Source organism: Olea europaea, chromosome 4, assembly GCF_002742605.1.
Source record: "Olea europaea var. sylvestris chromosome 4, O_europaea_v1, whole genome shotgun sequence".
NCBI classification, from domain to species: Eukaryota; Viridiplantae; Streptophyta; class Magnoliopsida; order Lamiales; family Oleaceae; genus Olea; species Olea europaea.
This window is the reverse complement of record NC_036240.1, coordinates 17,543,062-17,615,150: the sequence shown is the minus strand read 5'-3', so window position 1 is coordinate 17,615,150 and position 72,089 is coordinate 17,543,062. Positions and strand designations below refer to the sequence as shown.

The window sequence follows — 72,089 nt, the reverse complement described above, 5'->3', positions numbered from 1 at the left end:
TAAAAGTTACTTAAAAAAAAGTAATTTTTCCATTTTAAAAAAAAAGAATATATATATATATATATATATATATATATTTAAAAAAAAAAGCTTGGCAAACACAGCTAAATTAATTGATTATTTAGGCCGCTTGAAAAGATTACCATCTCATGCATCAAGGGCTACATTAGTCTAACTTCTAAATTGAAGATTTATAAATCAAGGGTGAGTGATTGACCACCGTCACTACGTGTGATAGGTTGGCTTTTCAAGCAATGAATTTTTTAATTTTCCACGTTGTTCTTTGACTCTAATGTCTACTACAAACTTCTTTAAAAAAAAAATAGAAAAAGAAAAAGAAAAAGGGCAATTGGGAATCCCACATATATAGTATTTGTTTAAAGATTAGAAAGACAGGAGCAATTAATTGATGGTAACAACTAGGAGAAGGCATAGCTAGGGTTTTAGCAAAGACACTATACCCTAAGCAAGGTCAAGATGGGTTCGACGTGAATGTTTGTTTCTTGAACATTCACATGGACATCAATTTTCTACACATTAAGAATCCAACATTAAGGACTCCAAAAACTATTGTCCCTATAATTATAATAACTTCATGATAAGAAGATTTTTTCCCTTTCTTGTAACATCTTATGATCACCCTCAACATTGAATAATTTATATAGTTTGATTCTAAATCGCCTCGTTCGTGTAAAAAAAATTCGATTGGGAATTCGTAGTTTCAATGGGAAGATATTTAAAGTTTGATATGCTTCATTAAAATACTTTCTAGTATTTGTATATGTACATGAATTTAAGGTATGATAATTTCATAAAAATGTTTTCCATTGATGTATTTATTAAATTTACTAAGTCATTTCTTTGTTAGAAGTTATAAGTTTCTTAATATTTTGTGTCATGAGCAAAAACTATACTCATTAAATGCATTTTATTGAATTTAATTTCAATATTCTCTCCTAAAATACTAACAATAATAGACAAAATAACTACCCACCAAGAAATTAATGGGATCCCACATGAATCCAGTTATCACATGCAAATAAGTTAGCAGTAATTACTTTAATTTCACGTTTTCTACATATTACATGTCATGAGTACTATATAAGTTTGGTCTGCTTAAAAGCATGTTTTCCTCACTTTTTTAGTTGTAAGTACTTGTACGTGATAAGTCGTTTACTGCTTAACTAAGGATCCATTCGGTAAAACTTTTGAAAGTTAAAAACTGTTTCGATAATTAAGAAAATGTTTTTAACCTGTTTTGGCTCAATGTGCTTTTTATAACATCTTCTATAAGAAGTAGAAAAAAAAAGAGCAAAAGCTCATACCCTAAATATTTAAAAAGATTCTTTTATGCAGACGAAACATGCCCGAGAAGTCGAATTAAACAGGGTGATTCAAGTAGTCATAAGTTTGTTGAAAATAAGAATTAATTTGACATTGAAGTAAACACTATGCATATTAGATTGCAAAATTTAAAAATTAAACAATTACACATGATGAGCTAGTGGTTTGTATCACGAGGGTTTCTGAATTGATACTCCTAAATTATAAGAAATTGTAGAACCCTAAGATCGATTCCCTTTGCTCTTGCATTTAATGCTTCTCACATGATTCCAAGCTTCTAATCTACTATTCCAAGAAAAACAGAACAGGGTCACAATTGTATATTGCATCCCACCATAATATATATATTTTTCTGTCAATAATTTTAATTACACATAATTAGACTCATTTAGTAGGAGTTTTAAAAAGTTAAAAGCTGATTATGAGATTATTAGAACGTAGATTTTTTAAACATGAAATACTTTCTATTTTAAGAGTATCTTCAAAAAGCTCTCTATTTATAAAATGTATCTTATGCATGATACAGAGAATCTTTAAATTTATAGAGTAATTTTTTTTATACACTCCAACAAACTGTCTACTTTGATTCTTTATTTTATTTTTTCCAATAAACATTTAATAATTTCTCCACATATTTTATTGAAGTGTAAGACCAATCAATTCAAATATAATTTGAAAATTTTAAATTATAGAGTATTGAAATTTGTAATGTATTAAATGTAATCGTTGTACATTAAGAATAGATAGTGAGTTTGACTCTTTAAATTTGGAGAGCCAAACACACTCTCTATTTTAAAATTTTAAAATAAAGTCTCTTTGAGCTCATTTTAAATATTAACTCTCTAAAATATAGAGTATTTTGTGTTTAAATATTCTCTTAGAGATATTCTAAGTAGTTAATTTTTAAAATCACGCTCTATAAGACTCTTTCAATGAACATTTTAATATATAAAGGGGCTCACTTTCTATAATTAAATGCATTCAAAATGTTTCAATTTTCAATACAGAAAATTATAAAATAATATAAAGAAAAGTTAGTTAAACTAAAATATAGGAAAAAATAATAAATATTTTTTTGGAGTAGTAAAATTAAGTGTTGAACATAAAGAGTTTGTTGGAGTATTTCAAAATTTTAATTTTCTAAATTTATAGACGCTCTCCATATGGTAGAATATGTTCTTTAAAAATAGAGAGGTTGTTCGTGATGCTCTGAGAATCTATTTTTGAATATGTGTAGATATCTTTCCAATAGTACTTTATCTCGTTAGAATATCTTTTGGAGAAAAATTGATATAACATAATGTTATCATGAAGTTCTTTTACAAGGGGTAAGAGTTAAAGTAAAAGTCGTATCAAAGAGACTTATTAATACATTAGGTTGAACAAGCCCAGTTCGCAATATTCAATGTTCTTGCTTGATCATTTTTAGCTCAATGGATATAGACACGATATAACAGACTATGGTCGTCTATATCTCTTCTTCTTAATAGTCGAGTACATGAAAATATAAGGCACATAAGATTAATAAAAATGGGACTCTTATTTTGGGTGTAAAATTCAAGTTTGGAGGCCCAATGTCCTTAGGAAGAAGTGTACAGACAGGATGAGAACCTTGTAAAGATAGTTTATTGTGTGTTGAAAAGCGTTTCTTACGTTAAATGAATAAATTAAAGTAATGGGGAAAAAACAGACATCTTCACCGTCTTAGAGAAAATAAAAAACGTGCGAGGCCCAATGCGTTACATTAAATGCTCTTAGTGATATGGAAGATTCCATTTTTGGGATGTGGATGTTTTTCAAACTCTAAAAACGGTGGTGGAGAAAATAAGCCATCTTTGACGATATTCTATTTTACTTTTAGAAAATTAAGCCCCGTTTGCCCCCCATTATGTGATAATGAAAATTAGCGGAATAGAGTTTTTTTTTTTTTTGAAAAATAAGTTATTGAAAAAGAAGGAAAAGTTTTCAATTTACGTGTAATATTATTTTATGAAAGATTGTGTGATTGAAAATACGAAAGAGAAAAATGAAATATAATTGAATGAAAATTAATGAGGGTTGAACATGGCAAGTTCTAATAGATTTATTATTTTAACTTTTTAAAAGCATTTTAAAGATAACTTTTTTTTTCCTGATAGCATTTTAATCATAATAGAGAACTTCAATAAATTTAAAAATAAAATTATTATTAGGCTCTTCTTTTCATTTTTTCAAGAAATACTTACTTATCTATTCTCATCTTATATTTAATTTTTTTAATATGTGAATGGTCAATCAGTTCAAATATAATCTAAATAATTTAAAACTATATTATTGAGAAGTGGCTTATGTTAAAGTTAAAATAGAGTATCTAAAACTTATTTTTAAGTATTAATTCTATCTCCAAGAAACTATTTTTAAAGGGAGTCTTGATTATAATAGAAGAAAATTTTAAATTTAGAGTTTTACATACTCCAATAAACTCTTTATTCTATACTCTTTGTTTTTCTTTTTTCAACTATCCTTTTATTATTTTTTCCTTCATTTTTCAATTAATATAAATATTTTTTTAGATGTCAATAAATAAAATATTTAATATAATATGAATAATTAAAATAGTGATAACTAAAACTAGTAATTTCATTATATGCAATCTTGATAATATAAAAATAGAGAATGACTTGGCTCTTCAAATAAGAGTCAAACTTTCAAGGTTCCATTTTTCAAAAGAAAGAGCATCTTACTTAAAAAAAAAAAAAAAAAAAAGGGTTCTCTCAAGAATTCCTTAATTTAATTTAATAAATTACAATTTTCAATGTTCTACTTATTGAACAACCCAAACTATATTTGGCCTCCATTTTTTTCCAAATTTTAATATTTTGGAATAGTTTTTTTTTTTTTTTTTTTAAGAATGTATGGTTGGAAAAGAATGAAAAAATTTCGATTTACGTGTAATATTATTTTATGAAAGATTGTGTGGTTGAAAATAAGAGAGGAAAAAAATGAAAGAGAATGGAGGCCAAATAGGGACACACACACACACACACACACACACACACACATATATAGAGAGAGAGAGAGAGAGAGAGGGTGTTATAAAAAAAAATAAAGAACTAAAAATAGCGAGTTTGTTGAAATGTGTCAAAATTTCTTCTCTTTAAATTTTAAAAGACTCTCTATTATGCACAAGATGCTTTTTAAATTTAAAAAGCCTTTTGGAGCTCTCTAATTATAAAAAGTATATTATAGATGAGAAAATCTTTAAATTTAGGAAATAAAATTTTTTATATACTCAATCAATGCTCTCTATTTTTGCTCTTCATTTATTTCTTTTATTAATTTCTTCTAAGAAAATATTTATTAATTTCTTCTCATCTATTATTTTACATATTTTTTTAAATGTCAATGTTCAATAAATTCAAAATGTGATTTGACTGATTTAAGAAGCAAAAGCAAAATATTAAAATTGGTAACTTATTAAATACATTCATTATAAAGAAAGAATAGAAAGTGAGGGGTCTCTCCAAATTTGGAGACTCAAAATCATTCTTTATTTTAAAAAGTTAAAATACAAAGTATTAGCTCTTTGAAAATAGAAAATTATTGTATTTAAAGAGTTTCTTAGAAATATTCTTAAAGCATTTCCAAAACAGGGACAGAGCCATATATAGTTGAGTGCAGGCTCTACTTTGAGAGAAAAATTCCTTTTTTGCTAAAATTCAGCTTTGGGACAAAGCAGCTTCCTCCATGTAAGAAAAGTTGGTGGGAGAAATAATGGTTGGGAGAAAAATTTGTGCCCGCACTGAAAAAAATTTCTGGTTCTACCCCTACTCCAAAAGACCCCATTTATAGAGAACATCAAACGCATGATAAATAGTATCTTTAAACTTCAAATTTAGAGATTACATTTTTTTATACACTCCAACAATGCTCCATATTTTAGCTCTATACACATTTTTTAAAATTTTTAAAAAGTATAATATTGAAACTTGTAACTTATTAAATGAATCATTATAAAGTAAGAATAATGAGTGAACTTGACTCTTTGAATTTGGAAAGTTAAACTTCACTTGAGCATATTTTTAAGCATTCACTCTCTAAAATAGAGAACATATTGTATATAAAAAATATCTTGGAAATGCTCTTACACGTTTAGACTTTGGTAGATGTTTCAGTTTAAAGGGGCATTTTATTCTTTTAACCATAATGGATAAGTTTTCACACTGGTCCTCAATTTTACTCGGTGTAGCATCCTTAACCATTTTTTGTTTACATTGTTATCATCAATATTCCATTAATTAGTACATTCATCTCTTATAACTAATTTTGTACAGAAGGTCCATTGGGAAGCTGTAAAATAATATATTTGTCCATCATACTTAAAAATAATAAATACAAAGTACGACAAATATTTTTTCTCATTGCAAAGCATGCAAACGATATATTTTAATAGAAAGTATATCGAAGACAACATCTGCTAAATAATGAAAGGTTGAAGATAAGTTTTCGACAACAAAAAAGTCAAAAGACTCAAGTATACAATAAGTAGAAGCTGAAAACTTTAAATATTAATTAAAATGTAAAAATAACATATAAAAATTGTAGTGCCAATATAACCACCTAAATAATATTTGTATTTTCCCTTTCCATTGATTGTCATCAGATTTACTTTGAGAATAAGGAAGAACATGGGTACAAGGACAATAATTGTTTAAAGGAAAGGAAAAAAAATAGTTAGCTGTCTCAATCTTTGGGGTCATTAGTACCTAACCTTGGTCTCAAATTTTCTCTTGATATTTAGTTAAAATTTTCCATTTTTGGAGAAAAAAGTTGTTTCAATGTTAAATCGAATGAAAGACAACTTTCCTCATTTAATAAAAATCAAATTTCCTCCCATCTCCTTTCATATGTTGGGAATAACTTTTTCCTTCAAAATTAAAAAGTTAAAAGTTAAAATGTCAAAAAGAAGTTGCATAAATATCGAAGTCCCAATAATCTCTTATACATATGGATAGTAAAGAGAGCTCTTATGATTAACCACATAGTAAAAAGAGCTCTTATGATTAACCACATATTATATTCTCAAACTTTGTCCTATTTATTCAAATATTCAAGTAAATGATTTCCCATTCCCTTCTATTACCTTAAAGTGAAGGAAGCATAAAGTCCCAAAAGCTGTGATAAGAGTAACAATGGGTTTTAAGGAATAGGGTGTCCATACCTAATACAAATCAGGGCACTCTCATGTCATGTCATTGGTTCGTATGTCTCGAAAAACAAATCCTACTAGATATTGCATTTTTCTACACAGAGCTGAGTTGATCGTGCTTAAAAAAAAAAATACAAATTACTTCGAAACTAATCAATCTAACCCATTTTACACCTCTGTATCTTATATATATCTCTTATGCTTCGAAGATCATGTGCTCATTAAAGAAAGTAGACAACGACTTATCATTAAGAAAGCACTAAAAATACAGAAACATTACTAAACAAACAAAGTTGTCTAATTCCCAACTACCAAGCAGAAGAAGAAAATTAAAGAGTCAAGCATAGGCACGTGACTGCATGGACAGAAAGGCAACCCGGATTCTAGCTGCCAATGTATCATTTCTAACATTCAATTACAAGAATTAAAATAAGCATAATGTGTATTTTAAGACTGCAAATAGAATTATATATTCGCAGTAGGATTGAAACTGGGATATAAGATATTTAAGCCTATACAGCATTATTATTCCACAATGTAAATGGCTGTCAACTTCTAAGCTATTTGGATATTGTACCTTAACATGGTTGGTTGAACTGAAAATATAAGCATATATGTACAAGTTGACAAAGCATTTACGAACCCTTTTGGATTAGGAATAGATGTAATCCGAACATATCTTTCGTTATCTCCGACCCTATTCAGCTCTTCGAGCTTTTACTGATTCTAGTACCCCGAAACCCTTAGAATCTTATTTTTATGTCTTTATAGAATATGCAACTCACAGCATCACAAGCCCCACCTACTCTATGTTCCTCTCGAGTCTTTTAACTGTTCAACTAATTTGTTCAATATTTGATAGTTCTTTTTCTACCTTATATACAATCACGGGTAATGCTTATTTTTTAACGAAAGTCAATTTACACAACTGAGACTTGGTGTCAGCATACAAAATTTACCTGGTCCTTTCTAAGTTTTACGAGCTAATCGTATTCTATCCATTACTTAGCAGTTATCATGCAGCAAGTGAATACCTGCTGACGCATAAAATTCCTAAAAATGTACACACTGAAAGAACAAATTAGCAGATGTTCATTTGCTCCACCAATTATTGAGTAGAACACATCAATTTCAGAATTAGTGATCTTTTTCTTTCTCAAAACGTTATCATTTCTAAAACTTTACATATAAGTAGTTTTATGGTTACAAGAGGAATGATACCAAATGTCATTTTAAAATAAGGCAAAACACCAAGAAACTTCAAAATAGATATAATCATAAACAGACACCATCCCATAAATCTTTCCATATTCATTACCCAGGATTATTAGAGTCCTCGTGACTCTGCACAGTATTCATCATGCATCGGCCTGTTGAATTTAAACCCACACAGAAAATATTTTATTAACAAAATTACTTATACAAATTAAATACATACCTGTCACAATTTTATATTTATTGAGGAAAGCACTTAATCACAGCTTTTGCCCCACTATAATTCTGAAAGATTAAGAAATTCAGAAAGCTGTTTGGTGAGATGCAAAACAGTGTATATTGATTATGTATATATAGCAACTTTACAGAACATTACATACAGAGTTATAGGCAAGACTATAGCCCAGAAATAAGCTATTACAATCAGAATATTAGGCTGCACAATATGTGGGATTGATATAGGATATCAGCATGATATTGTGCCTTAACAGTTACAAACAAGATATTAGGTGGGATTGGTATGCTGCACTTTAACACCTTCCCTCAAATTGGAGGGTATGGAACAGACCAACAATTTGTCGTGCAAGATACAAATGCGATCAGCAGTGTGTCCTTTGGTGCAGATGTCGGCAACCTGATTTTTTGTGTTGATGTAACGAACAACCACATCTTTGTTAACTACCTTTTCTCTAACGAAATGATAATCGACCTCGATATGCTTAGTTCAAGCATGGAAAATAGGATTAGATGCCAGTGACATAGTACTTAAATTATCACACCAAAGAACAGAAGGTTGAGGTAAATAGATGCATAATTCTCGTAATTGCATTCTTATCTAGTAGACCTCTGCAGTTGTTAATGCCAAGCTCCTGTATTGTGCCTCAGTACTGGACCGAAAAACCACAGCTTGTTTCTTAGAGGACCGGGAAACTAAGCATTGCTCAAGGTAAATCTCATAGCCGCTAGAAGACCTTCTATCATCTGGATTACCAGCCCAGTCTGCATCGCAAAAGGCATGTAATGAAATGATGCTTGGTTGATAATAAAGACCGAAGTCAGTAGTGTGTTTTAAATATCGTAGAACCCCCTTAGTTGTTGTCCAATAAATGCTAGTTGGAGCCTGCATATGTTTACACAATTGATTCACGGATTAAGCGATATCCGATCGTGTGATTGTAACATATTGTAAGGCCCCAACTGTATGTCGATATTTAGATGGATCTACTAACATGCCACCATCAAATTTGGAGATTTGGGTACCAGAAACACATGGGGACTTGTAAGGTCGGGCACCAACCATATTTGCACGATCAAGTAAATCTGCAATATACTTTGATTGACGTAAATACAAACTTATGGAGTCACAAACAGCTTCAATGCCCAAGAAATAGCTCAAGTTACCTAAGTCTTTCATCACAAATTCAGACTTCAATTGGGCAATAATAGAGAAAATTGTAGGATCATCGTTGCCGGTGATAATGATGTCATCAACATAGATTAATATAAAAATATGTAGATTATGTCTGTGAAATGTGAAGAGTGAATAATCAAAATATGAACCAGAGAAACCAAGATCAAATAGTGCTTGAGAGAAACAAGTGAACTAGGCTCTTTATGCCTGTTTACGGCCATAAAGAGAGCGATGTAATTTACAAACAAAGTGAGGATGTTCAGCAGTAATAAACCCCTTGTGTTGTTCCATATAGACTACTTCATCAAGAAATCCTTGTAGAAAAGCATTAAAGACATCTAGTTGTCGAGTTGTCCAATGAAATTGCACAGCCAAAGCCAAAAGAATTCTGACAGTGACTGGTTTTACAACTGGACTGAATGTCTCAAAATAATCTACCCCAAATCTCTGATCAAACCCCTTCACTACCAATCTTGCTTTATATCGATCAACAGAACCATCTGATTTTTGTTTTACCTTGTAGAACCATTTGTTACGAACAATGGATGAGCAGAAGGCCGTGGACAAAGTGACCATGTATTCTTATCCAATAATGCCTTAAATTCAGATTCCATAGCAATGCGCCATTCAGGTTTAGAGACTGCTTGTGTAAATGTTTATGGTTCATGTGATTTGAAAAATTTTAAGAGGATAATGTGATGAATAAAATTTTTTATAGTCTAGAAATTGATGAGGTCGGGAATTTCCAGTTTGAGAACAAGTAACAATTCTACAGTTGGAAATAGTCGGGGGTCGATAGTTTTCAAAGGGAGTACAACTGAAGGAGATGAAGACGGAGAATAAACATGTAAAGACAAAGAAGAAACAACTTGTGTAGTATCAACTGGAGATAATTGTGGACTTGATAACATGGGGGATAATTGTGGATGGTTTTGCCTAGTTGTAGGAGTAGATTAATAATCCATTGAAGAAACAAGTGAACTAAAAGAATCAAGATTAAGTAAAAGATTAGAAATTTGAATTGGAAGAGAAGACATACCAAGAGAGACCACAGTATCAACAGGGGAGTGATGACTCAATGATCCCATCTTAGCTGGAAATAATTTCTCATCGAACAAAACACTACAAGAGATATAAACACGCTCACATACAGTATTAAGGCACCTATATCCCTTCTGATTCGAGCAATAACTAATAAAAATACACGAGACACTATGATAAGACAATTTGTTTTTAGCATAAGGACGTAATAATGGTAGCAACGACACCCAAATTTGTGAAGGAAAGAGTAGTCAGAGATTGCTTTATAAAGTTTAAAATATGGTGTGTCATTAGGCAATCTATTGATTAAATATGTGGCAATTAAGAAAGATTCGACCCAAAATTTTCTAGGAAGTCCAGATTGAGCAAGTAAAGTAAGTCCCAGTCAACTATATGACGGCGTTTACGTTCGGCTATACCATTTTGTTGAGAAGTATGTGGACATGTACGCCAATGAAAATTACCATTTTGATTAAGATACTTGCTAAAATGAGAAGATATGTACTCACCACCATTATCTGTTTGTAGTTGTTTAATGGAATGAGAAATTCGCTTTTCCACAAGCAAGCGAAATTGAACGAAAGAATTGAAAATGTCAAATTTATTTGCAATCGGATACAGCCATGTATAATAACTGAAATCATCAACAAATATTACATAAAATTTAAAACCACTATTTGAATCAACAGGTGCAACCCAAACATGAGAATGCACTAACTCCAAAGGAAATAATGTCTCATGATGTGATGAGGGAAATGGGTGTTCTATAGATTTGCCAAGTTGGCAAGATTCACATACAACACCCTTTCTCACAGAACCGTAAAGAGGCAAATTATTATGATATAAAATATGACGTAAAACAGACTCATATGGATGACTTAAACGATGATGTCAAACAGAGCTAGATGTCTTTATTCCCATAAATGTAGTTAATCCTTTGTGTTTATTGTGTGATAAGTTAGACAGGTGGATATAGACCATTTTTACTCGATCCCTAAAGTAGAGTGATCCCCGTCTTGTTGTCCTGAATATAATAAACATCACTAGTGGGAAGAAATGTAACATCATTATCAACACAAAATTTGTGGTAGAAAGCAAGTTAGTTGCAACTTGAGGACAGTGAATAAAATTATCAAGCAAGAATTGATTATCATTAGAGTTGACAATGGAAGAACCAGTATGTTTAATAGAGATACATGCACCATTACCCACACTAACAGTCTCATTATCATCATACTTATGCTTGGAATCAAAATTTGTAGCATTGTTGGTTACATGTGCATTAGCTCTACTCTCCACAAGCCATTGAGTGTTCAGGACGTTAGAATTAATGTCAACAAACATAGCAGCCAAATCTGTAGGAGGATGACGGCCTTGGTAAGAGAAATCCATACGCCAAAAGCAATCCAGAGCCTGATGGTTAGTGCCTTGGTAAATCTGGCATGGTGAGCGACTATCGGGCAAAGAAGAAGAATTAGTACCTGCCTTGGGAATGGAAGAAGCTAAGGGTTTAGAATGATGGTGTGGCTTAGCATTTTTGGCATTGGGAGAGATAGAAAATGGCAACTTATGCCTCACATGTTGATGTCGTGGTTTATTGGTGTAAAGAGCAAAAGTGGAAGTTTTTGGTGTGAGATTAGCAGAGATATCTCAATTAAGTAAAATTTCATAATTTAAGAGCTTAGACTTGAAATCAGAGAAGGACATAGTAGAATTTCTTGTATGAAAGGAGTATGAGGTGATGAATTGAGTGTTGTTGGAGTTAAGACCACCCATGATAAATGAGATGAGATCATCATCATCCACTAGCTTTCCAACAGTAGACGGTTGGTTAGCCAGGGACTTGGCTTCAGAGAGGTAGGCAGCACAAGTCATAGAACCCTATTGTAGGTTCTACAATTAATGCTTAAGATGTGAGACTCAAGATTTGGATTGGGATGCATAGCGAGCTACAAGAGACTGCCATGCTAAGTAAGATGTGTCCAGATCATAAAGAGATGCCACTAGTGAAGGAGAAATAGAGGATGATCTAACGGAGTAAAAGTTGATCACGGTTCTGCCAAATAGTGTACGCTGGATTTATTGTCCCATTTTTCTTAGCATCATCATCACATAGGAGGACAAGTAGAAGAGCCATCAATAAAACCCAGTAGGTTGTGACTCGTCAGGATAGGTTTGAACTGAGAAATCCATGCAAGACAGTTTGTCTCATCAAGTTTGATCGAGACAAGTTGCGCGGGATTGGTAAATGGAAAATTGGATGAAGAGGAGGAACTAGACTTTGCCATGTTAATAAAGAGAAAATAGGATTATTTAGCGTGAGCCCTATTGCTCTAATACCATGAAAGATTAAGAAATTCAAAAAGCTATTTTAATGAGATGCAAAACAGTGTATATTGATTATGTATACATAGTAGCTTTACAGAACATTACATACAGAGTTATGTGCAAGAATATAGCCCAGAAATAAGCTATTATAATCAGAATATTAGGCTATACAATATGTGGGATTGACATATATAGCCAGGATATCAGCCTAATATTGTGCCTTAACAGTTACAATCTAGATATTAGATGGGATTGGTATCCTGTGCTTTAACAAATTCTATTAGTTCACTCACACCACTAACTCTTCTTGCTATCTCTTTCTCGCCACTCATATATTTGCTCACACTAGTCAGATATATACACAAATTGCAAAGTTGGTGGAATTGGGCTTCCTAAATTCTAGATAAACCCTACAACGAAAGTGTAGTAAAATGAATAGAATTCTCCAAATTCTTCTAACTTGGCGGTGGGTATTAATATGGAGTCCCCAAAATTTTCCAGCTCACTAATGAATGGAGGAAGACCCCAGCAAATTTTACAACATATCGGTACTGCTGCTTCAATTCTCTAATTCAGCATTAACCTTTTAGTTTGACTCCTCTTTTTTTTTCCTTTTCTTTTCCTTTTTTTTTCAGTAACAACTAACTATGTCTGAAACTCGACGAATTCTGAAGAGCTTGGTCCTTCGTTCAACACATCTGCTATTTCAAATATATATGGCTATTTCATATTTTCCTTTTCATTTATTTCTTGGTTAGTGTTCCGCCTCATCCTACGAGGCTCTTTTTCATATGGCCAGTGGTAGCCGGCAGAAGCCACCTAAAGCTTGCACTCTACATCACTTGCTTATACGGCCTAACCAATCCCGTTAAATAGAGAAAGTCAAAGTGATGTCGTCACTGTGGCAAAGGACTAAATTTTCAATAGGGTGGGCACACCATCCAATGTCGAGATGCCACCTCGACGGGTGGCCGACACACTTCAAGAGTGTGTGATATGCCACTAGTAGAGGTGGCTAACCCTAATAGGGCGACAACACCGCCACGTGGTGCGACCGTCCTACCAAAATTTCTCTCGTGGTAAAGGGGTCTGTAGAGGCTGTACCTTTATTTTTTAGGCAAGATGTCGCTATTTGTTGCAGCCTGTTTTCGAAATGACAGGCTTTTGTACCATGAGGTGACTTTCATAGCTTCGATTTATCTAAGAAATTCTATTTACGAGATCTTTCGTACAAATGACTAATTTTACATATTTGCAACAGATTTGTCCAAGTGTGTAGAAACCTTAGACGTGAACGTAAGTAGAGCCGAGATCTTTTGCTGCATATCCAGCTAAAATTGAGGTCAACATTTAGCATGCTTGATATTTGATTTTTTTGTTTACTCGACTTCCTTATTTGTGATTGTAAACTTGTCGAACTTGAAATTTTTCTTGTTGACTCTGTCGATCCCCCTCTTGTATTTTCTGATACACATTATTTTGCCAAGGACTTTGTATCGCTCTTGTGAACTCTTCTTTATCATTTGACACTTGTAGATCTTTAGATTTCCTTGTTACCTTTGATATTCTGGTTCATTGATATGCAATGGCATCTTCTCCTTCAACTTGTCATTAGTTTATATAAAATATTCTAGCTTTATTCTATTCGATGTCAGTCGAAAATATGCTTCTTCAAACATTTCTATTTATTTTAAGTTTGATAGTTCCTCCCTCCATTATTGGTGTACCTAAAATTTTAATATTTTGGTATACCTTGACATCTTTTAGTCCAAACAAAATATAGTTACTTGAGAACGTCGGTTGTGCCACTGATAGGAGATTTTTCTTCATTTCTAGCATGTGATAGAATCTTGTAGCTGCACTTAACTATGACTAAAACGAGGTGTAATAACTACCTTACCAATGTGGGCGACTAGTAATCTTGAGTTTTGACATTATCACCATTCACACTCCATTATACTCTATTGTATTTTTAAGCTTTTCTATATCACATGTCATGCATGGATCATCCAAAGTTTACGATTCAATCCCTTTCATAATGTATTCGTCGAGGGAGCACTATCAGTAGTGTAAATTCTTCCTTAGAGCCTATACTACATTTCTCTTCTTGAGTCAGCTCCATTATTTTGAGCAATGCCATAACATTTCATCTTCTTCACTATTGCATTTTTCTCAATCATTGAAGGTAGCAATATTGCCTTCTATTGACTTTTTCCTAAGTTGACAATCTCTAGAACAATGGCCTTGTTTGTCACATACAAAATAAGATTCATCGATTTGACAATTTCCCTTAAACAGATAGCCTCTCCTCATCACAACTCTATTGGGCTCCCCTTGTTTGAGAACCTTCTTCTCATTTATTTTCTTTCAATTCTTTATTAATTAATTGATGAGATCGGTCTCTTCTTATGTAAGTATATAATGCTTCTTCTTCTTTTTTTTTAGTTAGTCCCATTACATTTGCTTGGTCAATCAACAATTTTTTGAGATTTACTAGTGGCAGTTGCTTTGGCCAACCTTGTATTGTGCCAATAAAACTTCTAAATTCGGGTCTCATACTATATATAATTATTCTCGTCACTAAAGAGTCAAAAATTATACTAGTTAAATCTAATTCAAAGATTTCACTATAAAGAGGCCATACATTGTTAAATTATTGGTTTACTATCACCTCTTGTTGAGTATTAGAGAGTATTTCATTATCTAGTTGCAATTTTAGATCTCTCTTTTTTCTTTTTCAAAAATAGTTCTACGTATGTCTCCCATTCTTCCTTTTGTGTGTTATTGTCCCTTATGTGGTCAAATAATTCTTTCGTAATTATGGTATTTATTGCAAGCATAGTCTTACCTGCTTTAGTTTTTCACTTCTTCAAAGATCAAGCATCCTTTGCCAATGTCACCTCACTACCATCGACCATGTCCCACTTCTCATGTCCTTGGAGATATCTATGCAGGTTTGTGTTGTGGTGTAATTTTAATTATTGAACTTCTTCACTCCACCTACTCCTTGTAAGTTGTCCATTGTGAGTTAAATAGCCCCCCGTTACAGAGCAAGCTTAATAGAAGTTTCACAATCTCACTTTGAGTACAATCTCAAGAAGCTCATAAAATTCATCCCGGACCACCATGCACTGATGCCAAATTGTCAAATTTAAACCACAAAGAAAAAATATTCTATCCGTAAAATTATTTTTTACAAGCGAAGCACACCCCTCTCATAATTTTTTTATTTATCAAGGAAAGCACTTAATCACAACTTTTGCTCCACTCTCTCGCACCTCTAATTCTATAAATCACTCACTTCACCATTCCGTCACTCTTTTTCTTACCGTTCATACATTTGAATCCACATAAGATATATATACATTGCAAAGTCGGTAAATTCTAGATATATCCTACAACGGCGGTTGTCTCAAATGCATAGAATTCTACAGATTCTTCTTGTATGGTGGTGGGTATATGAGTATTCATGGAGTCGCCAGAAAATTTTCCAGCCACTAATGCATGGAAGAAGACCCAGCAGATTCTAGAACACGTCAGTGCTGCAACTTAACTGTCATGAGATACCTTCATCTGCCATATTGCACGCAATCGTTCCTATAACGTGGAAGAGCTCTCCAAATTGTGCATTGCAAGACCGCATATGTTAATCACCTCATCTAAAAATCGAAAATATTTGGCACCACATATTTTCATTTAAATCTCCAGTATCACTTATATTTTGATCAAAGTATTACGGGTGCACAAATTTCATAAATGGACAATGACAAGACTCGAATTTAATCTTTTGTCTCTCTCTTCCCTTTTCCAGCTCAAGCTATTAGGGATGTTAAGTTTCCTATGGAATGAAGTAATTCTTATTAATTCAATACGCAATACAATGGTGTATATATTACATCCATATCTTGCTATGCATGGAAATAAATTAATCTAGGGTAAAAATAATTGATAAAGGGAATAATTTCACAATTATAGCTAAATCCCTAAATAATCTTCTCAATCCCTATAATCACGCTCAATACTCCCCCTCAAGTTGGAGCATGAAGATCCGTAATGCCCAACTTGCAGCAAAATGACGAAAATAATCCTTGCCGAGATCTTGGGAAAATATCCTCCAAATTGATGTAGAATGCCCAACTTTCAATTTTTATTTATTTTTTATTTTTTTTTTGTTTGTTTAAACATAAGAAAACCCTTAGATTGTTTAAGGGGAACGGGAGAGTAGATAAAAATCAAGATACCAACCGTCCAAGAATTTTGTTTTTAAAAACCTCTAGTTTATTTAAGAGGCAGAAAACCCCTAATTTGTTTAAGGGGCACGGGAGAACCGGTAAAATTCAAGGTACCGATCCTCCAAAATTTTTTTTTTTTTTTTTGTTTTTGAAAACCCCTAGTTTGTTTAAGGGGCATAGGTAAGGAAATCCCTAGTTTGTTTAAGGGACACGGGAGAGCCGGGAAAATTCATAATACCGACCCTCCAAATTTTTGTTTTAAAGAAAACCCCGAATGTTTGAAAAGGGGCAAGGGGAGAGCCGGTAAAAATCAATGACCGACTCTCCAATTTTGTTCCCTTTTTTTTTTTTTTTTGAAAAACAATTATAAAAAATAAAAATTGGAACGAACCCATTCGACATGGGCTAAAAATTTCAATAGCTCAAGAGGATGTAACAAATGGAAAGCCCAAAAATATCATTGCACCGGCCCAACAATATGCAACAGTGACAAAATTACCCAAACTTCAGCCCACTATCACAATCTTCAGCCCAAGAGCTCACATAACACAGCCCAATTAAATACCCATCGAGCTCCAAACATACAAGCCCCAAATTGGACCGCGATGAAAAGAACACCACAGGCTTTTGGTCCATCGCACTAGCCTTTTTTTTTTTTCGGGAGATCCAGTACATCGTTGTAAAATTTTGGTTGTAAAAAATTTGGCTGAATCTTATACTGCTGTAGTTGATAGGTAGTTAGAGAAGAAAAGTTTGGTTAAAATGAAAAAGAAAGAAAATGGTTTGGCCCAGCGACAGCCCAAGGCTGCTGTCGAAAACGGAATTCAATGATCGATTTCTTCAAGATTGAACCCGCTCTGATACCATGTTAAGTTTCCTATGGAATGAAGTAATTCTTATTAATTCAATACGCAATACAATGGTGTATATATTACATCCATATCTTGCTATGCATGGAAATAAATTAATCTAGGGTAAAAATAATTGATAAAGGGAATAATTTCACAATTATAGCTAAATCCCTAAATAATCTTCTCAATCCCTATAATCACGCTCAATAAGGGAGTTATTAGAGGGCCTAAATGGGTTCTTTCTTTGCTTTACAAATCAGTCCAACAACAATGGTGCTAGGGGTCGGCATTATTTACCCTCGTACACGCAAGCTACAAGCATTAACAACGGTTTCGTTACGAGCGAATCACTTGGCAGGAGTAACATGAAGCTCAGAATTAGGGGTGTAGTCAAGGAGATAACTCCCGAGGAGCGTGATTTGGCCCATAGAAGCGAGGATTTGGCAGAAAGGGTTGATACAAGATGGCTATGGTTGCTCTAGGTAGGGCCTAAGAAGTAAACCTACAAGCGGGAAGAAGGAAGTGGTGAACCCAAATCAAAGAATTAGTGTACCAATTATGTCTATCCGAGAGGGGCAACAAGGGTTCGATGAGAAAGAGTACATCACCATGTATCTAAGGGTGCCCATTGTTTGCAGGTTAGTCCCAAAATGACAAGTCTAAGGGTGAATAGATTAACCACCTTGTAATGAATAAAGCGACAAGATAAATAAAGGTAACCCTCTCTAGAGTTCTTGACTATTTGCAATAATAATTTCCATTTTCATTTCTTGTAGGTCGATATATCAAGTCATAGAAGCACTAAAAATTCAGCAGTAGAAACAGCTCTAGTGAAGAACAGGCTTTTTACTGTAGGAGTAAAATGGGTAAAAACGCTCCATTTCAATGCTTTGGAGCCCTATAATCACGCTATCAACAATCTCAGGACCACAATATTATCAGAATCAAAATCTCTGGAGTTACAACCCCTCTGTGAAAGCTAAGAAGTAAAAGTCCTCATCACTAGCAGCTAAATATGTCCGCTCCTAGAGATTTCAGACAAAGATGGTCCATCTTCAAAATCCAAAATACAAAAACCATTTCTCTAAAACCACAGAGAAATCATTCTGAGAGGTAAATGTAGCTTTTGAATTGTGAAAAACGCATGCAAACTTAAAGCATTCTGCAACTAATGAACCGTTCTATAAATGCATTATTTCTAGCTAGAAATAGATAAGTAAATAATACAGGCAAAACAGAGATTATCATCCAATCCATTAGTCAACCAAACGATAGCACAGAAAGCATTAAAACTCGAACTGATGTTCTGAAAACAGGGAAACTACTGCTCGAGGGAAAAAAAAAAGAAAAAAGAAACATAAAATATGAAAATTCAATCTATCCTGTCCCAGGTTGAGATGCAACAAAACGATATTTCAAGCAGTTGTAGCCGATTGGGCAGCAAGCCTCTTCCGTGCCTCTTCAATGATGGACAATTTGATACCTTTTCCCTTTGGGAGGGATACCCATGGTTTAGTACCTTTACCAATGGTGAAAACATTTCCTAGACGAGTAGCAAACTCATGCCCAATTGCATCCTGAACGTGAATGGTCTCAAAGCTACCCTTGTGCTTTTCCCTGTTCTTAATGACTCCAACACGCCCCCTGTTTCTTCCACCAGTGACCATGATCACATTTCCAACATCAAATTTGATAAAATCAACAATCTTGTTGGACTCCAAATCCAACTTGATGGTATCATTGGCCTTTATGAGAGGATCTGGATAACGGATGGTTCTGCCATCGTAAGTGTTGAGGTATGGGATTCCCTTCTTCCCAAACTGGACAGATCGAACCTTGCAAAGCTTAAACTGGACAGATGTAGAAAACATTGCATCAGACCCAGCAAATATTACCATCAATAAGAAGAGATTATTATAACGATAACCCCAACATGGAATAATCGATTTCATAGTTATACGGAAAAAATTAGTCATCCATGAAGAAATTATTCAATCACAAATTATGGTGAGAACATCTGAATCTCTAATAGCAGTGAGGAAGGAAAGCTCAGAATTCTAAAATAAACATCTGGGAAATAACAATATTTCTCAAGCGAACCTAAAAGTAAAATAAAGACACAGAAACAAACCTTTGCCTCCTCATCCCTGACTGAATGGAGCCGAAATCTTCCCTTAGTGTCATAGAGGAGACGGAAGTTCTCATTTGTCTTTGGAATTGAGACAACATCTGGACATGAAAGGCATCAATTACCACAACAGGGATCATAAGTTTCTACTTAACAATATTATTATGACAAGAAACTCACTCTTGCACAATTTTACAGCCATTATGTAACCAGTATTAAAATAGAGGTTAAGGAAAGGAAGACAGAAATGACACATACCCATGAAGCCAGCAGGATAAGTCTTATCTGTTCGAACCTTTCCATCGACCAAAACATGTCGTTGCATTAAAATGGCAATGACTTCACGGTATGTCAGAGCATACTTCAACCTGTTTCGCATAATGAGGATCAACGGCAAGCACTCCCTTGATTTATGTGGCCCAGATGATGGCTTGGGAGCCTACATCAGATAATAGATAAGGAAACTATACCAGAACAAGAAATAACACATGGCTACACAATTATTCACTTACAAATGCTCCACCAAGCTTGTCAAGCATCCAATGCTTTGGGGCATTGAGTCTCTTCAAATGTTTCTTCAATCCTCTTGCCTGTACAGATAAAAATAAAAACTCAGCAATCAAAGGTCTGAATTCCAAGTCAACTTTCCAGTACCATGACCACTGAACAAGTTGGACACAAAATATCAACCGCCTTACAATCAGCTCTTTGCATCTCCAAAACATATGTACGAAAATGAAACTTGTTCATGTATGATTTCAAAGTTTTCACCCAAGAAGATATAATATATTAAGCCCCGTGACTCAGTTCATCTTCCAAGATTCATTTTACACCAAAATTCTAATCTAAATAGCAACACACAGATATAACGCCTCACCATATTTGACAAACCATGTAAAGCACCCAACGAATACGATAATGGACATTGCTGCAGTGCATATTTCAAAAAAAAAAGGAAAAAAAATCCTAACCAGAAATTTTTTAAATATCAGATTCCTCTCTTAACGGATTTCCATATTACCTCTACTCTTTCATAGTTTCTAAAAAACAACTGTTCTAATCTTCAAAGGCCTTAATTAACACAAAATGAAAAAGAGGTGCATCAAAATGTAGCTTTCCATAAAGATAAATATATTTTTCTAACATTAATAGAGGATAAAAACATCAACTCTGAAAAATTACACAACTTGCATGCACCAGTTCATTCTCAAAAGTTAACGCGTTCCACTATTAAACAACAAAAATTGTATTCAAATGATCGACATGGAAATCGTAGAGGTTAAAAAGAAGAGCAAAAACAAACCATTTTGTTACTTCTGTGTAGTTAAGTCGCCCCCGCTGTCGACGGTGGTGCTGCCTCCCCGCTGCTTAGTGCTAAGGAAATTCCAATAAGGCGAACGAATGACGGATCAAGTTGAAACCCTAAGAAATGCTCTGGGTTTTAAATACTTCTGTTTCGGTGAAGACTGAGCCCAATAACGAAATCGAAATTGAATCTGGAGATTGGGCCGGAAACACATAGACCCACTATTATAAGGGAAGAATTCACAAACCATTTTGGGCAACTTACAAAAATACCCTCAAAATTAGGGGTCTTTTGAAAAATCATATGAAAAATTTTTTGAAAGTAAAAAATATTTTGTAATATTAAAAAGTGACATAACGTCACTTTTTTTTATTATTATAAAAATTGCCACTTTTTTTTTAAAGGTGATATTGTGTAACTTTTTTTTATTAAAAAATGACATACAATGTCACTTTTATTAAAAAAATGATGTTTGTCACTAAAAACAATAATAGAAATCAAGAAGTTGATTGAAAAAGGTGACAAACACTAAAAAAAGTGACAAAAATTAAAAAAAAAGTGACAATTACTAAAAAAAAATTACAAAAATTCAAAAAAGTGACATTAAAAAAAGTGACAAACGCTCAAAACGTAACAAAATTCAAATTAAGTGACTAAAAAATGTAACAAAAAAGGTGACACAAATTTAAAAAAAGTGACAGAGTTTTTTGCATTTGTGCTTTGATACCATTGAAACATTGTGCCATTGCCACCATAGGAACTCCCAAACTCAATGGTAGCAATTTATATTTCCCACAAGTAAAATTCACTTATTTTACTCTTGTTAAAAATGAATTCTTTAATTCAGTAACTTCATCATTATTTCTCAAATTTACCTATCCATGCCTTATGAGTAAAGTGAAAAAATGGGTCCTAAACTTCAAAGTTCAATATGTAAATTGAACTCACAACATAGCATACAGTATTAAAATTGAAACTTCAAAATCAACTCCAACTTCACCAACTCAAAATTGCTGCACTCCCATTGTCTTCCCCAAGGCAAAGCAAATTTGTTGGGTACCCCAATTAATCACCCAACCGACTAAAACCCAATTTACCGTCGGTGACTCCAATTAATCACCGCACCGAGGCAACTTGAGCAAAGTAATCTCTATTTTTCTGAATAAATTTAATAATCTTCTCCTTTGTTCGCTTCCCTTCATACTGCTTCAAGTCACCATTGCAGATCTGAAGCGAAGGGGTATTGGAATTCCAACCACTCAATTAAACATCTATTCCATTCATCGAAATGCTCCACATCTTCGATTAATCATGGCAGGAGATATTCATTTTTTATTCTTTGCAGCCATTTTCTCCTCCCTTTGCTCTGTGCAATGGGCCGCCCCTTTATTTGCTATTTGGAAATATGTTTTCGCATATGCCACCTCTAACGTTGACGACGGCTACGGAAGAAGGAGGAATTTTGCCGTGGAGATGCAGGAACTAAGGTGGGATTATTGCATAGGTATTTGGAAGATTAGCTATTACTTGTGGTTGGATCTATATGTAACTGTGGAGACGAAGGTGAAAATGAAAATGAAGGAGAGGTGGCTATAGATCTAGGACGTATTAATTACGGTTGAATGGTTTAATTAGTTTTAAGCAGGTATTATTCAATTTAGTTAGTTTAGGAGGATATTGGGCCTAATTTTCCCAACCATTTTTAAGTATGCACACTTCGAAATTAAAGTGGTTAAATTTAATTATGTAAAAATCAGTTTTTTATGTAATTAATTAAAAATATTTAATATTTAAATATAATAAAAGTCACAGTTATACAATTATGGTCACAAATCTCCAATTATAGGTCACGGATTTTTTCGTGGTCGCAAATCAAAAATTTTTTTGGTTACAGATTATTTCGAGATTGCAAATCAAAAAATTTATAAGTCACGGTTTTCATCATTGGTCGCAGATTAAAAAATTATAAGTCACAGATTATCTATTAGTCACATATTTTCGAATTTGTTGGTCACATTTATCAAATTTTAAGGTCACATTGGTCACGGGTCAAACAGTGGGTCACATACCACTACCACCTCTACTGTCACCACCACCATGACTCCATCACTATCATTGCTACTGCTAAAATTTTTACCACCAGATCCAATCAATTGCTAACAAAAATCTGGGCAATCAACTCTACCAACTCTCCAACTACCAACCACCACCTCCACCGCCGTCAAAAACCACAACAATCGCCACCACCAAATACGATAACAATACCTATGCACAATCTCACCACCGTTTCCACCCCAAAATCACCACTGCCAACAACCACCGCCAACAACACTACCATCGTATACAACCATTGTCAGGGGCACCACCACCACCAGAGCTACTGCACACGAACTGGCAGAACACAAATCAAAAAAAATTCAACCACTCACTACCTAACCATACCATCAACAACACCATCGCATAGGCGCACACATCACCACCCGTCAAATCTACCAACGATCAAAACCATGCAAAAAATCAAGCAAAGCTGCGAGCAGCAACGTTCACAGCAAATCGTCGGAGAGTTGTTCATGGCACATCTACCTCGTAAATCATCGGCCATAGCAAATCGTCGGAGAAACACCGCTAATCAGAGGAATTTCAGACCAAAGCCTTCGTCGCAGGCTCCGATCTCTTCACTCCAGTAGCAACGTGCTAGCGACGACGAAGTGAATGAGGTTGATCTCTGGCGATGGATGCTCCAACTGCGACGACGACATCATCTGACAGAGGACGAAGATGGAAAGGAAGAGTGAGAGTGAGAGTGTGAGTGTGAGAATGAAATAAAAGTGGGTCGAAATAAAATTAGGGTTCATATTATATGTCAAAACCTGATTTGTGCACAATGAAACTTGGTCCTTGACTTTTGAATTATGGTCTTTAAGTACCTGGTACCATGTAATTTTTCCCAATTATAAACTATTTCAGCTCATAAAAATATAATTACATTAATATATGAGATAAAATATTGATTTATAATTAATGTTAAATATAAAATTACGTAGAGAGCTTAAAAGTAGGAACTAGTTGAAAATTTCAAAATGTCTAGTTTTTTAAATTTTGAAAATTATCTAGAAATTATTAATTAATTAGAGTATTTATAATTTTTAACTATTTATTATGTATTATTTTATTTATTTAATTATCTTAAAATAATTTGAATAATATTAAAACATTAAAAATAAAATTTTTAGAACCTTGAAATTAAAATTCAACGACATGAATCTACTTCAAATTTAAACCTCAATGACCTGATTGCAAGTAAGTTAAAGGTTCAATGATCACATGTGAAATATATTTTACCGACTTGGCAGAACACGTGGAGATTTTTCCTATTTTTAAATTCACACCACTCGTTCTACTAAGTGGTTAAACAAAAGGGTAATGAAATTATGTAGTTACTTGAAATTAAAATCAACCCTACTTCTTGTCCAAGGTTGGGGACAGTGGGGAAAACAGGAGCGCCACTTCAAATTAAAATCAACGTTGCTTCTTGTCCGGGTTGGGGACATGGGGGAAAACAGGGGAGTTTGTCCCTAACCCTGGCCATATGGCTTTATTCAATTAATATATAGTAGTATGATTGTTTCAAATTAATGTTCAATAATTTAATTATAAATAAAAGTAAAGTTCAGGGACTAGAGATTTAAATTCACCCATTTCCATAAGTGGTTTAATTTTTTGCAAAATTTTGAACATGTTCTTGATAGATTTGGAAGAAATGAAAGAAAGAAAATAAAGAAAAACGTTGGCAAATTATCCCAAATCACCTTATCATTATATAATTGGACACCTTTATCGAGGTGTTGGCAAGTTTGACACGTCTATTCAGTAAAATTATGAAAACAAAAAATGACGTAATTTTGAAAATCGTTATTATTATTGTATTATTCTAACACTTTCAATCCATTGAATCAAAACTAGATTTTACATAATTAACACAATAAGACCTTGTCAAATATTAGGCTAAGAAAAATGTGTGTTGGACTCAACGAAATTCACATTAATCTGGAGACATAAATTGAACCAAATCTAGCACAAGTGACTCTTTTTTTTTTTTTTTTAATGACCGAGAGTGTACGAGTCAGCTTACGCACACCTAGATTAATCCCACGGGGCCCTGAAATTTACAGTAGATTATCACTTCGATGGCTCTGAGGGGACTCAAACTGGTGATCATTAGAAGCAAATCCAAGGTTCGACCGTCGACAAGTGACCTTTTTATGGTGGTTTATTCAGTTATGGATTGATAAAAATTAATAAATCCCAATTCTGGAAAAGGTGCGAGTCACATTTTCTATATGTCATAATCAAGAAAAAACTTTAGATTTATACTAGGTGTACAGAGGATTAAGTATACAGAATGTGTATAGACTCTCACAAGTGAATGGACTCCACATGAATATTTTATTGCCAAAAAATCTTGATGTGTGTATTCTGTACACTTAATCTTCTGTATATGTAGAATAACTCAAAACTTCTACATGCATTTGGTAAGATCCAATCATCTATTCAATTAATACATCTCAAATTTCGAATCATACAAATCATAATATTTTGGACATCGAATAGGTTCGACCATATACTGCGTTTCTCTCTTATCCAATCGAGAGTTAAAATGTCGTGACTTGAGTAAATGATCAACAAAACCTCTAAATTCATGGTAAAACAAGACGTGAATTCTCGACTCTGACATATTTTGACATTTTAACGAGTACTACAAAAAATCCAACATGTAATTTGACATTGTACGAAATTTAAATTATTTCCCAGCATGATTATGCATCGTGGTTTTCGCCACTCTTTATTCCCACCCCACACTATTTATCATTCGTTACGCGCACACTCCATGTTCCTTTTTAGAGTACAGTATACTGACTCATTTACTCGCCCTCGAATCGGTGTTAATTCGGCCGTATTTTGAGCCGAGTCCACATTTTACTCCCTCCAGACTCGTTCTCTTCTAGCCATGGCAGCGGCTTTGGAATGCTGGTCAAGTCGAACTAGCACTGACGAGGATATGGTGGAGCAAGTTTTAATGCGAACCCAAGACAGATCCGAATGTCCACCGGAAAGCAACCTTTCATCCTCCTCCACCACCTCCTCCTCCGCCGCCGCAGCTTTCAAAGACACCTCCGCCATGCAGAAGCGGTTCCAGAGGATTAGCCGAAATGTATCCGAGGCCATTGCTTCTCTCAAAAACACTTTAAATCTCGACTCGGCCAGAGACCCGCCGGTTTCAACCCCGAGCGGACAGACCGAGACTTGCCGGAAACATGTGTGGAGCAGTGTTGTGCGAAGCTTGACTCAGTTGTACCCTGGTAGTCAACTTCCTGAAAAATTGGTGTCTAATCTTCGCAAGCATTACGATTCTTTACCCCTCAGGTTCAGTGATTTGATTTCTCTTCTTTCTTTTGCTCATAATTAATTATAAGCATCCTGTTATAATTACTGGGTTTTGTTTATTGATAGTTATGCGCAAGCGGGATTTGAAATGAAGGATGTGTTTTTACATATAAAATTAATAGAGCAAGCATCAGTGGAGGACCATCCAGCTATAGTGATACAAGATATGTCTAGTGATGAAGTAAACGGGTGTGTGTTCAAGCTGACATTTGCATGTAACTCAGCAGTTTCTTGGTCATCCATGTCTGGGGCCCTTGACAATGCTTCGATTTGCTGTAAAAAATTGCAGATCTTTGAGAAGAAAGGATTCACATTGGGAATAGTTTTGCTTTTGGTTCAGTCTGGGCAGGAAACAGTGTTCAAAACCCAAATCGGAAATGCCCTTAAATTGGCTTTGAAGAAGCCGAAGACTAATTCCATTAAGCTCCCGTTTGGGCTTTGTGGGTGCCAACAAGAGAGTACCAAAGGGAGAGAGCTAGGAGAAATTCAAGAGGATTTTGGCGATCAGAATAGTAGAAATGGGGTTGAGACTCTAGACCCGAAGATTCAGTTACAAAATCCTTTGCCCAATGATTTAATTGTGGTTTCGGTCAATGAATGGCAGACTGTGATTTCTGGTAAGGATGGGATTGGGAAGTGGTTGTTGAATTGTGATAATGTTGAGATTATTGATCAGACTGGACCGAGTACATTTAAGGGTGTTTATAGGGGTAAAAAAGTTGGCATTGAGAAGCTCAAGGGGTGTGATAAAGGAAATGCTTACGAATTTGAGCTAAGAAAAGATTTGTTGGAGTTGATGATTTGTGGGCATAAGAATATCTTACAGTTTTACGGGGTTTTCATTGATGAGAATCATGGGTTGTGTGTCGTGACAAAGTTAATGGATGGTGGATCTGTTCATGACTTGATTATGAAGAACAAAAGGCTTCAAACTAAAGAGATTTTAAGGATTGCAACTGATGTGGTAGAGGGAATTAAGTTCATGAATGATCATGGTGTTTCATACAGAGATTTGAATGCTCAGAGGATCTTATTGGATAAACGTGGGAATGCATGCTTAGGGGATATGGGAATTGTTGTTGCTTGCAACAATGTTGGTGAGGCTATGGAGTATGAAACTGACGGCTATAGGTGGCTGGCTCCTGAGGTAACACCCTTTCTTTCCCTTATTTTCTGTTTGACATACTTTCTCTAGGTTATTATTTGTTGATGCATATTGTGGATTCTGCATCTCTTCGTCGAGGCACTAAATCATACCAATTATAGCGCTGTGAAGGAATTTACAGAGTTGTTGATCCTTGAGTTTATTAATAAAAAATTAATCTTTAAATCCTAGAAAACATCATCATCTCCATTTGTTTCACCAACTGAATTTTTAAACATTTAGCTTCTGTTGTTCTCGTCTTCTCAGATTTCCACATCATAATTTTAGAAGAACGATGTTTTTGTATCTAAATATCATAGATGAACTGATTTTCCTTCCATGAACAGAATCCATATGACTTGTATACTACCAACCAGTTGTGGTGTCCTTTGAGATAGTTTAATTAATTTGAAACTGATTTTGCCTTCTATATTTCTAATATCACCATAAAGTGTTTCTCTTGCAATGTTTGCAGACTGAATGTTTAATGGTCTGTCATGACAAAGTTAATATGATTTAATTTGTTTATTGGTCATCATTAATTGTAATAGTAGCTGGATAACTTTGTAGCAATATTGTTTATCTTGACAGTTAAAACAAAAAAGAAAAAATTGAAGATAAGAATAGTGGAAAAAGTACATGGCTTAAACAGTATGCTCTCGAGTGTATCACTTAAATTCTTTGTAGTTTAGCTGGGATCTCAAGTCTTAGTCTTGATTACATCCCATCATCATTATTTTGGCGTGCCTAACATGTTTGCTTTATTTCGTTGCTTTATACTTTTTTGGATTCTTGCTTTAGTTCTACCTGAGGAACAACCTAACGGAATAAACAAAACAGATTGGCTTCATCCTATTTGTAATTTGACACAAGTTCATGAAATCTTTCTTGTCACTGGAGCCCGCTTTATGAACATTTCATTTCTTTTAAAATTACTTGTCCCTTTCTTGGTGATTGTGGTGCTGGTTGGGGCGAGTTTTCTTTTAGGAGTCTTTAGTGTCACTACCTTTAGTATTGCATTCTTTGATTTTGGAGGGGCATGGGTAGTTGAAATTATTAATAGGAATATTATCTGTTCAACATTTTATCTTATGTTATTAGCGAGGTGTTTCTATTTAGAATTCGAGTAAAATTTGAGGTTTTACTGTAAACATTTTAACACTTGAACTGAATTCTTAACCAGTACGCTGGTGCAAATTATATCTACTTTTCGAAGTTTTTGTAATTCAAGTGAAATTTGTCATCTGTCCACTACACTATAAGCACTTGGCATAACTGTAACAGAATATGGGTCAAGTAGATTCGATCCTTTGCTAGGCCTAGCCCTCCTTTTCAAATCATTAATTCCACTCTTTTTTCTTGGTGCCATGACATCAACAATTCTATTAATTCTTGGTTTTGTGGATGAAATTCCAATGGAGAGGGCAGAGTTTGAGGTTTTACTGTAACAATTTAAATGCTTGCACTGAATGCAATCTATTAATTCATCTGCCTACTGCACTGATAATCTTTTTCGTTTTTGATAGCGGATGCAATTTGTTATTCATCATGTTACTTGCAACCTATTCTTCCCAATCTAATCTGCATATCAACTTTCTTCACGATAAATTGCAACAACGCTTGCTTCTCTAACCTGTCCTTAGTCATAACAGATAATTGCAGGTGATCCAGAAAATGTTACAGAGACATGGATGAGCAATGCCTATAGTTTTGGGATGACACTTTGGGAGATGGTTACTGGTGAGGTTGCTTATTCAGCTTATTCACCAGTGCAGGCTGCTGTCGGAATAGCTGCATGTGGGCTTAGACCTGAAATTCCAAAGGACTGCCCTCAAATCCTGAGATCTTTGATGATCAAGTGCTGGAACAATTGCCCTTCAAAACGTCCTCAATTCTCTGAAATTCTAATGACTTTGACGCGTACCAGCAACAATATCATCAATAGCGTTAGGTAATAAATTATCCCTGCAACCCAGTTTACTGGTACTTGATGTTGTATAATTGAAGACCTATACAAGATATACGTTGTGAAATCCACTCCTACCCCGCTCCTCTCAGGAAAAATGAAAATGAGAAATTAAGTTCTAATTTTCTTCTAGTGCTATATACTCTCTTTACCACAGTATGGTAAAGTATAAACGTGGAAAGTAAATGTGAGCATGAATATATTGACAAGCTATTTTTGCTGACTGTATGACGGCGGGATCCCGAATTGATTTATCCTCGTGTATTAATATATCTGTGACTTGGCATTCATCGGATAGTGCTTGCATTTTTATCAATAAACTTGGGAAAAGGAGAAAAGACGTGAGTAAAGAATTGTGCCCACCACAATGGGCCAGAATGGTGGAGTGATTCCTGGAATTTTATGTGTAGCTTTTCTTTATGTCTCTATAGTGGATAGCTGTTGGGCCCAAAGGAGATGCCCCTTTGTTTTTTGTGTTTCAATGAGGTCATACTATAGGGCTCGTTAGTTCTTTTCCTTCAAATGAAGTTTATATAGTCACTGCATCACATGGGCACCTTGTGCAATATTGTTTTTGTAAAGTTTGAATCTTTAACACTATTCTCCATTTGAAAGTTTTCTTACAAAGCTCTCCGAGTCGGTGCAATAAATCCCATTCTACTCTGCCTTGGTCCTTGCTTTCGATGTCTCTGGTAAATTGGTGATGTGGATTCGACTCTAGTGGACGTGCTAAATTTGGATCAGTATTGTCAAGTCGTGTTTAGTGCTATATGGCGAACATGCTTTTGACCCACAATCCTAAGCTAAAATATCTGGTAAATGTAGTTGCATTCGATAACATTGAGCTGACGCCTTGTTCATACTTCATGGTCTTGGTTATTTTACATTAATTTGGCCAAGATTCCAGTATAATCATTTTTGAGCTAGAAAAACAGGTTGACATGATCAGCTTAATAATGTAACATGAGTGCACATGCTGTCATGTGAATGTTGATTTTGTATGGTCAATGTTTCAGTCTCTCTTGATGTTTTTAATGCTTGCAACCTTTTCATATTTGGCTGTTGCCTTTGGCTCTTGACTTTTTTGTTATGTTGTTACCTTTGTTTTGCTATTTTCTTGGGCAAGAAGTATTTCTTGTAATTAAAAATTGCTTATAGACCCAAAACTTTACAAACTCTTCACATGTGCCACATAATATTATATAGAGGTTTGAGGAATACACACGACATCAAAGGCCCTAAAGAGCTGATCAGGGTCTGCAAGATATGGCGTGATGCGTATGTCAAGCTCGATAGTTAGGCACGAGCCACGCTCAGTAGAAGTGGACGGGGCAGGGTGATCATTGTCATTCACGTCTAAAAGAGGATTTTTGGAGGCAGGGTGGGAGCATGGTGAGAATTAAAAAAATTTCCATTTTGTATTATTATATATCTATTAATATTATATTTATATACGATTTAATTTGAAAAATAAAAGATGGGACAGTTTCTAGAAATTTGGGTCTGTGCAATGTAGTGCCGTCGAAAGCTCGGAAAATTTTTGCCATCGACGTTCTGTTCTACACCAACATTTTACATTAGGGAGTCATAATCAAATTTTTAAAAAAAGCGACGAAATTTTTTTATTACTTTATCTGGGTTATAAACTGTTATACTATTTTTTCATCTTAATTATTTTTACATCTAAAAAACTTTTATATATATAAAAAAAATCGATCATTTTTAGATTATTTTTTTATTATTGTTACTCTTTCCTCTCAATCAACTAATTTTTTTAAAAAATAATCTAATGAATTTCCTAATAAAATTTTTGACGTCATTTGAAAAAAGACTAATTTATCGAGAGGAAAAGGTACCAATAATTAAAAAAAATCCTAAAAATTATTAATTTTTTTATATATAAATTTTTTTCAGATATAAAAAAAAATCAAGATGAAAAAGTAGTATAATAATTTATAACCCCTATGAAGTAATAAAAAAAATTTTAAGAATTTTTACATCCAAAAAAATAAAATCTGGCGCCATACCTCATATAAAATTTCCTAACAAAATGATGTAAATTATATTGATAAATTTGTCGAGCAAAAATATTAAATATTAATAAAATAATTAATCTTTTTCAAAAAAGACGAGTTATACGTCTCTTTTTAGTATACACGTTTGACGTACATTTAACTATTTTCGATATTCATTTAGATTATTTGATATGTTTGTAATATAGTTCTCGAAATGAGTTTTGAGGGGATATAGAAGATTTATTGATATGGCTAGCATATAATCGTCGAAAATTTTTAAGTTAGTTGTTATCGAAATTTTCAAAATATTAGTTTGGAACGCCCTATTTTGATGCTTCATAACATTTGCTATGATTGATCATTTCACACAACATTAATGATGTTAAATATTAGGTCGTGAGTATTTTAAAATGATATTAAAAATGTAATATTTCAATTTTGTTTGATATTTAATAGCGAGCTCAAAAAAATAATAATAATAAAAATAAAAACTTGAAAAAATTGGAGGGTCAAGTGACTCTAGGAGACCCCCCTTGGATCCGCCCCTGACTCCAAGTATGGATCGGTTTTTCATCATATTCTTGAACTTCTATCTCCTGCATGCCACAAGCAATAGGCTTAGCCCAAAATCCACCATCTTGATCTCGGGCTCCTTCTACGACTGTACACCAAGCAGGGCTAGCTCATTTAGCACCATAGTCTTGTTGGACACACCGGCCCATCTACCATAGTTTTTCGAGTGTCCGATGGCCCAAACTTCGATAGTGTAGAATTGATGATGGTTAGGGTGAATAGGTCTCGATTTGGACAATTTTGACCTCTTTTCAAACCAAATAAAAATAATTTCGTTTTTGTAATCAAATCAAATCATTTTTTTGCAATTTGATTTGGTTTAAAATTACGATTTTAGCAACATAAAATTAACATCTTTCAAACAAATTAAAACAATAATATATTGGTGTGAAATCTCAAAATAACGGTTGAACCGAAACCTTCTGAACTTATATGTTATGATGCAAATATAAGTGGATCGATACAAGCTTAAACCAATAAATTGATATAAAGTTCAACAATAAATTTAAGCTTGCAATTTCATTTTTGAAATAGATAGGAAATTTATTATAAATCTTCATTTTCTTAAAAAAAAAAAAAAAAAATTGTAAACAAAATTTTTCGAAGTATAGATTGAACTAATAAATGACATATTTTGGTAAAATATATTTTTTTTTAAGAAAAAATTGGGTGAACTTAGTTTGGTTTTTACCTATTTTTTAACAATTGAAACATAAACTAAAATTTTTCGGATAATTTGGTTTGATTTTAAAATGATCGAAACCTAACCCACTTGAACTCAAACTTACGATTTGAAATCCACGATTTTTTTTTTCTTTTTCAGAATGATACTACTTTGCCTGAAAGTATGTGACATAATAGGAGTTGTCAATATGTGATTGGTTAAAAAAAAATTAGCCTTATTTTAAACAATTCAATAATAAATTGTCACCTGAGTTTATATCAATGATTATATAAACTATTTATGTATACGTAGTATGATTGCTTTTTTAACTCATACTGATGCCCAAAGGACCCGAGTGGGCTCTCATTCAGCATGTAGCCCCAAAGGTAAAATTGTTGATAGTATTACATATAAATGAAATATTAACTCTATTTTACATAATATCTTTATATGGTTCTCAACCTAGTCAAATATTAACTCGTATCACCGTCAGATGAGTCAACGTGTCTCATATCTAACGATGCTCCTTTCGATGTTCTCTCTATTAATACCAAAGAGCCCGACCTTTTGAAAAGGTAACGTTACTTTATAACTTAAGTTCATATATTCTCCTCCATCTTATATAAAAAGCTCGGCAATTAGGGCCGGGCAAATCTCCCGAACCGAACCCGACGGTTCTTGTCAAATTAAATACCCGAACGGGTATCTGAATTGAGAACAGACGGGTACGGTTCGATTCTCGGTTCTAGACCAAGAACTGAAAAACCGAATAAGAACTGAATCTTTTTAATTTTTTTTTATATTGAGTAAATCAAATTATTTTTATTTTAATTTTTTCTTAACAAATTAACGATTTCTAAATCCAAATTTTTGGCCCAATAATTTGTTTCATTTCTAATTTTTTAATCTTTGACCCAATTACCTATTTTATTGTTTCATTTCTTAGCCAAACAAAATTAAATTCACTAAATAACTCTAAATACCTACACTAAAGTGCATAACGTTGTTTCGACTCTCGCACCCACTCTTGCAGCCTCGCTAATATTCTAAAACCAATACAATCATCGGCCGACACTGTGATCTCCGATCGAAGCCGTGACCTCCACCGACCGAAACTTTGATCGTAACGATCATTTGAATAAGGTAGTTTACTAGTCTCTGACATTCAAAAACCATTGAATGTATCATTAGTTGTATTTATATAATGTTGTTATAAATGTTAAAAATTTTAATTATAGTACAAAATCGAACCGAACTCGAACGGTCCCATAATTATATTTGGACCCGACGGTTCTATTTACTAGATACTCGAAAAGTTTGGTTTGGTTCGGTTCTAAAGAGAACCGAACCGAATCGACCCACGCCCACGCCTACCGGAGTTGTCACCACCAAGATACGACAGTCTATCATCAATTAACTTGATCGTTGGAGTGTATGTGGCTGTTATCATCTTTACTGGGATTGGTCATGTACTTTTGACCGTTTGTGTCTTGTGCAGGGAAGAACACACGTGGAGTGATACTTTGTTGGCCACGTAAAAGGTCCATTTTGCAAGGTCAACACCATTAGTTAATTAATTATTATGTATTAACCTATGTTATCATTTTTATAAATTTGCCTTATGATTAAACAACTCGACTATTCAAAATTAATTGATGTTTTTGTATTTAAAATCGCAAGACGAGATGTATTTAAGCGATCATTTTAACCATTATGATATAAATATTTTTGAATATTTTATTTTATTTTATTTGGGGTTTTATTGTTGATTTTAACTCAACAAATTTAATTCAATAAAACTCTTATAAACGAAAATAAAAATAAAAATTATTGTTTGCTATAATTTAGAAGCCTAAATTTTGAAATTCGCCTCAGGTCCCGTGAAACACAAGTATGACCCCGATCGTGGGTCATGTATATAAGAGACAAAACTCCAATAATTTTAATTAGGAGAAAAACAAAGGTGTATATATTACCGCTCATAAACTAGGAAATAAAATCCCTTTGATTATGAGGTAATTTTTCATTGTCGGTGGAGAATTGCGTTGAACGGTTACAATCTATTTTCATGTAGGTCTTTAAAGGCTATTAATAGTTTCTCCTATTAGTTGCAAGATCTTCACAAGTCATCAATAATAATTAGGGCCCGTTTGGTAAAACTGTTGAAGTTAAGAAGTTGTTATTGAACACATTTGAATAAAAAAAAAATAAAAAATTTTCAGTGTTCGTTGATTGAAAAAACTTCTAAAAGTAGACCTAAGGTACTTTATTTAGTAAATTATTGTACAAAACATAGAAGTAAAAATAGAAATTCTTCTGCCAAACAACATGTGCCAGTGCCAAGGACGCGATGGTTGTGGGTATTCTGGGACACGTGAAACTGGGTCAGTAACAAATGAAGCTTTTCAGAATCCACCACCCGCTTTGATTGATTCTTCAACCTCTATTATTTAACGGCAAAAACTTGTGCACTTGTCTCCCAATTCGATGTTGGTCTCTTCTCTGGATTTCAGCTTTTTCCAGAATAATTGTTTAATTAGAGTTGTTCACAACAAATTCCACATTCCCTCGTCCTAATGCCCACAAAAATGACATGTTTTCTGACATAAGACCTCGCTATTTTTAATACCATTTTCGCCTCCACTATTTACGTGTAACGTTAAAAAAAAAAAAAAAAAAAAACAAAAATTCCAAAATTTTTATTTGCGGACGAAAAATTTTAGATCGTGCATTGTTTTACAGATATACGCTTGGCGATTTTACATTTTTTCATGGCAAAAAATACAAAAAAATAGATCCAATTAAACATCTAAGGACCCGTTTGATTGCACGAAATTTTCCATGGAACTTGAAATTCGAATTCCAACTTCCACTTTTGGCCTGTTTGATTGACAAAATTTTTCAAGGAATTGATTTTCCATGAATTTCTAGGTACAACACCTTAAAGTGTGATTTTCCACCTTTTATTTTCTTAGGGGTAGGTGGTTTTTGATTTTCCACTTTTTTTTTTTTGCTTTTTGTTTTTTTTTTAATTGTTGGCAATGGGAACAAATTCTAGAAATAGTTGTAAAAGAGGATATCCCTGAAATTGACAATTTTCATGTAAAACAAAGTCAAACGAACACCTAAATATAAATGATTTTTTTGATCGTTTTTATTCCTTTTTTTTTGGCAATGGAAGCAAATTCTAGGAATAATGGTAGAAGTGAATATTCCTTAAATTGACAATTTTTATGTAAAACAAAATCAAACGAACACCAAAAACACTTTTACTTCAACATTTTTCACGTAAAAAAATATATCAATCAAATACAATAATTTACAAATTCCAAGAAAAAAATTTCTAGGTAATTTAATTCTCTGAAATTCATTTTCTTTCCACCCAAATTCTATCTTCGCAATCAAACAGACCCTAAGAGTTATATTAAGGGTCCGTTTGATTGCAAAGGTGGAATTTGAGTTGAAAGAAAACGAATTTTAGGGAATTGAATTGACGAGAAATTATTTTCTTGAGAATTGTAAATTATTGTGTTTGATTAGTATAATTTTTCACGTGAAAAATGTTTAAATTAAAGTATTTTTTGATATCCGTTTGGCTTTGTTTTACATGAAAGTTGTTAATTAAAGGGATAGAATTTATTAGTATTGAAAATGAAATTTGTTTCCATTGCCAAAACAAAAAAAAAAAAAATTTAAGAAAATCATCTATCTTTGGGTGTTCGCTTGACTTTGTTTTACATAAAAATTGTCAATTAAAAGGAAATATTTTTTTTTTTCAATAAATTTTAAGATTTGTTTTCATTACCAACACACAAAAAAAAAAAAAAAACCAAAAAACCAAAAAAAAAAAAGAACAAAAAAAAAAAAACAAAACAAAACAAAATACTACATTAACATGGAATTCCAATTCTCACCAAAATGGTGAGAATTGATTTTCCTTAAAAATCAAGAAAAGATCAATTCCCGAGACAAGGGAGAAAATACAATTTCATGGAAATAAAACCCTATTAAATATCATAAAGTTGGAAAATAAAATTATATTTACATTTTCTATGAAAAAATTTGGTGTATCAAATACACCCTAAATTTAGATACTGCAAGTTGGTACCAAACATCCCAGAGTTATCTTAAATTTATATGACCAAATTTGACCGCACTAATTTCACATAATTCATTATTAAGAAAGTTAAGAGGTAAAAGTTATTTAATCATCTGTTTCTCTACTAATTAATTGCAATTCATCGTAGGGCAGATTGTGCGTTCCAATACCATTTCTAGGTTTTTTATATGAAACAATATTACTTTATTTTGATACAATACACACATTTTTGAACAAATATTGACTGTCCATAAAAGAATATTTTTTTCCCAAAACTTTTCTCTCTCTGCCAACCAAAATCTATTCAATTCCATTCATTTCTCTTTTCTTCAACCCCTCCCAAAAAGAAATATAAAATTTTTAAAAAAAGGTGAAAAAAAAAAAAAAGCCGAACCTTAAGCAACACCCCACGCCCAACCGCCAAACTCAAACGGGCCAACGCCAAACCCTTTCTGCCTTTCCAGCTTCTTCCTCATTACCTCCAAAGCCACCAGTTTTCTTAAACAAGTTCAAGATTCACACACAACCTTTTCGATTATTCTGTAATTTTTTGTGATTTGGCGTCTTGTAAATTGATTGAATCTCAGAACCCATGTGGCTTAGACGAAGCAAATCAAGGATTCGACTCCACAACGCGTCGTCCCCCAAATTTGCTTGCTCTTCCTTGAAAGATATACAGATTCTACTCTCTGAAGAAGATAGCGGTTATAGATACAATAAAATCAGCGCCGGTGACGGTGACATTGCCCTTGATTCACCTACTCCATACATCAGGAAGCCCTCCATTTGCCATCGGGTTCGCAGCTCCAATTTCCTTCTACGGACCCTATCTTTACTGCCCGACCATTCGGAGTCCAAACCTTACGGGGATGAGGGTCAGGTTCCGGCTCCATTGCCGGAAAATGTGGCCGCTGATGTGAAATCGGAGCCGGTGATTAGGATCCCAAGGGCCGAGAATATTATAATGGTTTACTTTACGAGTCTGCGGATTCTTCGCCACACATTTGAGGACTGCAAGACCGTCCTAACTATCCTGCGTTCCTTCAATGTGCTTGTTGACGAAAGGGATGTTTCTATGGACTCGGGTTACATTAAGGAGCTGCAGAAGATCTTTGGTGAACCTGAGAAATCCAAACTAACACTCCCCCGAGTCTTCATCGGCGGCAGGTACATTGGTGGTGCTGAGGAGGTGAGGCAGCTCCACGAGAGCGGCGAGCTCAAGAAATACCTGCAGGGTCTTCTCCCAGCGGACGCTCGTGGGTGCGAGGCATGTGGTGGGTACAGATTCATCCTCTGCCAAGAGTGCAATGGAAGCCATAAGTATTACAGCGAGAAATGTGGCTTTAAGAGTTGTACTTCCTGCAATGAGAATGGTCTCACCAGGTGCCCATCTTGTTCATGCGCCTCTTTCTGAATCATTTGATTAAATCACATCAGAGTCTAATTATTAGTTAGGCTTTAAAATATGTAACATTGATTGGAACAAAATGCTTAATCTTTAAGCACTTATGTTTAGTTTTCATGGAGATGTGTGGTAGCTTTTCATATCTTCTTGCTGATTTTACTTGCTAGAAATAGAGGCAAGGAAAATTAGGTCCAAATGAATCCGTTTGGATTGCTATAGTTTGTTCATTTGTTAACGTTGTTTTGCAATTTAGTGGTGCTTTAACGTGTTGGATTGCTATTACGGTATTACCCATTTTACCCCTGGCGACTTTCTACTACATCCCCTAATATTCGATCTCTAAGTCTTCTACCTTATGACATACTTAAGTTGAATACTGGTACTAATTGTGCATGCTTTACCGACAGTATGTATGAGTTAAAGGCTTATGCTTAGATTCGTGTCGTTACAGGTTAGAGGAATGGGGAATCGTAAAAATGCTTTGTTATTATGGTTAGAACGAGCCCTCAATAGCTTGGTTCAAATAAACGAATTATTCTCCAAGATATATGTCATTGAAAAGATGAAACTTTGATGAAAAACTGATTGATTTCCTCACTTTAGTCATTTTCCACTTTTCTAGTCTTTCGATTAAAATTTTGGCACAAGATGATGGAATTTTGTTTGTTCTTTGATTGGGATCATTGTTTTATTGCCCAATAAATTTTGGGTTGATGGCTTGAATCATTTTCTATTTCTGTTAAGTACTTTCTGGATATAAAGATACAATTGTAAGTGACAGTGGCATTAATAGCTCAAATAGCTAATAAAGTTTAACTTATGCACACAATGCTCGCTTCACCCGCTAAAACCTATCTTTTTACAGAGCTAGACTTCACTCGCCGGTGGTTAATTCTTTCTCCATGGATTTGGTTTTTCCCTTTATCCTCGGGTTTACTGCTCTGCATACGTAACTTCTTTTAGAAATAGATGTTTACTGGATATAGATGTGCCAAATTATTTTGCATTGTTGTCATCTTAATGAAATGCATAGAAGAATAATTCTGTTATCTATAACTTTAAAAAAGAGCATTTTTTTCTTTCTGAGTGATCAGAGTAACTGTGGGAACTTTTCCTTTTCCTTTTCCTTTTTTGCTGGGAATTCATAGTAGATGTTGAACTAAGCAATTCTGCCTTTAACAGTGTAATCGATAAAACATTATTTGGGCATTTTCTGGGAGTCTCAGTTTGCTTAGGATATAAATTAAGACACTGGACATTTTCTGTAGGTAAACCTTGACAGATATTGGTAAATATTGATTGTTGATGTCAAAATTCATCCGATGTTCAAAATGCTTCTGACCTTATCACATTGCCCTTAGTCTTACGAAAGTACATTTGATGTTGACGCTGCGATAAAGTAGATAGTTTGGGGACCAATGCTTCTATTTTCCTTGGAAAATATTTTGTATGGATGTTTGGTTGAGTTTTAAATTTACTTAAAATCGACTTTTTATGAAAAGTGATCAAAGATATACTTGTATAAAAATTACTTCTAAATAACTTATTTATAAGAAAAAATTTTAGAACGTGCATTGAATTAAGAAGACGCGTTCATTCTATTGAATAATTACTCTATCGGACAGGTTTATTTTATCGGAATAACATAATAATCACTTAATTTCAAATATTAATTTATATATTCCTGTTCAATATTTTGCTTTTAAAATCACCCATGAATGTATATTGTAAGGCAGTGAGTTAGCTATAGGAAATGAGCAATGTCTTGATACTGCATATTGTTTTGGCTGTTTATCTAGAACTACACAAGTAAGACACTGTAATATGTATTGGCTTTATTCTATGCTTGCAACTTGAAACTTTAGATAATATTTCAATGCTGGCATCGGTGCGACTTAAGATTGATAGAGAATTGACTCCGCCATGGGAGTTGCAATTTTCAATGTCTCATTAGGCCAGTTCATATAGAAAGATGTCAACCCACCTCTTTGACTCTATCAAAGAAGCCAATTGATTAGTATTGGGTCTTGACCATGTAAAAAGGGCGAGTCAACCAAGCCAGAGTAATACAACCATTTTTAAGGCCAACTATAATTTTCAAGTTGATGCACGAGTTCATCCAATATAAAGAAGACAACTAGGTAATGATGTGCGACATCGAAAGTTTCATTGGATATAGGTGAAATACGTCATCATTATATGTTGTTGTATCATTCTTATGATTTAGAATTGTATGTTAAAAAGAAGGCTGCTATATGGCTAAATTCACATGAGCCATAGACCCCCGCCAAATGGTGCCCCTTGATGATCGGGGCCCATTCACAGATCCCCCACCATGGGTAGGGCCCATGTGAACCTTGCCAAGCAACTTTCTTCGGTTAAAAGATAAATGTTACTTAACGGTGAATACATGTGTATGTCAAAATAAATAAATAAATAATTGATACTATGTTTAGGTAAATAGGAGTGGTAGAGAGGCTTTGAAGGCTTTTTGTCATACCCCTTAACGTTGATAGGGCAAGTCTGCATGATTCCTCCCATTGTTTTTCTAAACTAAGTTGTCCAGTTGCGTGATCATTTTGTAAACTAACTTATAATCAAAAGTGCTGTGAAAAAAGTGAATTATGTATATAAATACAGTTATTTTGTATAAAGTTTGTCATTGTCGTCTAGTTGTGTGATGCTCCATATACTCGAAAGTATCGTGAAATAAATGTATTTTGTCTTGAAATGAAGTAATATGCAGGTCTATCACTGTCTGAGATTGCCTTAAAACTTTCATGATCGTTGTATTATTTCATTATAAAATCATTTTACAGCACAACACAATATACTTTTCGCAATGATTCAAAAATAAAAATTTTTATGGTAAACCTACCTGTTTTGAAGAGAAAATTGTACCACTTCTATGGTACTCATATCAATTAAATAGGTAACGGTACCCATGGATGCTAGATCTAAATTTTGTATATGAACCTTGTCAAAAGATATTAAAAAATACATTAATTGTAGAACAAAAAATGGAGTGTCAAATTTGGTTTCTACTAAATTTTTTGTACGTTTCAATTTCACTTGTTTTATAATAAATTGCAATATTTTGAAAATCGAATTGAACATCGACCCGAAAAAGATAAATGATCGAGGATCAAAAGACTCGGTCAGAATTAAATCAATGTCAAAATTAAATATTTAAATATACAAACAAACTTTAAAACAATATAACAATAATAGATTATTTAATATTATTATTACTAATTCAAGATAAATAAAAATTCTTTTTTTTTATTAGATTTATCATCCAATTATTTATTTCAAAACTTCAAAAACTAATAATTAATATGTCCAAATAATATGCTTTGCTCATATAGAAATTGTAAAGATTTAAAATTCTCAACTGGATACATTTTTGAGGAAATTACATATAGTCCTAGTTTTTAACTTATTATTTCAAAAATCAGATTTTAACTTTATTCCTTCAAAAAATCCATCCAACCAACCCACCCCACCCCCCACTCATTAACCCTAATTTTTTTCTACCCAAACAAAAAGTCACAGAGACTTCTCCAGCACCTTCCTGATTCTCCGGTTGCCAAACCACTTCTCCAGCACTACAGCGTGCCGTCGCTCGTGAAACGCAATGCCGTGCGCACCGAAGCTCCGACCTGCCTAGCCGCTGCTCGCTGCTACTTAGCAGTGCTTCTCTTCCTCTGATCTGCCTCTAATTCAATCTGGCTATTGCATCGCTACTTAGCCATAGTTTTGAGGTGATTTTTGTTGGTGGTTGTTAGTGGTTTGCAAATGGTGGTTGTTGGCAGTGATAGTGGTTGTTGATGATGGTGAGATGGCGCGAAGTTTGGGTAGTGTCGATCGTGGTGGAGTGGAGTCGGGTGGAATGAATAACTTTTATGATCAATTATTTGGGTGATGGAGATTAATAATATGAATAATTTGTGAACAATAAATAATGTGTGATTGATAAAATTAATAATTTGTGATTAATATGTAATATGTGGTCTAAAAAATGTGATTGTGAAAAAATTTGTAATCGTCACCGATAATTTGTGACTCTGACCTTATATGATTTGTGATTATGATTATAATTGTGTGTTATTGTGACTTTGACTTGTTATTGGGTGGTAACCTAATTTTTGAGGTCATTTCACAAGTTATTTATTTATTTTTAAAACCACTGTAATTTTTTTTTTATTTCCATATATTAGAGGATTTATATGTCGTTGGAGGTAGAGTAGCTTAAAAAAGAAGCGCACTTTAAAGAAAATTCAATTGAGGATTAATATGTCGTTGGAGGTAGAGTAGCTTAAAAAAGAAGCGCACTTTAAAGAAAATTCAATTGAGCCTGCAAATGCAATACACATGTCCCATTAAAATCATTGGATTTCTTTTTTATAAAAAAATAAAATAAAAAATTGATTAACTGGTAGAATGGTGACCAACTTTTTTATTCAAGAGTAAATCAACCAGTCCAATGGTTCTTTAGATCAGTTTCTCTATATTATGAACATGCCATATTTGACTTTTGAGGTTGATTCTTAAATTTCTAGACTGAACAGAACGGTCTTATTCCTCTTAAATAACATTGATAAATTGGTAAGACTCTATGTCAATGTTTTTATAATGTTCGTGTTTCCATTAGTCACATAAGATAGATTGTTTAAAAGGATTAATTCTCATCCTCTATTCGTAATTTGCTTATACTTCGTTAGCAAGCCTAATGGTTATGTCTCAAAAAAGTCACAATCAGTGGTATCCGTTAAGTGGCCCAATTCCATTGCCACTTGATTTGCTATGAAATAGAAATGGCAGCTAAATTTAGTCACAAGTTAGATACATCTACTTGTTTTACAAGAAAATTGGAAAATGAAATGACAACTCCATGGACCTCAGAAATGAACATCCCAACAACACCAATTGGTTCAAAACTAAAAATTTAGCTGGCCCCAAACAAAAAGTCACCTTGCATTGTACTTCTACTCATAACTATACATATATTGATGGTAATTTCTGAAAATCGATCGATCAATCCCAATTCTTTGTAAAGTAGAAAGACGTAGTTCACGTACTAAATGTTTTTTAAAATTCCATACTTTGTTCGTTTACCTACTCCTTAAGCATAATTGATCAAGACGATCAGCCATAAATTGAAATTTTTATTTAATGCAGTGAACTAAGTATCGATAACAGACATGTCTAGAAAAAATAAAATTTTTCATACCTTGGCGAAATAAATAGAAAAATTAAATGAAATTTTACTATATTAATTAGCACGTGAGAATTGCAAGACAGCGTCTATATAAAGGTTGAACCACAATCTTGAGAGCCTCTACCGTCCCGTTCTAGAGCTCACGAGGTAAATTGCGGTGTCCCAATAAACCAGGAAACAAGAGCTGTTTGTGTACTGTGCATATAATAAATTCAATTTCATGTCTCAGAAATCGAACCCCCAAATTACGACTACCAACAAAGTGTGGGATAACCTCGCACATTTCCTTTACACTACTATGCCCGGGGGAGACGGAGTCTATATATATCATACATGACAGGCAGAAAGAGAAGCCAAAGGAAAGAAGATATCCAAGTCGAGGTCCCAGTCTGGTCCGACTGCTGCATTTCATCGGCATTTTTCAATTTCACACGCATCTCTTCACGTAAAATTCTTCTTTCTGTTACTTTAACTCTGAATATTCGCAGAACAAATTTAAAAATTCTACTAAAGTCACCGTTTTTTTTAGAGCAATTTCTTGTTTTCCCGTGGAGCATATGAAGTAGTAAATTGTTTTTTTGGGTCATCGCCTCTCTCTGTCGACGGAATAGTAGATGTTCCCTGCTTAAATCAAAATCCCATTTAGTGGAAGTTTTTGAATGTTGAAATGGATCAGCAATTGAGATGGAAACGGATGGTGGTGATCTTCATGTTGTCAAATGCTGTGTTCTGTTACAATTCAAGTTTCTGTTGGGCTCTCAATACTGAAGGTTCAGTTTCTTCAGTTTTTAGTACTATTTTGGAAAAATTTCTTTTTATGTTTTTATTTGGTTTTTGTAAAGAAATGTGAGTTGGGTGTGCAGGTATAGCGTTGTTGAAGTTTAAAGAAAGAGTGAGTAAAGATCCATTTAATGCTCTGTTGAGTTGGGATTTCAGTGTTGGAGGTTCAAATTCATGCTCATGGTTCGGCGTCAAATGCTCCAAAGGCAAAGTTGTCACTTTGTTAGTAAATTCTCCTATTATTTGATTCCATTATTCTCGACTGCATGGATATTTTGTGCATCTCTGTGTGTGCAAGTGTATTTTTTGAATGAATGTGACGAGGAAAAAGTGATTTTTCTGTGATGATTGGATATTATTGCTTTTAAGCATAGGAGGCATGGCAATTTGACTATGCGATTTCGGAAATCTTAATGTACAAAATTTAATGTATGGACTAAACATGACATGATTTGATGTTGTTGGGGAGTTAAAGTGATATAATTTGCTGCTTCTCATTCGCAATTTGATGTTATGAGGTTCTACTTTGGTGGTTATTTTACATTCTTGATTAGCTGCATTGGTGACACAATATGGATCTGTTTTGGCTCAGTTACATCTGCTATTGGACTCTAGTTATACTTAAGATGGACTATGTACGAATCCTGATCTATCTCCTTGAAAATGTTAGCATCAGAAAATGCTTCATTAAAGTAATGAAATTGGATGATCATTATGCTTTGTGAGTTTGATTGTCATGCCTATACTTTCGTAGGAATTTGAGGGATCTTTGTCTCGAAGGAAAATTGGAACCTGAACTGAGACGGCTTACTCATTTGAAGTCCATGTGAGTGTATCTTCATGCCATTTATTATTTCAATTTGCCTTATGATATTTTTCTTGCTACATCTTAAGTAACAGTATATATCAAACCAAGTGCTGTCCATTGCTGCAGAATCTTACGGAATAATGCTTTTTGGGGAACTATTCCTGAAGAAATTGGAGAACTGGAGGAGCTGGAAGTCTTAGACTTGGGAAACAATAACTTTAGCGGTCCAATTCCCTCAAATTTTCACAAAAAGTTGTTCATGTCAGTCCTTTGAGTAAAATTTTCCTTCTCTCTCTTTTTGGCATTAGCAAAAACAAAAACATGTTTGTCCACTGTATCTATGATACTCATGAGCTTGTGCTAACAGAATCTTTTATTTATGTTGTAGCTTACTAGATAATAACAAGTATTTAAATAGCATACCTCCTGAAAATCATCCAACTACTAATGCTTTAAGGACAAGTCGTCGTGGGCAATCAAATGTTCAGTAAGTGTCCATAATCTTGCACACTGAAGGTTTTAACATAAGGAATAATAATCCTCTATTATCTTCCGACATTTTCTTTGCTTTCTAGTTTGACTATTTTCTTTAAAATTTTCATTTTGGTGGGAAAAGTGAGGCGTACATGTGTTCATTGAGGTGATATACACTGAGTATCTTGTAGTAGAGCTTGCTTACACGATCCATGATAAACTTATTGAAGCAGTAAGTGTATAGAAACAGTTATACTATAGAAATTCGTATTATAATAGAAACAAGTATTATAGTCAGTTGACCTTGTTGTAAATTCATTAACTGCTGTTCACGAAAGTTCTAGATTGCTGTTATGATTTTAATTTCTACCCTGGGCAATATTGTACACTGTTACAAGTGTTGTGGTTCTCTTAGTAAATGAAATCCAAAGAAAAAGGAAATTCAAGGTTTATCCAATTTCTTTCCATTCATGACAAGTTAGTTTTGTTGACGGCCCTAAAGCACCTTCGTCGAGAAACAAAAAAACTACCTCTATTATGCATTTGATCCATGAAAGTTGGACTTTTCAATAACTGCTGGTTGGATTCTAATTTTATTTTATTTAGGAGTGTTCATTAAATTTGGATCCAGATTTACGGAACCATTGATTATCCAAAGCACTAGCCTCTGTGTAAATGAAATATTCCACATCTATAAAATGTATCCTATTTTCCACTTCTAATAGAGATGATTTTGGAATGTGAAAGTTTAAAACATGAAACCACTTAATTATACCTATTTATATAGTATGTGCACTGTTTTTTCTGTGGCAAATTATGTCCAAAATTTCATCTGTATAAGATTCTCAGGAAGAAAAACAATTTTAGACATGCTGAATAAGCTTCTGTCATAACGAACAGAGGACTAGGCAGAATGTCACATCTTGTGCTTTTATGATGGGAATAAAGAAAAAATAATTTCTTACTGCTATGAATGACCTGCACCCAAATGACAAATGTTCAATATAGAGCACTTTTAGCTAATTATAATTTTAGCTTGTCTGCTCTTGACAGTTTCTGTTTTCATCAGGAAAACCTTGCAATCTGGACTCTTAGGTCAGCGGAAGCTGCTGCAAGTGACCACTTCTCAAAATCCGATGAAAGCTGAGAATGATTGGCTTAATAAGGAGGGTTCTATATCGTCTTCACCATCTTCATCCCCTGTGTCATCATTTCCGTCGCCGTCACCTGCAGTCTTGTTTCCTACAACTCCGCCATCCTTTATATCAGTTCCCCCATCAACATTTATATCACCTTCTTCAGTCTCTGAGTCTCCTTCGCCATCAGAGTTTCTGATTCCCTCAGTGTCAACAGAGCTTTCACCAAGGGCATCTGCGGCACCTCCCATATATCCACCTATCAAAGTCGGACCACAGAGGGTGTCTCCTGCTCCTCTGTCTACCCATGCTTCAGCTCCTAGGCTAACTGTCAAGAATACATCTAAACAAAAGCGTCATCTGATAATTATATTGCCCGGAATAATTGGAAGTTCTTTATTCATATTTGTATTAGTCCTTGGTTTCTTTTATTTCCGCAGAATTAAGGTTGTTGCTGTTAAACCTTGGGTAACAGGGTTAAGTGGGCAGCTGCAGAAAGCGTTTGTAGCAGGTTACAACTCTTCATTCTCGTTAAGTTACAAACAACAGGTTTACCTTAAATAATTGCATAGATCATTTATCGCTTTAAAATGTGTCTGTAAGGATATCAATTGGTTCAGACCCACTGATCAGTGACCCTGACTAGGAATTATCCTTTAAACCTGAAAATTTTGGAAAAACATTCCTGCTTTATTTATCTTTATAAGGCACCTTCATCCTCCAGAGTGTCATTGTTCTTTTTCATAATTTTGTTTCGGTGGCATATAGCTATCTTGGGAGGAGGAATGCTTGATGGCATGTTCATGTTATCAACTTCTGTTCGTTGTTACTTTGATATACTGCTTTGACATTACTTATGGGAAATTACATGGGAGTTGTTGTGCCAGGTGTGCCAAAGCTACACCGATCAGAACTTGAGACAGCTTGCGAAGATTTCAGCAATATAATTGGGTCACTGTCCAATGGCACTGTTTACAAAGGGACCCTTTCAAGTGCTGTTGAGATCGCAGTGACATCTACTACTGTGATGTCAGCTAAGGACTGGTCGAAGAATTTAGAAACCCAGTTCAGAAATAAGGCATGTCAAAACAAAAATTTATTTGAACTCTCTCTTGCATTAATTTCAGTAACTGTTATTTGATGTTTCTCTTTATCTTCAGATAGACACACTGTCAAAACTGAATCACAGAAACTTTGTTAACCTTATTGGATATTGTGAAGAAGTGGAGCCTTTTACAAGAATGATGGTATTTGAATATGCTCCAAATGGGACGTTGTTTGAACATCTACACAGTAAGCTCAACTGTAACTTCAATTTCTCGTGTTCATCTTTATATGCGACTTAATTTAAATGCTGGATATACTTGAAAAGGAGCAGGTTCTTGCAGTTCACACCTAAGCCTCTGTTTGGCAAAAGTTATAAATCATTTATAAATGGCCAAACTTCATTTCCAACCATACATTCCATAGATCCACGTCTAGCCTCACTTATCCACCACTCATTTCTTTCTATTTATAAATTAGACCGTTAATAAATTCTTTCCAAAAGGGGGGGCTTCTTGTCAAGTTATATGTCACAGCTGAAGAATGTTCAGTCACCCTCTGCGTTTTGGGTTAAATCCAAAACACGTTCTGAAGTTTCTGAAATTCACAAAAATCCCCTTGGTAATTGAGAGTTGATATCTGTTGTCCCCTTGGCTGTCACCCCAATAAATTTTTTGACATCTTGAAATATCACCTCTTCTTAGCAAATGCAGAGACGCCAACACATGTTTTCATGCCCCGGCACATTATTTGCTAAGAAGAAGTGATATGCCGAGATTTCAAAAATGTTTTGAGGGACAGCTGATCTTGGCTCGATAATGGATGATGATTATATATTCTGTTAGCTGACTTATTCGACTCGTTAAAAAAACAAAATTGCCCTTAATGACATAAATATGATTCCTTATCTTGCTAAAGTTACCAAAATTTTCCTGAAAGAACCCTGCACAAGTGTCGAGTGGGTCTAATTATTTCGAAACTAGTTCGGTTTAGTTATGCGTAAAAGAAATCCTTGAAATGAGAAATATGAACATATAAGAAACAATATTGTAAGTTTTCTATTTCCACAAAACCTTCGAAACTTTCCTGTAGATAACATGACATATGGGCAACTACATGAGACCCGGAGGGCAATCTGATTAAGAGTTTGAAGATAAAACAATAAAATGTCATAACACGTATAATTGATTAGTCTTCTAGAGTATTTCATGGTCTAAATGAGAAGAATATTCAGGTCATTTGCTAATGGTTGAATCTCTAAACATTCCTCTGTAATGGCATATGGTAGTATTTATACTCTAACAAAATAATATCTATGTAATGGCTGAAACTGGATCTGCATTAACTTTAGTTACCTTTTGACTCTGGATTTTTGTAGTTAAAGAATCGGAGCACTTGGACTGGGCAACACGGCTGCGCATAGCCATGGGCATAGGATATTGCCTTGAGTACATGCACCATCTCTCACCGCCTATGACACTTAAAAATCTGCAATCCTCGTCCGTATATCTAACAGAAGACTATGCAGCCAAAATTTCGGACTTCGGCTTCTGGAATGAAGTAACAGCAACAAAAATGGGACCAGGAAACACCCAGCTCTTGGAGACTCCCTTGGTCGACCCAGAGAGCAATGTTTACAGCTTCGGGCTAATACTGTTTGAAATAATCACTGGTAGACTTCCATATTCAGTGGGTAATGGTCTTGTTGTGGACTGGATATTGGACCACTCGAGGCAAGAGAGGCCACTGAGAGAAGTGGTGGATCCAACTCTAAAATCTTTCAAAGAACAAGAGCTAGAAAAATTGCTTCTGGTTGCAAAAGAATGTGTTCTTCCCGAACCTACACAGAGACCAACGATGAGAGATGTTACATCTAAGTTGAAAGATATCACGGGATTGGCACATGATGAAGTTATACCTAAATTATCTCCTCTTTGGTGGGCTGAACTTGAGATCTCATCACTTGAATCAACCTAAGAGGTGACGTACAAAAGTGGGATACTTTGATTTGTTTTATCAATATTTTTTTTTTCGACGTTTCTTGACTCTTTAACAATGTTACTATTTAATCCGTTGTGTAAATTGGTCACATCTGATTTTAGGTTGAGGAGAAATAATGGCATTCTACATTTTTTTTTTCTTTTTTATCATTGTACCTATGATTTTCGCCACTAAGATAGGCTTGTGCAATCAATGTGTCGTTCATCTTCTCAAATGCTGTGACATTTTTATGACGGTAATCTTTTCTGTGAATAGCTTCTCTATTTCTAAAACAAAACTCGTTGTTGGTTTTAACATACTAAAATATTTTAGATATAAATTAAAAACTTTTCCCACTTTTTAATCATATATTCTCCAAAAATTTACTATTTAAAATATTGTTTTAAACAAATAATGGCCAACAGCTAAAATATTTCTCACATTATTGTCCAACCTCTTTTATTTTTTAAAATACTTTTTAATTTATTCGCCGTTAAAAGAAAAAAGCAACAATGAACAAGTGTCATCATCAAGTAAAAATATTTCTACAACTTCTTCAATATTGAGGGTGTTCATAACATCAGATGCAACCGAAAAAATAAAAAAACCATATTACATATAGTGACTTACATATGTACGAATATTCGATGTCCCCACATAAATTAATGTCCAGCAACAAACATTCACGTCGAACCCATATGGCCATGTTGACCTTGCTTAGATTATTATTGTGAGTGTTCCCAAAACCCTAGCCCCGTCCTTCCCATCTTTCGTAATTAATTAATTGCTTTCGTCTTTCAATGATATTCCCCAATTCCATTGCATTTTTTTCCCCACTTACTTTATTGCCTTTTAATATCTTTAAGATATTGAAGAAGTTAAAAGAAAGATACTCTCAATGAGGGATAAGATATCCATAAGTTGAAGTAGACGAGATTTGATTTACTGATTTTTTTAAACGCGAAGTATGTTTTCGATATTGTAAGTTAGCAGAGTGAATGTCTTTGATAATCTTTTATTTTTTTTAATCATTCTTCAATATAGTACGAACATATCGATGCAGGCTAACTAGTTACCGTTAGTAGAAGATGTACAAGCTATAAAGCCTTCTTTCACTCGAGATAAGGTTTCAAAAATTCATCCCACACACTATTCATTTAATTTGGCCTCGTAAAATGGAAAGTGTCATAAATAAGTTAAATATAAATTATTAATACCTAAATTATTGTTGAGAACAAAAGATAGAACTGGATCAAAAAAGAAAAATTAGAAAGTAACAAGATATATGTTAACATTGGAGAAATTCAAGCTACAACAATAAAAGAAAGAAAGAAAAAAAAATTATTAACTAGATTAGAAGAAGCCATTGTATGGACTTAATTGAGGAGGCAGCTGAGAAGATGAGACCATATCCATCAAATCCGTCTCCATTGTGCTTCCAAAGGTTGTACCTTGATCAATTGTTGGCAGATTTGTTGTTGAATTTACATTTCCAGCATTGCCTCCATCCCATTGATATGAAAAGTACAACTCATCAGGATAAATCTGTGAAGCTTCAGTCTCCACACTTCGAAAGTTAGAATTAAATTCCATGATTAAATCTGAATTATCAGAAGTGTTATAGAAATGGTAAAAACAATTTAGGTTCAATGGTAAGATATACGTAATACACATTTGTAATTGTAGTTAATAATTATTTTTTGACGAGATAAATGTAATTTTTAAACTTAGTTCGGTAAATGTCTTTGATCTTGTCTAAAATAATAAACATTATTTCTAAAGTAAAATAATACACATTAGAATTCCAAAAGCAATATGATATGAGCATTTGCCTAACGTCGATTTGGTAATTACAAACATTAATGACACCATATATATAAGAATCATTTACTCCTTCCATTTAGCTTGAAAATTTTAATTTTCTATAGTTGGTACGGTGTATTTTGTCATGACATCTGATTAATGTGAATAATATGACAATAGTTATTATCGTTAACAATGATAAAAAGAAAAAAAACGAATAGCATGACGATAATTGATTGTAAATGATATGGCAATGGTTATCATCGTTAATAGGTATAGAAATAACAGACAACATGATACCGTTAACTTCTTAATAACTCAGAATAACTAATGTTATAATCTAATGATACATTTAAGTGATGACAAAATATTGTTAACCGCTTAATAATTGAGAATGATTTATAAAACGTCCTTAGTGTTACCAATATAACTTTAACAACAAGACACATACACATGAATAGATACAAAGCCATTATTTGATTTTGTAAAAATGTTAATAAAAACTTAAATTAAAGTCAGAATCAATAATTAGTTTTTAATCAACCATTTTATGAGATTTACAATTTTTATTAACTTTTTAACTACACATTTCATCAACTTTCATACAAATCTACCAGAAAAACCGATTTTTAGCAAAATAGAAAGGGGTGAAGCCTAAGGTGATATCATGAAAAGTCGAGGAGCATCTAAGATTAACAAGAACTCACAAAACCACAACCATAACAGTAATAAAAGTGCAGAAAATGTTATAGAGGGTTTAACTAAGCTAAAACACAATAATTATAGGATAATAATTATTAACTAGATTAGAAGAAGCCATTGTATGGACTTAATTGAGGAGGCAGCTGAGAAGATGAGACCATATCCATCAAATCCGTCTCCATTGTGCTTCCAAAGGTTGTACCTTGATCAATTGTTGGCAGATTTGTTGTTGAATTTACATTTCCAGCATTGCCTCCATCCCATTGATATGAAAAGTACAACTCATCAGGATAAATCTGTGAAGCTTCAGTCTCCACACTTCGAAAGTTAGAATTAAATTCCATGATTAAATCTGAATTATCAGAAGGGAAAAATTTATTCCCCATAGGGTTTGGAGCAGAATGGAATAAGTCATTTTCCACATATTCTACAGCAGGCAGTTGAGAATCAGTTGTCTGTAAAATCTCCGGGGAAGTGAAGAAGATGGTGGGATGATTATAATTTTCATCACTGTTGAAGCTATAAGTATTCTTAGATGTCCCTTCAGTTGGATTCATTGGTTGACAATGATCGACTGGAATTGAATCGATGGATTGATTATTTTCAAACAGGGTTTTCATGAAATCCATTTCGTCATTGCATGATTCGAAACTGAAAAATGGTGTAGAGTCGTCATCATCAGACAGTGGTGTGCCGGCGTTGGACAGATTTGCTGCAGTGGTGTTGGTGCCGGAATTTGAGTTAGTGGAGGTGGAACCATTACTGAAATACATTTTTATGATGTAATCTTGTAGTAGTGTTGACTGTCTTCCATCTCCCTTTAATTTCTTTATATTTCTCCTTGAAATCTGCCTCCTTTTTGTGGCATTCCAGTGATTCTTTATTGAATTTTCAGTTCTTCCAGGAATGTACTTAGCTATCTCCGCCCATCGATTTCCAAGTCTTTCATGTGCTTGAATTAATCGTCTCTCTTCATCTTCAGTCCAAACGTCCTTCTGAAATAAACCATAAAAAACAAAACAAATAATAAAAACTTTTTCCCATGTTAAAGATGAAGTCTTTTCTAGGAAAATATGATACTTTGTCGGTTAAAAGTTTTAGCAATCACATGAAAATCAACACAGAGGCAAATTAGGAAAAGGAAACGTGAAAAATGTATATAGACAAAGTCTGCCTCTTGAGGTTGAAACCTCTACGCATCAACGTTGGGATTAGTAAACCAAGCCCTAAACGTTTTCACAGAACAAAAAAATGCAAACACAAACCCTAGGTCGATAGATCCAGAGACTATATCTTGAAAACATACTAAAAAAAAAAAAAAAGTACATGATTTTTAGAGAATTTTAGTACTAGAGTAGTTTGGACATGCCCCCCAGAAAAGGGAAAAAATGTTAAAAAGCCATGAATCAAATTTAGGCAAGAATCTGAAGATCCAGAAAGGAGAAATCAGTTCACTTCACAATTATGCCAAAGTGGTAAAATTTGAGTGACTATCAAAACAACAGAAACTGGAACTTAGAGTGAACCAAAAAAATAAAACCTTGATATGAGGACGCAGATGATTATTCCATCGCTCGCGACATTGTTTTCCCGCTCTACCAACCATTTCTTCAGCTATTACAGCCCATTTCCTCAATCCAAATTGATGTACTAAGCTAATCAGTCTCCTGCTAGAAATCAAATTAAAAGTAAATATAAATTAAACATAAATGTAATGAAACCAAAATGTTCTTTTTTTATATATTACCTATCTTCTTCGTCTGTCCACTGGCCTTTTATCTGATATCCGGACGAATAACTATTCTCTCTCTTCTCCTTCCGATCAGGATTGACCGGTGCAGGTATCACATTTACTGAAAGATTTTCACCCGAAGTTTGTTTTTCATGTTGAAGTCCTTCAATGAAGCTTGGCTTTCCAGTGGTGTAATTACTTGTTGTGCCATTTGAAGAAAAATTGTGAAACTGATTTACTTCATTAGAAGGAAAATGAGAAATCCCATTGAGAGCTGGTTGATTTTCCAAAGGGTTGAAGTTTTGTTGGTAAGAGAAAGTGTTGTGACCCCATAAGAACCTGTCTATGGCACTTAATGGAGGGCCTGGATGAAGCAACTGAGGGTTATTTCCTAAAATTCTCGAGAGAGAATCTTCACTTCCACCTTCCATGAAATTTCTCGAGAGAGAATCTGCACTTCCACCTTCCATGAAATTTCTCGAGAGAGAAGATGGCTTGAAACAAGAACTGTTTTTTAGCAGTCAAAATTGCTTTCATCAAAGGAAACTCTCTGTGTTTTCGTCTATAAAATCCCTTTGAAGACAATTGAGCTATAATTAAGCCTTGTGCCTAGCTGCATGGAATCACAACCGTTGATGAAAAAGCAATCCAGTGGCTGAGGTATATTGGAGGATATAACTTATGAGCTTCCTTTAGGACAAAAGCATGAAAAGAGGGACGTCATAAATCACCCTAATAAATCCTTTTTTTTTTTTACTTTCTTTTTTTTTTTTTTGTTATTTATTTCAGTGAGTGATTTATATACTTCTCCATCGAGCCTTGATTTAAACTTTCTCTCAGCATGATGAATGTACAAGTGCATAAATCATCCCCTCCTTATTTTTCTTGAAATCAATGCCACTGTATTGATATTAATGTTTCAATGGATTCGTCTCGCTGCCGTTAAATTCGCTGTAATTGAATCACAAATGCAATATTTTCCAGTTCGGGACCTCTCTCATTTGCTCCTACGTTGAAGGCTAATATTGCGTACCAAATACGTATTACGTGTCATAGCACATAAGGAAGAAACAAAACAACAAAAGCAGTTACATTTTAATATGTAAGCTTGGTCAAATATATACTGTTACAAAATTTTGGCAGTGAATTGGAGGAAAATTTAGAAATTCTTTTTTGAAATAAGGGGTGAAATAGTGATTTTCTAGTGGAACGAGAGTAGGGTTATGCACACAGGGAAAGAGAGAGTGGGCAATTGACCTCTCACAATTTGTAACGGAAGTAAGAAAAATTGAAGGGGTTTGCATGAAATAGTAACTAATTAATGTGACTTTTAATTTATTTATTTTTATTTATTGCATAAGACATTTTTCAACAACCAAACTAATATCTCTATAAAGAGGGGGAAATAAAAAAAAAAAGAGTCTCTTAATTGTATGTTAATATGTTATAATGATTATATTTTCATTAATTACTCAATAGGTTAATTGCAATAATCAAAACAAGGTAGTTTTTTAATATTATTTTGATATCTTTTAGAGTCATTTAGAGATAACATTCTTTGTGACAATCAATTCCGCCATGAATTTTCTTATATCGATAAAATCATTTTTCACATATATTTTCTTCTTCAGTGTAATTTTTTCATGTGAAGCAGACTGCGTACATATGGTGAAGTATAAATGATTCACAGTTCATATGCAATATGGTAATTTACCTGTAAGTATATTTGTGTTTATTTATATAGAATCCATTGAAAAACAAATAACAAAGTACAAATTTTTCATGCCACTTTTCTGCCAGGTCATTAAAGCAACCTTGTGTGACTTAATTCTAAACAATTAAGGTAAACTTACCTCTGTTTGGCGAAAATTATAATTTCATAAATATTTTAAGTTAAAATCAACAATTAATTTTAATTACATATTTCATAAAATTCAAAAAAATTTATCCACACATTTCATCAATTACTAAAAAAATTAATTTTAATCTACATCATACTAGGGCTTAGATATGTACACTAGAAACAGAAATGTTCATAATTACAAATCATATGGAAATACTTTTATTGTCGAAGATTTAAGAGATTTAATTAGTCTTTGTGGCAATTGTTGTTCTTCAAGTGCTTCAGACTTATTTGTTGGCATCGTCACCTCAACTATCACCGTTGGTCTATTGCCAATCTTTACACCACCACCCAGATCCATATCTAGTTAGAGAGAGAGAGAGAGAGAGAGTAAAACAAGATAGAAATTTTGCTAGGATATATTTTGAACAATAGTAATGTTATTTGTAATCGCTCACTACAACAGTCGCCCTACGTGATATACGCATGACATATGGTTATTTAATACATAACATCAAAAAACCATCTGCTATGCGTATGTCACGTAAGGCGACTGTCGTAGTAAGGACTGCGAATAGCATTATTCTTTGGACACTTTGGATGTATACTTTATTTTCTTCTAATTATCCCTTAAATTATGGAATTGGTATGGAAATTTATAAAATAGATTTACACAGTAATTATCAATAACTTGGTAATTAATAATAATGTGTTAAATGGCATTACATTTCAATTTTATATGGCCCTATTATTACACCACTTAATTGAAGAAAAATTACCGCCAGAATTTGGCAAACTGCCGACTTATGATTGCCCATAATATACTTCCAAAACTATCTTTGCACCTTTTCGGTTTCAATACTAACGTTCGGTAGTGAAATCGGTCCTTTGACTTGAGGTCATCATAGTGCCTTATATAAAGACAGTTATGCTTTGACGGTGTTGGATGTTGCTCTGCCAGGGGCTGCTAATATTGCATCGTTCGGGTATTTCAAAAACTATATGAAACTTGTGAATGACCAATAGAGGATCCGTTACTCTTAGATAGTAAGAGATGTGATTTGCATTTCGTTCAATTAAGTTGATAACGAAATCCTTGATCAAGGTATGCACATAAGTCAAAAAGGAGTTTTTGACTTATATTGACTTATTAGTAGAATGAAAGATATGATCGATAATCAAGATTGACACACTTCCATATCTCGTAATTGATCGGATCATATTGACGAATGGATTATAGTTTCATGGTAAATAAACAAGTTTCATTTTGTCATACCACGTGACATTTTTCGTCATATGTGTTGCCCTAATACATTGCTAGATATCAATCTGGGACGGCAAGTGTGAATTGTTGATAAATTAAAAAGAGTATTTTAATTTATCAAATTTGATTAGATCAAAATAATATTTCATGTCGTTAGGATCGTGATTGGAAACCTAATGGGTCGCACACAAAAGAGAATTGGAAGATTGCAATTTGTCAATTAATTAATTTAACAATCGTTGGATAAATTAATTAATTGGGTTGGTTATTTATAGGGCCAATCGATTAATTAATTCACGGATCGAAATAGATTAATTAAATATTAGACCGGACCAGGCCAAGCCAAGCCCGTTTGGGCTTATATAAATACATGGCTATAGTTTTCAATCTGTAGAGAATCTCATAATTCTTGCTAGCAAAAGAGGAGAAAACCCTGGAAGTTGTAATTTGCCCTCTATGTGGGATTCATTAGAGGCTGAACAATTGGACAATTGTGGGAATCAGATCCAAGTTGCTGGAACAAAGATAAAACAAAGGAGTTTGCAGATTTAAGAAATGGTACAAATTTTATCACAGTTCCTATCTAAATACAAAGATGAATCCTAATGAGAATTGAAATTGTTTTTATTTCTGCTACGCATGTTTAAGTAAATTCTTAGCAGTGGTATCAGAGTCAACTTTGTATTTTTTAGGAATTGATTTACGTATTTATGAAATAAAAAATTAATTTTTCATTTTGTTCTTGAATCTAGCAATTAATGTAATTTTATTTCTCCAAAATTTGATTTTTGAAAAAAAAAAAAAAAAAACTTTTATATCTGATTTTTGAATCGTGCATCTTAAAATTTTGGGCAAGTGTAATTTATATTATATATAAATAAATCTCTTTTTCACATTCAAGAAAACTTGAGAACTTCTCCAAAAAAGCCCTACAAAGAAAAGAATGGAAAAAAGTTCACTCATGATGATTTCTACTTCTCTTCTATCGAAAGGCCCTGTATCTATTGTGGTGAGTTATTTAATCTATAGTTGGCTTCTGTTTAATTCTTACACAGCGAGTCGATCAGAAAGAAATTATGAAGGATGATATTATAAATGTTATGCCGTAGGTCTAATAGATTTTAGAATGAAAATACTTTTAATATAATTGATGCATTTTTTATAAGTGGTGTATTATTTAGTTGAATAATTATTCTAATAAATGAGTAGCTAATCTCATAAGTTAAAATACGGTGACATTTAAATGGAGGCGTAGATATTTTGTTAAGAGACAAAATATTGGATACCCGTTACACAAATTCCACGTGGATAACTATTTCAGTGTCAATTATTAATTTGTAATGTTTGGTAGTGAAATTGATCATTTAAATTTGAAGTCGTTATAGTACCTTACATGAGGACCATCATACTTTGATGATGTTGGATATTACTCTACCAAGAGTCCCTAATAGGACATCGATCAAATATGACAATAATATATGAAGGTTGTGAATGATCAATAGAAATTTCATTACTCTTAGATAGTAAGATATAATGACCTACATTTTATTAGTTCAAGTTGACATCGAAATACTCAATCAAAGTGAGTTCATAAGTTGAAAAGAGTTTCAGCGATAATTGACTTAAGAGCGGGAAAAAATATATGATCGAATAAAAAAAGATTGATACATTTTCATAAATCGTAATTGATCGAATTATATTGACGAAGAGATTATATGCCTAGACACATTGTTAGATGTTAATTAGGAATGATGAATGAAAATTAATCAATCAAGGGGAATTAATAATAAGTAAAAAAGAAGATTTAAATTTATCTTATTTTGATTAGATCAAAATGATAATTTACACCATTCATCATCGTGATCGGGAATCTAATGAATCACATAGAAAACGTAGAGAATTAATTAATTGACAAGTGTAGAACATATTGTAAAATTAATTAATTGAGTTGTTTATTTATGAGCCAAGTTTAATTAATTAGATCAATTAACTAATGGCCAACTTATGTTTAGTATATCAGCTTAGCCTACTTAAATACTTTTGCTAATATCAATGCTTTGATAGCTTATCCGAGTATAAACTTGAAAAAAGTTCAAAGGTCATCCATGATTCCTTTATGGGCATTTGATTGTCGCCCATCAATGACATTGAAATTTTTTAAATAAAATTGGTCGAAATTGTAAAATCGATACAAGTTCACCTATTTACGATTAAACAGTCAGGTTTAGTGGGTTTGTATGGTTTTTGTCATAATTGGTTAATCAGACATGATTGACTCGATTTTTGGGTCCGATTCCTAGTTATACCGGTCAAATCGATCGAGCCGAGCTGCTTTTAATAACACTGGGTTATATTATTTACTTGTAACATTAATCATCTTGAAGGAAATAAAAAGAAATCATAATATCTCATTCTTATTCTTGTGGATTACTAGCTGTGGTGTGAAAAGATCATGGTAGATCAAGATTCATTAAGGATATAAGAGATTGTGATTATTAGCGATCAAGATTCTCAAAGAAGATTGAAGAATTTGCTAAGGTAAAATTCTAATACCGAATTCTATCTAAATATAAAGACGATCCTTGAATGGATTTTTAAAAAAAAAAATTTGTTGTGCATTAGAGATGTCCTACAAGTAATATTAAGAAATGGGCAAATTATGTTATAATGGATTGATTTGAACTGGAATCCCTAAAGGGACCCCTATAGGTCTTTCTGCTTCAACCGAGATACACGATAAAAGTTGAGGATGCATTTGCTATAGGTGAGATATTGTGCATATTTTACAAATTAAAAAGGAAAATTATGTGTAGCAAAAGGAATTCAAATTCAGACAATCAACAAAACAAATGGCTACTTTCACGAGTACGCAGCAGAAAATCTTTTGTTAAAAGGTACAAGATTAATAAATATACGTAAGAAGGCGACTATTTGCGCAGTCGAAGGTAACAACAAGTGCACATGAAGGCAGCAATGCGTGCACATGAAATCAGTAACATGGGCACCTGAAAGGCAGCAAAACCTGCATATCAAGGCACACAATGGCATTAATTTGAGCACATAAATACAGCAATGTAAGAGCATCATGGCAGAGATGCAAGAACATTTTGAGGTTTATCAAGGCAAAAATGTAGGAATGTCATAGGACTATCATGTCACCAAATGCACACCTTAGGCACTCCATTTCACCTAGCATATCATTGCAGCATCATGTCACCTAATGAAGCTATGTGAACCTCGTGTCAGCATACGTGCTCATGAAGACAACAACTTGTGCACATCATGGGACATGAAGAGAACAACATGGATAGACGAAGGCGGCACCATGTACACATCTTGGCACTGTATAATAGCAACGTAGACACATCATGGCACATGAAAGAAGTCCAATGTGCACATTATGGCACGTGAATGCAACAACTTGGCACTATGACAATTACCCCTCTATAATAGGAGGCTTTATCTTACTTGTAAGATCATAGGAGTTTGAAATAAAACTCCAATATATTTTCTCTAAGTCTCTAAATAATTTATTTGTTTCTTCAAACTTTTGGAATAAGAAAAATGTTTCGATTATAGTAGTACTAATTCAATATGATCTGCAGTTGCCTTTGTAAAGGATCTTTTGCATCAGAATAATCACTATGCTAACCAAAAGTTTGGTTTTTATTAAATTATGGATGGTTGTATTGGATTTCGACTCCTCCTATTGTTATCTATTTCAATTCTTGATTTGTACTCTAATTCTATTCATATGTTGTTGACAATCAATAAAACTAATGTAATTAACTTTCTTTTTCAAGACAAATTAATTTTATCATAATCACAACTCGAATCTATTTCCAACCCGAATGCTAATGGTTAGAACGCATTAAATTTCAAATTATCTATATGACTGCAAAAATAATAAATATTATTCCTAATATCTATTGCATATATAATAATTTTGCAATTTTCTAGACTTATTGTGAATCTCCTAATACTATAACAAGCAACGAATTATCTAACTGGTGGCCAAAAAATTAAATAATACAATGGGTATGCAAAATTAATCAAAAAACACAAGAATTAAATTAAACTACTAGTCCTAAATTTAAAACAAATAAACAATAAGGTTCATCTCATCTAATACAAAAAATGGATCTAGCCTACATGATTTTAAATAAATTACAAAAATAATAATGAAAAAATATCACCATGATCATAAAAGAATAAAAAAGATGTTGACCTTCAATTCCAAAATTGAAATTTTCAATTTCTTGATATAATTGACCTTCAATTCTTGTTAGGGCTTTATCTTCTTTTCTCAAAAAATGAATTGGCCTCTTGTTCTTGATGAATTTAATGATATTATTCAGTATGAAGAGGTAAGAGAGGGTTTTTTCTCATGTGTAGCCCTTGTTTTATATTTATAAGAGTCGGAAATAAGTCAAAATCGGGTTGAATTTAGGTTCAAAAAGAATTTGAATGGTGAAAAGCGCGCACAGGCATAACTCCACAAACCATTGTGCCAAATGGCTCTCAGGTTGCTTAAAAAAATGTATCAAGCGATTGCCATAAATTGTCGGTGCGCATGCCGATTTGAATCGCGATATCCCTGAGCAACTATCGATATTTTGGTCATAAATTTCTTTTATCGATATCTGATTGAAATGATTCAAATTACGTTGGAAAGATAACTCAAAGAGCTACCATTCTTATAAATAAGTTTCTCCATTTAGAATGTTTGCTATCCGAAAAATAGGTCTCAAGTTGAAGCTAAAAATTCTAAACTTAACTTTTTCAGCTAGAAATTGATTTATGAGAATTCTTCGGCTATATTTCACTCTTTGACTTCAAATTGTATCCAATTGATCATATATTATCTTCAATCATTATTTTATAGTCCGAATTAAATATTGAATATTTACACTTTGGTCCTCAAATTTTGAATTCCTTTCGTTTTTACCCTCCCTTTTTCATTCATTTCTTATAATTTGACCAATTTGTCTCGAGTTTTACCTAATAAATAAAATTAAAATCTAATCAAGTCATAAGTAATCAAAATTTATTATAATTAATATCATTTAACGGCCCAGATACACTTATGAAACACTCCAAATCTTGAATAATTGTTTGTCCTCGAACAAAATAGATTTTGACTTAAGCACAATATTTTTAAAGAAAATGGTTAGATAGTTTGTCATTCGCCTCAGGATTGGAATTCTTGTATTAAAACTATGAACTATTTCAAAATCACATCACTAAGATTAGTTTATAATCATTCAACGCAAAATCGACGTGTGTGTGTGAGAGAACATTCATATCAAGCATCATAAATTCATAAAGTTATTCAAATCTTGACCCTCAATGGTCAAATATATCATTTCTTCTTTTGTAAGATTTACATCCCTAAACTTATTTTTTAAACTATTTTCCCAATGTGTGATATGTGATTGAATATATATATTAGTTCTCACCCTCTCTAATTTGGTTCGATCTTACTAATTGCAACTCAACACGTCACTTAAGTCATAAAAAGACTACAAAGAAACGTTTCACAATAGGACACATTTTTCTCAATGATTAGTGCAATGTCACTTACCAAGTACCAATTTTTAAAAAATCAATCACTAACTTAGGATTTTCACTTATTTTTCATCTTGTTGGCCTTAGATAATCCACACAAAATTTAGCACACATAATGATCGTTTGATTATTCGCAAGTGAACGGGATCGTGAACAAGTAATATGTAGTGTGTAGAGTGTCTAACCTATGAGAATTATGTGTTTGATCCAGTTAAAATTAATAATACCCTTAATCGAATAGTAAAATCAAGTTGTGACTAAACAATAATAAATCTGGCAACTAAATTGAAAGCAAAGTAAAAATTTATCAAATTCGCAAGAAGTATTGCTAAGATATGGAATCTCCCTTACTAATCCATTTTTAGTTCAACAATTTAAATTGACAATTTGAAATCATGCTTTTTGGTCAATGTTCCTATTTTAATTGAAAACCTTTCTCGATAGTTATCAAATCTATTCCCCTCATGCGACTTTCCTATCCCTCGATAAAAGATGCGAACATGATAAATACATTAAACGAACTAGAACATCTAAACAATAATAAATCTGGCAACTAAATTGAAAGCAAAGTAAAAATTTATCAAATTCGCAAGAAGTATTGCTAAGATATGGAATCCCCCTTACTAATCCATTTTTAGTTCAACAATTTAAATTGACAATTTGAAATCATGATTTTTGGTCAATGTTCCTATTTTAATTGTAAACCTTTCTCGATAGTTATCAAATCTATTCCCCTCATGCGACTTTCCTATCCCTCGATAAAAGATGCGAACATGATAAATACATTAAACGAACTAGAACATCATATAAAAATCATATGAAGTATAGAGGTATATCTTTATTCTCTATTAAATCTCACAATATTTATTATTTTGTGCTAATGATCATAACGTCTCTCTCATTAACAACAAAATTTGCAAATAATTCAATTAGTGGCCAATTAATTGAAAAGCATGAAAACAATAATAAACATCCAAACAATTAAACAAATTAACGTCAATTAAATTATTCAAATTCAAAATTCAAAACAAGGATTCATCACATCCTAGCAAATATGAAAATTAGCCTAACATATTGAAATTACAAGAAATCATATATAAGTGGAAAGACATAACCCGAATTTTTGATAAATTGTGAAGATGAAGATAAATCTTGAAATCTTGAATCTCTTAAATGGTTTTTTAATGAATCTCCACTTGTGCTCTCTCTTCTTTGTCCAATACCAAGTTTGAATCTTCACTTGATTGAATTCTTGCAAGTCCCCTTCAATTCTCTCACAAAAACAATAAATTCTCCTCCCTTGGTGATGATAATTGATGAATATTACAGTATATTATGTATAAGAGATATATATGAGAGCTCCCTTCATGTATTCTCCTGTTGGGTATCTGTAGTGATCGAAAATTGGTGAAAAATCACGCCCAAATTGGTTTCCAAAAGAGTTCCAATCGAATAAGGAAAGTTACACTCGCGCGCAAATTTTTTTGTCTCTGTACAGCATTCAGTATTTTGATCATAACTTTGTCTTCTGATATCCGATTGAGTTGATTCAAAATGCGCTGAAAAGATAACTAAAAGGGCTACGATTTTCCTAGAGATATATATTTTCCAATTCAAACATTTACTATGCCAAAAATTGGTCGCAATCCTTGACTAAAAATCTGGAAGATATATCATGTAATTGTAAGTCAATTTATGGTAATATTCTGATGATATTCCATTCTTTTTTTTACTTCTAATTGCATCAAATTGGCTCCCATCAATCTTTAAAATGTATCTTATGATCCAATTCAACCATTGAATATTTGCAATTTGGTCCTCAACTTTGTACTTAGCTATTTTTCGTCGTTTTTCGCTTCTTTCTTTCTATTTAATTTCCAACCATCGAGTTTTACCTAATAAATGAAATATACAATAAATTAGGCTATAATTGCTTTAAAGAACTATTAAATGTCTATATTTTTAGGTCTACATACACATAGAATCCACATTTATTTCAATATCTCTCTATAACAATTCAAATATTCTCAAACTATTTTAGATTGGGTTCAAGGATATATAATTTAGTGGTTGTTTGGATTTAGCATCTAAGGCCCACTATATTTTTTTAACCTATTCAAATTTTGAATCAAATTATTCCTTCATGACGCAAAATGTGAATTTTGTGCTAAAAAATATCAAGTTTCACATGAATAAACATAAATCAACCCTAACATGCAACTTTTTTACAATTTATAGCCTTACACATAATTTCAATTATATTCATCATAGTGGCAAATTTATTTAACCCACACAAACACAAAAGGGGAAAAAAAAGTCGAAAATAAAATATTTTTTTGAATTTTTTCACTCGAACAAGCACATGAAACTATAAAAATAGATAAAAACTCGATATATTTCCACTTCCAAACTTATAACAGACATTGCTCTCAATGCCTAAAAATATAAGAAATAATATAAAAAATTAAGCGCAAAAATGGGAACTAAGTACTCCCTAGTATAAATCTACAAGCAGTGGATGGATTGGCAAGAAAGTGTTGGATCACTTGCTATGTATCTTCCCTTATCCAATATGTTCAAGTGTCACGTTCCTTCAAAATAATTAGAAAATCAATAATAACATGGAACACTTTATAATAAGCCCAAACACATCCTAAAGGAAAATATAGGGATGAAGATACCGTATACTACTAAAAGCAATAAAAATTACTAATCCTATATTTAAAAAACAAAATAAAAAAATGAAAGCAAAAAAATTGTGTTACCTCCCAATAAACATTTATTTATAGGTATTAGTTAAACTTCGTTGTTCTACATCATGGAATTCTAGAGAAAGCTTTTTATGACTTGCTTAATTTGTTTCTTTTGACTTTAATCCACTTTTCATCGATTCTCCAAATTTTGACCTACCTTCTTTAATGTAATATAACTTACCTATTTCAATCGATTCGAAATCAACTATGTAGACTTCTTCTTCGAGCTTAATCACAATTAAATTGTTGGACAATCGATGAAGTCAAAAGAGCGTGCGTTAATTTCATCATCATTAACTGTCACTTCTTCGATTGGTTTGTATTAGTTTGTCATCTTCTTTATGCTCTTATTCAATAATTGATATCTCGTCAAGGTGATTGGTCGGTTCATAGTCTAAATTCACCGACAATGGTAATTCTTTCTTTTCAACCTTTTCAAGTGGATTATATTCCCGCTTTTTCATTTCGTTCCAAAATACGAATCTCTTGTACGTATTTTACTTTCATCCGATGTAACAAGTTTATTATAATATTTTGCAAGTGCCTCCTCATTCAATAGGGGAAGACCAACTCCCTTAAGAATGATATCATCATCTAGATGTTTAGATACATATTAGCCATCAGGCATGTAGCATTAATCAGAATTGTTAATTGCTTATTTTCGACATCTTAAATATTTTTTTAAGCACGAAAGCTTGTGCACAAATGGATTAGTACACGTATACAAGCATTGTCCAATATAATGCATTTCATTACAAAGCTCACAAATTATGCTTTCTACAAGCATATCATCATCATCCAGGTCGAGATTACTCATTGCTAAAAATTTACTCATTTGCCATCATCAAAATCATGCATATATTGTTGAATAGTACTAAAAAGCATACCAATCACAAGAGAGAATAGGGTAGGTAGCCAAAATAATTAAAAACTTCGATTTTTATATAAAATAATAAACTCAAATTAAATACTTTATTTCCCGACATCAGTGCCAAAAACTTGTTTGTGCGAAACCCGCAAACGTATAAATCGTTAACAAGTAATAGATTTAATGAGTTGAAAGTATCATCCCACAAGGAATAAATTTCAATTCAAGGCTATTAGTGATGTGTGGACTTCGAATTATTTAAATAAAAGAGAATTTGATTTTGTGATTATTCTAAATTAATCTAAGAAAGCGGTAAAATTAAGGTTTTTATCAAATATAAATGATTATGTTGAATCTAGACCTATTGCTATCTATTTCAGTTTTTTATTTATAATTTAGTCTTGTTCATGTGTTCTTGACGATCAATAAAGTTATGATATATAATTTCTTTTCCAAGACAAATTAAATCTATATAATTTTCTTTTTCAAGACAAATTAAATCCATTTTAACCACAATTCGAATATATTTCTCCCCGAAATTGAATAGTTAGAATGCATTAAAGTTTAGATTATCCATATGATCGCACACGTGGTAAATAAATTAACATCTATTGCACACATGTTAATTTTGTTGCATTCTAAAATTATTTGCTAGGACTCGATCTTCTCTCCCAAAAACAATGAATTGATACATTGTTATTGATGAATTTGATAATATTATTGTGTATGAAGGGCAAGAGATGGTTTTTCCATGTATAACCCTTGTTTTAATTTGTATTTAAAAGAGATGGAAAATATGTCAAAATCATGTTTAATTTGGGTTCGAAAAGAGTTTAAATTGCGAAAGGGGCGCACAAGCATAACTCCCATGTGTGGACCATTGAGCCAAATGGCTTCGGGTTAGTGAAAATAATGTACCATGCGCGCCCATGAATTGCTCGCGTGTGCATCGATTTGAATCGCAATAACCCCAAGCAGCTTCGGTATTTTGGTCATAACTTTCTTTCTTGATATCCAATTGAAACAATTCAAAGTGCGTTAGAAAGATAATTCAAATGGCTACAATTCTTATAGTAGTACAAATTCTCCAATTCAAACATTTGCTATCCAAAAAATAGCTCTCAATTTAAAGCTAAAAATCCGATGTATGGCTTTTTGGCTGAAAATTGATTCGTAAGAATAGTTCGGTTATATTTCACTTCTTTGACTTCAAATTGCATCCAATTAATCATATGTTGTCTTCAATCATTATTTTATAGTCCAATTGAATATTTACAATTTGGTTTTCGAACTTTGAATTTCTTTCATTTTTGCCATTTTTCATTTATTTCTTGTAATTTCACCAATTTGCCTTGTGTTTTACCTAATAAACAAAATTAACATCTAATTAAGTCGGAAGTCATCAAAATCTATTATAAAACGGCCTAGATAAGTGTATAACACAAATGATCCAACCTCGATGAACTATGATCGTAAAAGTCCAGAACATGTTTGGTGCTTTGTGGCCAACTTGTGTGTGGATTAGGAATACCTCGATTGCGGTTGTAAACTCACATGAAGACAATACAGTGTGCACATCATGACACACGAATGTAGTAATGTTGGCCCATCCTTGTTACTTCCTACATTTTTGTCCTTTAGTTCCCAGAAATCACCGCAAGTAATGACTAATGACGCTCAATTCTTGGGAGGAAGAAATGCAAATAATTGCACGTAAAAATAAATTTTCGAACAACCTATGAATTGGAGATAGTAACTACTTAACAATCTCTAGAAAAGACGGCAAGTATAAACTGTATCATACAGGAAAGAGCAACCCAGATTTTCTGATTCTTATGGTTTCTTTGAATACAGTTATAGCATATAAATACATGAAAACAAGGAAGAATCACATCTTACCATAAGAAATATGGCAATCCACACTTTCTCATTTCGACGCTTCCGGAAAATATAAAATTCTCCTATTGCTGTTAAAATATTTTTCACAATCTTTGGAATTAGAGATTAAAATTAATTATTGATTTTGACTATAAATTTTTAACAAATTTTAATATACAGACATAGTCTCTTGGAGCTTGTTTGAGCCCCGTTTTTTGCGGAATGGTATTTTAATGAAAAATGTGTAGTTAAAAAATAAGAAATAGTTTTTTATTTATGTGTAATATTATTTTATTGAAAATTGAGTAATTAAAAATAAGAAAAATAAAAAATGTATTTTGAAAATAATAGGAACAAACAAGGGCTTGGTGTAAAAATTCCAGATTAAAGAATACCGATAGGTTAAATCCACCAATAGCCATCTAAATTTGTATTTAGTGTCATTATGGCAACTAATTTTATTTTATTTTATCATAGTCATCCAACTTTATATTTAATGTCATAATGGTCATTCAATTTGATTTTATTTCATCATTTTAAAAGGAGTAAAACTATAACATTGCATTATATAAAAAATGAATTTTTATAAAATAAAATTAAAAAAAATTATTTAAACATTGTAGTTTTTATTTTATTATTTTTTTAAGTAGCGTTTTTACAAAATAAGTTTTTTATTTTTATTTTTTAAAGCAACTTTTTTAAATAATTTTTTATTTGATTTATATTTTTTAAAATAAATTTGTATTTATTTGTTTAAAATTTATTTTATATGTTATGCAAAGTTACTATTTTACCCTTTTTAAAATTAGTGAAAATTGTGAATTGAAATTGGATGGTCATGATAAAACATTTTATGAAATTTGATGGAGATTGTGATACTAAATATAAAGTTGGATGATCGTGATAAAACAAAATTAAATCAAATATCTATGATGACCCTAAATAAAAAGTTGAATGACTATCGATGAATTTAACTTACAGCATTTAATGTGTATTCCTGAATAATCTCATTTTTCAATTATTCAACTTTCTCAGTTAATCCTATTTTCGTCGGATCCGGGAATGTTGATTGATTCAATATGACCAATTCAACCCACAAATGTGAAGGAAAAATAAAACACAAACCCCGTGGCGTGGCTCATTGTTAAGGGTCCGTTTGCAATGTTTCAGTAGAGAAGTCTTGAGGAAGTTTTCTTCAAAAAAGTCTCCAACAATCCAACCAGATCAATCACACGAATAGAAAATTATCCAGATTTAGCAGTTTTTTAGCTTTTCAAAAGGCTGCCAAACAGGGCCTGAGGTCGTGACATAGAAGTGTACGGGAGTTGAGATCAAACCTTCCTCACAGACTTGTTTGTCATATTCCTCATTTTCTATTGGAGTACACTTCCCACGCTAATCTTCTCCCTAATTCCTATCTCGCACCGAGAAGCAAAATCAGTTCTGGCAGCAAAGGAGGAAACCTGTAATCAAAATTTACTATTAATTCAAGTTTACAGTAATTATTTTCGAGCCTAGGGCTTGATGTTAATTTACAGTCGTGTATAGATATAGTTTTTGCTTGATAATATAAGTATAGAGGCTTGACTTCTATTTTGATTTTCTTGATTCAGTCTGAGAAACTAATTGCCTTCAATTTCATTTAATTGCCTTAATCGTAACGCAAACTTTAATAAAGCAAAGATGTGCTTCCCCGTTTTCTTATTAGTGGTGCTTTATTTCGTTTCACGGTTGACAATAACAAATTCTCGTAAATCGTTCTTTTTCCTCTTATAGGAGGTACAATTTTGTGTATTTACGTGTTATAAGATAATTTAAATGTGAAATTTAATGTGTTAATTAATATGCTTGTTCATTTCCCTTATGTAGGGAAATATTTTTGTGTCATTCCTGAAGGCAAATGCAGAAAATTGATTAAGAAATATTCTGGCTATTAGGTAGAGGCATGATGGTGAGATGGATCAAAGTTATTTGGTTTCCATTTTTGATATTACTCATGTTAGAGAATGGAAGAGGGATAACCTCAGCTTCCAATTACTTAATTGGGCTCGGGAGCTCTGATATTACTGGGCCTGCTGCGGATGTCAACATGATGGGATATGCTAACATGGAACAGATAGCGTCTGGGGTTCACTTCAGACTGCGAGCTCGTACTTTCATTGTGGCAGAGCCAATGGGAAACCGAGTTGTATTCGTTAATCTTGATGCTTGTATGGCCTCACAACTTGTGACAATAAAGGTCCTTGAGAGGTTGAAGGCAAGGTAGTTAAAGACTCCTTATGAAGTTCTTTTACTGAAGTGAATTTGTCAAATACTGTCAAGCCCAGATGAAATAAAGCAATGTTTGCCGATCCTTGTACACAATGATATAGTAAGCCCCTGTTTGAAAAAGCTTTTTTGAAATTATAAACTGGTCAAACTTCATCTTTTAACCACAAATTAAATTTTACTCACAACTTTTATCCATTTTCTAACCTTACATTTCATAGGACCCACCAACTTATAATCTCAAAAAGCCTTGTCTACAGGGCTAAATTACAACCTCACAATTGGAACTTCCATGCAATAGTAATGTTCTTAAATTATGGAAAATCGGATTAAAACACTGCCATTGTTGCTATTCCAGGTATGGAGATCTGTATACAGAAAACAATGTTGCTATCAGCGGAATCCACACACATGCTGGCCCTGGCGGCTATCTTCAATATATTGTATATATTGTAACATCTCTTGGTTTTGTTCGCCAATCATTTGATGCCCTTGTTGATGGCATTGAGCAGAGTATCATACAAGCTCATGATAGCCTTCAACCTGGATCAATATATATTAATAAAGGTAACTGATTAGGTTTGGAACTCCTATTTTTTTAATACTAAAATCAGTATGTAGTAGCTTCATCATTTATCTCACATTAATGCGATTCTGAAGTATATTTATATGACTGGAAAGGAGCAACTGCTTTTCAGTTAGCACAAAAGGTAGATTAGCATTTTACTTGTTTGATCTTTCATTCAACCATATGGGTAAGTACTTTGGAGGCATAACTTGATTAGAGGGGAAATGCCGACCATTTTGACTTCAAATTATGTTGTTCTTCTTCTGTCATGATGTTGAAATATACCTTATGGGTACCTGTCTTCCGGTGAATTTTGGTCTGTGTTTGCCATAGTTTGATATGGCAGGAGTTTAATGGAGCCCCATAGCACTTTATGCAAACATCCTCGTAACGAAGGTTAAAATCACAGCCACTTTTGCATCAAAGTAAATGCATAAACACTTCCTGTAAACTACTGTCATTTTCCATGCATGAACATGTTCTTGGCCCTTAACTAACACCCTTGACTCGCTGCAGCTTTAGATTAGCATCCCCCCGGTGGGTCCCACTTTGATAATGAATATGCTATCATATTTTCTCTTCAAGTAATCTTCATTCGGTTGGTTTAGGATCATCTTTTTCCTAATACGGTAAAGCTTATATTTGCTATCCATGTTTGCTACTTTCTTTTTCTAGTCTGAAAGGCTTTCAGGTGGCCAGTAGCTGATTTCTATAGTCTGCGTTGAAACTCTATTAAATTTCTTCTAAACTTCACTTGATTCATGGTGACCATAGTTCTGAAATAACTGTTCTTCAATCACTTCATTTGCTGGACTTGAAATGATATCATGTCCCATCAGTATAGATATCTATAGGTTAATTCTCTAGCCAGTTTCATCTTATTTTTTATGGTTCAAAATCCTCTGTTTGATTTTTTAGGAATCACGCTCAAGAAAACACCTAAAGTATAGAAAATTAAATTGGGATTATTATATTATTTTAATTTCTAAATTCCTATTAATTGTTGGCTTCAATAACAGGGGAGCTTTTAGATGCTGGGGTCAA

General features: G+C 33.2%; 5 protein-coding genes across 8 annotated transcripts in view; 4 read left to right on the top strand and 1 right to left on the bottom strand.

Moving 5' to 3' along the window:
* Positions 1 to 18,773: 18,773 nt before the first annotated feature.
* Positions 18,774 to 21,189, bottom strand: LOC111393863 (40S ribosomal protein S4). The gene is made up of 5 exons (XM_023019608.1): positions 21,042 to 21,189; positions 20,251 to 20,328; positions 19,997 to 20,177; positions 19,742 to 19,839; positions 18,774 to 19,460 (listed from the first exon to the last, which is right to left on the bottom strand). The coding sequence occupies exons 1-5, from the start codon at positions 21,042 to 21,044 to the stop codon at positions 19,026 to 19,028; spliced, it is 795 nt and encodes a 264-aa protein (XP_022875376.1). The 5' UTR covers positions 21,045 to 21,189; the 3' UTR covers positions 18,774 to 19,025.
* Positions 21,190 to 25,904: 4,715 nt separating this feature from the next.
* On the top strand, positions 25,905 to 29,889 carry LOC111393861 (probable LIM domain-containing serine/threonine-protein kinase DDB_G0287001). Its single transcript, XM_023019607.1, has 3 exons — positions 25,905 to 26,468; positions 26,556 to 27,636; positions 29,286 to 29,889. Exons 1-3 carry the CDS (start codon positions 26,053 to 26,055, stop codon positions 29,586 to 29,588), a joined length of 1,800 nt encoding a protein of 599 aa, XP_022875375.1. The 5' UTR covers positions 25,905 to 26,052; the 3' UTR covers positions 29,589 to 29,889.
* Positions 29,890 to 37,312: 7,423 nt separating this feature from the next.
* Positions 37,313 to 38,654, top strand: LOC111393860 (uncharacterized protein At5g39865-like). The gene has a single exon (XM_023019606.1). The coding sequence runs from the start codon at positions 37,543 to 37,545 to the stop codon at positions 38,362 to 38,364; it is 822 nt and encodes a 273-aa protein (XP_022875374.1). The 5' UTR covers positions 37,313 to 37,542; the 3' UTR covers positions 38,365 to 38,654.
* Positions 38,655 to 43,906: 5,252 nt separating this feature from the next.
* On the top strand, positions 43,907 to 50,026 carry LOC111393859 (probable inactive receptor-like protein kinase At3g56050). The gene is made up of 9 exons (XM_023019605.1): positions 43,907 to 44,346; positions 44,440 to 44,578; positions 45,111 to 45,182; positions 45,291 to 45,425; positions 45,553 to 45,651; positions 46,708 to 47,285; positions 47,662 to 47,852; positions 47,935 to 48,067; positions 49,197 to 50,026. Exons 1-9 carry the CDS (start codon positions 44,244 to 44,246, stop codon positions 49,793 to 49,795), a joined length of 2,049 nt encoding a protein of 682 aa, XP_022875373.1. The 5' UTR covers positions 43,907 to 44,243; the 3' UTR covers positions 49,796 to 50,026.
* A 19,383-nt stretch (positions 50,027 to 69,409) lies between these two features.
* Positions 69,410 to 72,089, top strand: part of LOC111393857 (neutral ceramidase 1-like) — a 7,997-nt gene continuing 5,317 nt past the window's right edge. Inside the window, exons 1-5 of one of the 4 annotated variants that reach the window (XM_023019601.1) lie at positions 69,410 to 69,674; positions 69,941 to 69,988; positions 70,079 to 70,471; positions 70,836 to 71,044; positions 72,065 to 72,089. The exon at positions 72,065 to 72,089 is cut by the window's right edge and continues 320 nt beyond it. In XM_023019601.1, the coding sequence (XP_022875369.1) occupies positions 70,155 to 70,471; positions 70,836 to 71,044; positions 72,065 to 72,089 (551 nt within the window). In that variant the 5' untranslated portion in view covers positions 69,410 to 69,674; positions 69,941 to 69,988; positions 70,079 to 70,154. The remainder of the gene's footprint in view (positions 69,675 to 69,940; positions 69,989 to 70,078; positions 70,472 to 70,835; positions 71,045 to 72,064) is intronic. The other 3 variants (XM_023019603.1, XM_023019602.1, XM_023019600.1) reach the window with 3 other exon arrangements.

Coding starts and splice junctions, on each gene's coding strand:
- LOC111393859 (XM_023019605.1), top strand. CDS start 44,244: ATGGATCAGCAATTGAGATGGAAACGGATGGTGGTGATCTTCATGTTG. Junction 47,286..47,661: donor GCAGAAAGCGTTTGTAGCAG/GTTACAACTCTT, acceptor TTGTTGTGCCAG/GTGTGCCAAAGCTACACCGA. Junction 48,068..49,196: donor GTTGTTTGAACATCTACACA/GTAAGCTCAACT, acceptor GGATTTTTGTAG/TTAAAGAATCGGAGCACTTG.
- LOC111393860 (XM_023019606.1), top strand. CDS start 37,543: ATGTGGCTTAGACGAAGCAAATCAAGGATTCGACTCCACAACGCGTCG.
- LOC111393863 (XM_023019608.1), bottom strand. Junction 19,840..19,996: donor TTATCCTGCTGGCTTCATGG/GTATGTGTCATT, acceptor TTTCATGTCCAG/ATGTTGTCTCAATTCCAAAG. Junction 19,461..19,741: donor TCAGGGATGAGGAGGCAAAG/GTTTGTTTCTGT, acceptor ACATCTGTCCAG/TTTAAGCTTTGCAAGGTTCG.
- LOC111393861 (XM_023019607.1), top strand. CDS start 26,053: ATGGCAGCGGCTTTGGAATGCTGGTCAAGTCGAACTAGCACTGACGAG. Junction 26,469..26,555: donor TACGATTCTTTACCCCTCAG/GTTCAGTGATTT, acceptor GTTTATTGATAG/TTATGCGCAAGCGGGATTTG. Junction 27,637..29,285: donor ATAGGTGGCTGGCTCCTGAG/GTAACACCCTTT, acceptor TAGTCATAACAG/ATAATTGCAGGTGATCCAGA.